Raw genomic sequence first — 72,089 nt, 5'->3', positions numbered from 1 at the left:
TCAAGACTCCTCCAAAATTTAGAGCCTCCTCATATCCCTCTTCAATCCTTCAAAAGGTAAAGTCTTCATTCTTCAAACTTTTCTCTCAAGAGCTCTTTCTTTGCTGACAGTCCCTAGCCGGGCATTGCCTAGCTTGCCTAGGACTTGGTCAAAGAATTATTTGCACTCACTTCTAGGGCCCTTTCTTGAATAATATAATACATTACGTTCTATAGCCTTAAAATCGATAAGACCATTTTGGACACAGACTTACATCACTTTCATGAAATACAACTCCAAAACTGGTAGCAAATAGGTATCTTTGAAGAAATTTACAAACCCTTTCAAAACTTGGTCACAAACTATAACTAATGCATGGAAAATGGAAAAAAAAACAATAAGACAACTATAGAATGCAACAAAATGATAATAGCCATGTGATTTACCTCCAAAAAAGATTAAAAACTAGTAAACTTTGTGAAATAGTCACAATCTACAAAAAACATTCCAACAGTATAGATTCATACAAGAAATGAGTTACCAACCCTTGATTAAGGTTTCTCCAAGCCTAAATAGGTTTATCCTTGGGTTAGAGATAGGTTTTAGAGATTTTAAAAAAGCTTAATTACAAAGTACATGAAAACATTATACCAGTGTTGGAACCCAATATTGGTTTTCAAGACAAGAAGAAGATATTCTTAGTCAATTAAATATTCTTCCTTGGTAGTCTAGGAGAACTCGAGAAGATTAGCATAGAGCTAGTAGAGTTCTTAGGGAGGAAGAAGATATCGATGATTTTCTTAGACAACTACAACAACAAGGACAAAGACAAAACCAAATAACCTCTGGAAACCAAGAATCCCAAATATCATATTATGTGAAGCATTGTTGGGAAAATTGGAGTTTGTATTCTCTAGACAATACAGTAGACCTCAAAAAAGGGAAGGTATCCCTGATTCTATATTTCAATAATTACAAGACCTTAACTTCTATCCCAAACCTTACAGGGTCTAGAAGAAAATAAAAAAGTAGACCTTCATCTCCTTTAAAGGAAACCCAGTCAACTCCCACCCTACTATTTGGAAAACTTAAACTTTACATGGGACAAATTTTCACCCTAAAGTCACTATCTCAACTCTAATTTCTGCAATGGCTCAACCATGGGGAGCTTCTACCTCTTAAGTGCTAATCTAAAAAACCTACCTAAAGGAGCTAAAGAAATCTTTCCCAGGTTCAATGGTAATTCCTATTGAGAGATGGTTGAAAATGTAGGAAATCCTTAAATGTCTGTCGACTATGTAAATTGTCCTCTTGAATATAAATTTGATGTAAAAAAAAGGGCAATATCCTGGTAATTTCAAGATATCTTTCACGCACTATTCCAACAAGAAGCCAATAGATCCTTAAGGCTTAGGGGAATACATTGTGCCCAAAGTAGCTAAACAAAGGTAAACATCATTTTTGTCAAACCTTTGGTTCAAAATTTCAAAGTTTAATGACTCCAAAATCTCATTTGCTAAAAAAATCCATACTTCTGTAAGTCATCCAAAAGTTAAAAAATCCCCCCTATGAGTACCTTAGATCAAACCCTAACAAATTGGATAAGTTGATTGAATATGTCATAGGTCATCAGTTTGTGCCTAAAGTTGTTGATAAATAATTAACTAATGTTTTATCTTTAGAAATTGGTCAAAATTATGTAGTTCATTCCTGCATTGTTAAATTTGAGGCTAAAGTTGGTTCATATGACAAATATGTCTCATTAGATATGAAGCTCAAACCTTTCTATATTTCTATGTCCATACACAACCATAAGATCAATAATTGTATAATTGACTCTAGGGCCTCTAACAACACAATGCCTTGTATTTTCTAAAATTATTAGATCCACCCCCCTCCCCCCTAACAAAAATGTTTGGTAAATGGTCTTTTATGGATTATAATAAGGCCCCTCTAGTACAACAAATAAAAAATGCTCAATTTGCATTAGCCACTCATCCAGGAAAGACACTAAAGATAACTATTTTCATTCCTAATATCCTAGTTAGTAATGACATGTCAAGAAAGAGTTTTTGTAGGGACCTAGGAGGAAAAGTTAAATTGGATTAGTCCCAAGATACTATACTAGTGGGTAAGGAAATTGTGACACTCCAACCATATGGAAACTCTATGTACATTCCTTTCATCAGAAGATCCTCAAGCCTAAATTCTATGCACTAAGTGTTAAATTTTGAACTACATTATTTTAGGAGGGGAAGAGGTTGTTGAATCAAAACTTAATATTAAGGATTCCCTATAGGATATTAAGTTCAATGGTATCTATTCATCCAATAGTATAGGACTTGTTGTAGTGTTGATATCACTACAAGGTGGTAAATTCCCTTATTCTTTTAAACTAGAATAAAACAACACAAATACAACAACGAAGTATGAAGCTTTGTTGGTAGGAATTGTTGAGCCTTGCTATTAGGTGAATATTAAATATGAAAAACCCAAGGTTGAAGAAGTATCAAAATAGGGCATGGGATGAAGTAGAAATATTTGAGGATTACCTTATTACCATAAAAAGATAACATGTTCAAAATGATGTGTACGGTCACCCCTTTACCTTCTATCACGAGTCTCCATCATTGGATGAGATGACATATCTAGTTGCCATGGTCAAAGATTTTTGCCCTATGGCATTTAATGACCCTTAGGGATGTTTAAGTTTGGCATGCCTAAGAACATTTGAGTGCTCAATGGGATATGACAAACTTTGGGCTAGTGTTTACCTAGCCACCTGGGGATAACAAAATAGATAGTTTGATCCCACGATGAAAGGTGAGAGAGATTTGGTAGTTGGCAACTTTTTACTTGCCAACACTACAAGTTTCAACATCAGCCAAGATGGCATCTTAAAATCAAAATAGAGTAAGATCACCAAAAAGTGAGAGACTTTATTGTAGGTCTCCGCAACATAGTCCCATAAGACCTAGAATTGCATCCATACCTCACACGAGCTCTGAGATATGCTCCGTCAAAGATCGTTGCCCTATGGCATTTTTTGACCCTTTGGGACATTTCAGTTTGGCATGCCTGAGAACATTTGAGTGCTCAATAGGATAAGATGAGCTTGGAGCTAGGCTTTTCCTAGCCACTTGGAGCTAACAAAATAGACAGTTTGATCCCACAATGAATGGTGAGGGAGATTTGGTAGTTGGCAACTTTGTACTAGCCAACACTACATGTTTTAGCATCACCTGAGATGGTATCACAAAATCAAAATGAAGTAAGATCTCCAAAAAGTGAGAGAGTATATTATAGGTCTCCACAACATGGTCTTATAGGACCCAGAATTTCATCCATACCTCACACGAGCTTCAAGATATGCCTCGTCAAAGATCACTGCCGTATGGCATTTAGTGACCCTTAGGGACATTTCGATTCAGCATGCCCGAGAATTTTCAAGCGCTCAACGAGATGAGGCAAGCTTGGGGCTAGTGTTCACCTAGCCATCTAAAACTAAAAAAATAGATAGTTTGATCCCACGATGAAAGGTGAGAGAGATTTGGCAGTTGGCAACTATGTACTGATCAAAACTATGAGTTTTAGCATCACTCGAGATGGCATTGCAAAATCAAAATGTAGTAAGATCTAGAAAAAGTGAGAGAGGTTATTGTAAGTTTCGACAACATGGTCCTATTGGACCTAGAATCACATCCATACCTCACATGAGCTCTGAGATATGCATTATCAAAGATCGCTTCCCTATGGCATTTAGTGACCCTTAGGGATGTTTCAGTTATGCATGTATGAGAATGTTTGAGCACTCAACAAGATGGGACAAGCTTGGAGCTAGTGTTTACCCAGCCTTCTGGAGCTAAAAAAATTGATAGTTTGATCTCATGATGAACGGTGAGGGAAATTTGGCAATTGGCAACTTTGTACTGTCCAACAATACGAGTTTCAACATCACCCGAGATGGCATCGCAAAATCAAAATGGAGTAAGATCTCCAAAAAGTGAGAGAGGTTATTGTAGGTCTCTATAACATGGTCCTATAGGACCTAGAGTGACATTCATACCTCATACAGTCTCTAAGATATGCCCTATCAAATATCATTGCCCTATGGTATTTAGTGATCCTTAGGGACATTTCAGTTCAGCATGCCCGAGAACATTTGAGTGCTCAATAGGATAGGATGAGGTTGGGGATAGGGTTTACTTGTCCACCCAAAGCTAACATAATAGATAGCTTGATCCCAGGATGAACGGTGAGGGAGATTTGGCAGTTGGTAACTTTGTACTTGCCAACACTATGAGTTTTAGCATCACCCAAGATGGCATCGCAAAATCAAAATAGAGTAAGATCTTCAAAAAGAGAGAGAGGTTATTATAGGTCTCTACAATACAATCCTATAGGACCTAGAATTGCATCCATACCTTGCATGAGCTTTGAGATATGCCTTGTCAAAGATAGCTACCCTATGGCATTTAGTGACCCTTACAGACATTTCAATTTGACATGCCCGAGAATGTTCAACCACTCAATGGGATGGGATGAGCTTGAGGCTAAGGTTTACCTAGCCACCCAAAGCTAAAAAAATAGATAGTTTGATCCCATGATGAATGGTGAGGGAGATTTGGCAGTTGGCAACTTTGTATTGGCCAACACTATGAGTTCCAGCATCACCTGAGATGGCATCACAAAATTAAAATGGAGTAAGATCTCTGAAAAGTGAGAGAGTTTATTGTAGGCCTCTATAGCATGTTCCTATAGGGCCTAGAATCTTAATCATACCTCACATGAGCTCCAAGATATGCCTTGTCAAAGATTGTTGCCCTATGGCATTTAGTGACTCTTAGGGACGTTTCAGTTTGGTCTGCCCAAAAATGTTCAAATGCTCAAAAAGATGGGATGAGCTTGGGGCTAGGGTTTACTTAGCCACCTAAAGCTAATGGAATAGATAGTTCAATCCCATGACAAATGGTGAGGGAGATTTGACAGTTGGCAACTTTGTACTGGCCAACACTATGAGTTTTAGCATCACCCGAGATGGTGTCGCAAAATCAAAACAAATTAAGATCTTCAAAAAGTTAGAAAGGTTATTGTAGGTCTCCATGACATGGTCTTATAGGACCTAGAATTGTATCCATACCTTGCACGAGCTCTGATATATGCCCCATCAATGATCACTACCCTATGGCATTTAGTGACTGTTAGGGATGTTTCGATTCAACATTGCCAAGAATATTTGACTGCCTAATGAGATGGGATGAGCTTAGGGCTAGGGTTTACCCAGCCACCTAGAGCTAATGGAATAGAAAGTTTGATGCCATGACCCTTTTCCCACTAAGTTGCAAATTTGAGCAACTTTTACAACTTTCAACAATGCAACTTTACACAAAAAGTGCAATTTTTACATTTTTTAGTTGATTCCATTTCTACAATTTGACAAAATTTTGGCAACACTAAAATAAATTATTTTCAAATGCTTAGTCCTTCACTAATTCTCAAACTTCTTCCATTCACAAATCAACATGTTACAAGAGGTCAAATCCTCCATGGTACTTGACCTAGGGCTTGATTACAAAAATCACAAAACACATCCTCAAGTCTTGAAACCATAGAATCTTAAAAATGACCCTACTAACTACCATTTCCCAAGTGGGCATGAAATTTTAACGAAGGAAATTGTAGTTAGAGGCGCATTTTTGTTGTGTGCACCAAAATGTTGTCCTAAAACGTAGTTTCACTAAAAATGCAATAACTAGAGTTAGAAAACACATACCACAATGAGATGAGAAGAAAAAGAAAGATAATTCAAATATATATCTCAAAAATTCATCACATCTAGTCTAAAATTTTATACATTTCATGTAGAGTGCAAACAATAGTAAAAATGACTTGAAAACTAAATTTCTTTCTTTGCAACTTCTTCCAATCCGTATATTAATGCCCTCCAGACCTCACAAATGAAGTATATACATATCCTATGTATATTTTAATGGTTAGAACCAAAATTTTAATAGTTATAACCCTTTTCCTACTAAATTGCAAATTTGAGCAACTTTTACAACTTTCAACAATGCAACTTTGCACAAAAAGTGCAATTTTTATATTTTTCACTTGACTCCAATTCTAGGACTTGGAAAAGGTTCCAACATACCTAAAACCAACTAAAAAAAACTCATTCCTATGATTTCTTGACCAAAAACATTAAAAATCCCAAATTTCCCTAATGAGTAACTTTTGCTTATAAATTGCACAAAGTGCCTTAACCATACAAAATGGTGTCTTTCTTTGAAAACCATGGAATTATCATCCAAATGTTGTTTATTCTAGCCTAAATAGGTTAAAAAAACATGGAAACCAAAATATAAACCAAGTTGCAAGCACCTATCGGCTTATCGGTTTCAAATTTGGTATAACACCTAAATTGGAGGTCGATGCTTTTTCCTATTAGTATGATGACAACTCTACCATGGTTGTCTATTGTTCCTTTAAATTATAGAAAATATCTTGATGTATTTGAAGAGGACCTTTGATACCTTTGTATGTCTCTATGAACTTTGTAAAAACCACTAGATTGGGATAGTATTTAAGATCATGGAGGGAACATTGCATCTACTAATTCTATTTATCATTATGATGGTGTATATTAGCATGTATATATTTAGACTACTCTGTATTTTAGACTTGATGATCCCCTTGGTTGTATCAATTGCATCATATGAATAATCCAGGCCATTTTTCTCACCAACTAGTCTCAAAACTCTAATTAGAGACTTCTACATTTGTGCAATTCTTGCTCATATGAATAAAGATCTCACAAAGTATATAAATATACCTCAAATGATTAGAAAACCTATCTCAACTTGATCTATTTAAAAAAATTCATTGTCACTTAGTGCTTTTTTGAATTTAGCCTTGTAATAAGTTCCACTCTATACTCTAAAGATAGGTGTGAACCAAGTTCAGTAAGAGGTGTGAACAAAACAATGTTTATGTCTCCTTTGTTAGGTCTATTTGATATACAAGAATAAAAAACCACAATTATGTCTCCTTTGTATATTTTAATGGTTAGAACCAAAATTTTAATAGTTATAACCCTTTTCCTACTAAATTGCAAATTTGAGCAACTTTTACAACTTTCAACAATGCAACTTTGCACAAAAAGTGCAATTTTTATATTTTTCACTTGATTCCAATTCTAGGACTTGGAAAAGGTTCCAACATACCTAAAACCAACTAAAAAAAACTCATTCCTATGATTTCTTGACCAAAAACATTAAAAATCCCAAATTTCCCTAATGAGTAACTTTTGCTTATAAATTGCACAAAGTGCCTTAACCATACAAAATGGTGTCTTTCTTTGACAACCATGGAATTATCATCCAAATGTTGTTTATTCTAGCCTAAATAGGTTAAAAAAACATGGAAACCAAAATATAAACCAAGTTGCAAGCACCTATCGGCTTATCGGTTTCAAATTTGGTATAACACCTAAATTGGAGGTCGATGCTTTTTCCTATTAGTATGATGACAACTCTACCATGGTTGTCTATTGTTCCTTTAAATTATAGAAAATATCTTGATGTATTTGAAGAGGACCTTTGATACCTTTGTATGTCTCTATGAACTTTGTAAAAACCACTAGATTGGGATAGTATTTAAGATCATGGAGGGAACATTGCATCTACTAATTCTATTTATCATTATGATGGTGTATATTAGCATGTATATATTTAGACTACTCTGTATTTTAGACTTGATGATCCCCTTGGTTGTATCAATTGCATCATATGAATAATCCAGGCCATTTTTCTCACCAACTAGTCTCAAAACTCTAATTAGAGACTTCTACATTTGTGCAATTCTTGCTCATATGAATAAAGATCTCACAAAGTATATAAATATACCTCAAATGATTAGAAAACCTATCTCAACTTGATCTATTTAAAAAAATTCATTGTCACTTAGTGCTTTTTTGAATTTAGCCTTGTAATAAGTTCCACTCTATACTCTAAAGATAGGTGTGAACCAAGTTCAGTAAGAGGTGTGAACAAAACAATGTTTATGTCTCCTTTGTTAGGTCTATTTGATATACAAGAATAAAAAAAAATTTGGAAAAGCTAGGACTTGACCAAATGACCCTAAGGACTATTAAAACCTTCTAAGGATCACAAAAATCTTATTTGCATTGAAAAACCACCAAAATTGCTTATTTTTGACCCATTGGTACAATTTGGCGCTCTAGCTTATAATGGCACCTAAAGCCCAATTGACCTTACATTTTGGTGTTATTACAACATTCTTATTAATGTTCCAAATCCAAAACTAGGACCACTATCCATTTGACTTGGTGTCCTACACTAGTTTCCTTCAAGCAAAATAATGTAACCATCCCCTTTCTATTCTAATTGTGACTTGGGGATGGATTATTAACATGTATCATATGTAATTATGTATAATTATGCATACCTATATTGCTCATTTTTTACCCCTTGGTTTGATATGGCACTTTGGCTTATAATGGCACCTAGAGTCCAATTGACCTTACATCTTGGGTCTTATTACATCATTTTGAAACCTTGTTCCTAATTCAAAACTAGGATGACACCTATCTATTAAATTGATCACTCTTTCTCTCTCTCTCTCTCTCTCTCTCTCTCTCTCTCTCTCTCTCTCTCTCTCTCTCTCTCTCTCTCCCCCTATTCAATCTAATGAACCAACTGGATCTGCTCAACATTTTAATGTCTCAAGTATTTCCTCATGGTTTGACTCATGAACTTTCCAAAGAATCTTATTATGTGGTTTTTCACCATATTTTATCAAGTGGACATTTGATGTGACAACAAGGTTTTAATAATGAAGAATCTTCCTCTTTGTTTGCCAATCCTTGAATAACCACAAGTTAGGGTTTTTTATAGAATATCGTCTAAGCCATGTGCCAATTACAACCACCGCACCAATACGGTACTCTAAACCTTCACCATCTATAACCGAGTGATCTAATTTTTGTTTGGCTTGGACACAATGACACAAATAATAATCTATTCCTTCTTCATTGTCTTCAAGTGCAATAACAGCAAAAACATGGCCTACAGTGACAAATGTACAAAATATGATTATTAATTCAGAAAATACTTAGGTAAAAGTTATAAAGTTACATATTGAAATTAAAAAGATATATAAATATATGTGTGTGTGTGTGTGTGTGTGTGTGTGACCAAGTTGCACTAGATTAGAAAAGTGGTCAAAGTCAATGGACGAATCCATCTCTACCATTTCCAATGCTTGTGGGGGATGATAGGTGTCAATTGGGTCCAAAGCCTATATATCCCATTCATCCACCCATTCAGTTGACTCACTGTCATCCCAATTTTCCTCTGCACATGATGAATAATAGCATGTCATTTTTTGTGTGTGGATACTCCTTGAACTTGCATCAGAGCTTCTAAAAGAGTGAAACTCATATGATCTTGTTAGTGTGCAAAAATCCTTGTATGGGTCAATATTAGTATTATCTATCAACCAAAAAAATCTACAAACCGTAGACTAACCTTCCTTGACTAGACCCATTGTAGCATTACACCACTGGATTATGGATTTCACATCTGTTAATATTGCTCCATCTTTGTACTTTAGTTCTTCACAAGCTAAGGCTCTTTTGATGCATGCACTTGCACCATCGTGCTCTCCCTTTCCATGAACAGCCTCTATAAAATTCCACATAAATTGAATTCTACACAACCTATGCATCCTACTCAACCAATAGAAAATCTATGCATTCTTGAATTGAGATGTGCAATTGTCTAACCAAATAATTGTTGATGATATGTTATGCCTCTATTAGCCAAATCTCCATAAAATAGTTGAAAACAACCATGTATAAACTTCATAGAATGCGATCGATCATTGTTGATGTAAAAATGGTACTCCCTCAAAATCTTCTTGTCATCCTTTGTACTTCTAGGTGAATACATGAATGTTATGTGAACAAATATGAAAACTTGTTGAGAAGTATAATACTTTTCTTGCATCTCATTTTGTGATTATAGTGTGTAGTTCTCTACAAAGTCTACAACTGAAATAATGGTTTCTAGTGAAAATGTATCCTTGCACAACTTGAATTGCAAATCCAACTATCGAGCTCTATGTGTATGCCTTGCATACTCATAAATAATCTTTTCATGAAAAATCTTCATAAACTCATATGCTGGAATCTTTTCAATGACTAAATCACATCTTTTACTCTATTTCCTATCTTTTAGAGCATATGTCACTATCTTAGATTTTTTGTAATCAAATATTTTATTTCCAATTGCATGTGTACTATCCATATGTTCACAAGTTGATAAAAGCTGCAAAGAACCACAAAACAAGCATGTACCATCCGAGCATGATGTCTTTTAAAAAATTTGGCCATCCCTTATTTCACATAAAATGTTGGATATGAATTCCCTTGAAGATCTTGGTGGCTCATTCATGTCACAATCTTGCAAAACAAACTCAGAATGCAAAAACACACATATATGCCTAAAAATATCAAAATGGTTAGAAAATTCAATATGTTTCCTACAACAACAAGTTGTGCGTGTGTTATTTATCTTCACATAAAAAGATTTACCCATCTCAAAAAATCTTTGACTTATTTGAATTTGAGGATACATACCAATAAATTTTGCAAAAAATGTGTCTGAGTTGAGTTCAAAAAATGTTTCACAGGTGGGTCGTAATTTTGGCTACCAATCCTCCTTCTTACAATATCTCTTTGATTAGGGGAAACACTTCTGTTCTTTTTTCAAAAATCTTTGATCAATGATTTCAAAGCTTCACTAATTTCTTTATCCTTTCGTGGTAGTCTACTGCTAAATGTCCATAACTCATTTTTTGTTGGATCTTCCAATCCCTCATGCCTTAGCATGGCTCTCTTTAGAGTACCTCTACCAATTTTCAATGTTTTGCTTATCTTTCTCATGAGTCGAGATTTCTTCATTTGGGTACTTACTGAACATTGTCAATGTAAGTACTCGTCTTGTAATATTACTATCTTTGGTATGTGATTTAGAATCCCCTTTGTCATAAGTACTCATTAGATTATTTACAATGCTTTTTTCGTTTGAATTGTCCATTGTTCTTAGCCCAAGAATCTTCATGATAAGCCTAAATTTAAAATTCTTCATCATTTCAACAAATAATTAGCATTGACCTATAATATTTAATTCTTCAAAGACTAATCTCCACATATGATTAACTTTTATTTGACAAGTATGCTTGCTAATCTTGTCAGGCATTGATTTCAAAATGTTAGGATCAATATCAATCAAATATTTTGATCTTCTAAAAAGAATTCTAAAAGGTGTAATAATCTCTTCCACTCCCTCAACATTTTGAACGTCAACATAAGGTTGAGTTTTTTGTGTACCTTGAACTAAAGATGATGTGCCTTGGCAATAATATGCAAAAGATAGAATATCACCTACTTGATATGTTGATGTGCCTTCAACATGACATGATGGAGTGTGTACATCATCAGATCTATAAATTAGCATCTCTTCAACATGAGAGGATGATATGACTCCAACATTGGAAGATGGTGTAGCTTCACAATTCAATTGTTTTTTTTAGCATAACAGTCTCATTCGTTCTCTTTGTCTTTCCAATTCTTCCTCTTTGTTTCTTTGTATAAGTGGTTCTTGTTCCTCTTCGAAAGTCAATTCTTCATTATTACTTTGCAATTTTCTTTGTTCATGTAGTAGTTTCATTTTATCTCTTTTAATTGAAAAATCTCTCTCCCTCTCTTCATTTGTTTGAGTTTTTTGTTTCTTCCTTGGCATGATGATGATTTCTACATGTATAATTATTCAAACATCTGAATTACTTAGAATTTATAAATTACAAATCATTCAAATACATATAAAAATTATAATTATTTCAATGAATACACAATATATATCAAACAACTTGCCAAATTTCTAACCATTTCCAAATAACAATCATTCAAACATACAAGTTTCAATGAATTCTATATATATTAAACAATATGTCAAATTATAATCAAATTAGTCTCTATATATCAATATACAATATTTAAAAAGGACTGCACTAACCTTTTCTATAGAAAGAATATTCAAAAAGCCTTCAAATAGCATATCCAATGATTGAATTTGGCATTTACAAGTTTCAAAAAGTCTTCAAATAGTGTTTTCTAACTTCCAATAGCTTGAAACTTGTGTTTTCTATTGGAACAATAGAATGCACAATAGAAAAAAGGTAGAATATGGATCAAAAGCGACCCAAACTTGCTTTGTGGCCATTTTTGGCTGATTTCACATAGTGTGTATGCACTATAGCTTGCATGCACTTTAAAGTACATACGCACTATAGTGCTTATGCACTATGTGAAAATACATCTTTCCCTATTCCACCATCCCCCACTCCCTACTCTCTCTCTCTCTCTCTCTCTCTCTCTGTGTCCTCTCCCATCCCCTACTCTCTCCTAGTCTCTCTCTCCACTCCCATCCCCTACTCTCCCTCTCTCGCCCTCTCTCGCCCTCTCCCATTGCCTACTCTCTCTCACTCTCTCTCCCCCATCCCCTACTCTCTCACTCTCTATCCTCTCCCATCACCTACTCTCTCTTGCTCTCTCTCCTCTTCCATCCCCTACTCTCTCTCACTCTCCCTCTCCCACCACCACTCTCTCTCACCCTCTCTCCTCTCCCATCCCCTACTCTCTTTGTCTCGCACACTCCCATACCCCCTCTCTCTCTCCCACCACCTACTCTCTCTCTCTCTCCACTCTCCCATCCCCTACTCTCTCTCCCTCTCCCTCTCCCACCACCACTCTCTCTCACCCTATCTCCTATCCCATCCCCTACTCTCTTTGTCTCACACACTCCCATCCCCCCCCTCTCTCTCCCCTCTCCCATCCCCTACTCTCTCTCTCTCTCTCTCTCTCTCTCTCTCTCTCTCTCTCTCTCCCCCATCCCTACTCTCTCTCTCTCTCGCTCTCCCTCTCCTACCAGATACACTCTCTCCCATTTCCTACTCTCTCTCACCCTCTCTACTCTCCCATACCCTACTCTCTCTCACACTCCCATCCCCCCTCTCTCTCTCCCTCTCCCACCACCTACTCTCTCTCTCCCATCCCCTACTCTCTCTCTCCTATCCCCTACTCTCTCTAACTCTCCCTCTCCTACTCCCTCTCCCACCGCCTACACTTTCTCTCATTCTCTCTCTTCCATCCCCTACTCTCTCACACTCTCTCTCACTCTCTCTCTCCTCTCCCATCCCCTATTCTCTCTCTTTCTCTCTCTCTCTTCTCCCATTCCCTACTCTATCTCTTAGTCACTCTCCCTCTCTCACTCCCTCTCCCACTACCTACTCTCTCTAACTCTCTCTCTCTCTCTCACTCTCACTCCCTCCCTCTCTACTCTCTCTCTACCACCCCCTACTCTCTCTCACATTTTCACACTCTCTCCCATCCCCTACTCTCTCTCTCTCTCTCTCTCTCTCTCTCTCTCTCTCTCTCTCTCTTACACACATTTCCATCACCCCTCTCTCTCTCACCCACTCTCTCTCCCACCACCTACTCTCTCTCCCATCCCCTACTCTCTCTCTCAAGCTACTCTCTCTCCCCCCTGTCCTATCCCATACTCTCTCTCTTTCACACACATGCACTCCCATCCTCCTCTCTCTCTCACTCTCCCTCTCCCACTCCATCTCCCACCACCTACTATCTCTCTCCCCCCCATCCCCTACTCTCAATCTCTATTTCCCATCCTGTACTCTCTCTCTGCCACACCTACTCTCTCTCACTTCCTCTCTCTCTCCCATCCCCTACTCTCTCTCTTACAGACATTCCCATTCCCTCCTCTCTCCCTCTCCCAACACCTACTCTCTCTCTCCCATCCCCTACTCTCTGTCTCTCTCTCTCCCTCTCTCCCTCTCTCCCCCTATCCCTTACTCTATATCTTTCACACATCCACACACTCTCATCCCCACTCTCTCTCCTCTCCAATCCCCTACTCTCTAGATCTCTCACACACACTCCCATCCCCCCTCTCTCTCCCTCTCCCTCTCCCTCTCCCACTGCCTACTCTCTCTCTCTCTCCCCCCCCCCACTCCCATCCCCTACTTTCTCTCTTTGCCACCCCTACTCTCTCTCACACTCTCACACTTTCTCCCATGCCCTACTCTCTCTCACACACTCCCATCCTCCTCTCTCTCTCTCCCTCACTCACTTCCTCTCCCACTACCTACTCTCTTTCTATCATCCCCTACTCTCAATCTCTCTCTCCATCCCATACTCTCTCTGCAAACCCTACTCTCTCACACAAACTTCCTCTCTCTCCCATCCCCTACTCTCTCTATCCCCTCTCACATCCCCTAATATCTCTCTCTCTCTCTCTCTCTCTCTCTCTCACACACACACACACACACACATCCCCCCTCTCTCTCTTGCTCTTGCTCTACCTCTCTTCTTACCTCTCAATGCACTATTTCAGTCTCAATAGTGCATGCACACTAAAGTGTGCATGTGTTATTAAGACCCAAATTTAAAAAACTTTAAATAGTGCATGTGTGCTATAGCATGCACATGATATTAGGGTGTACACATCATTCAAACCTTTGCATTCTACCAAGCCTAAGGCTTTGTTTTGCCTTGGGGATCCAACCCAAAGATTTGGAGTCTATAAACTAGTCTAAGATGTGTTTTGTTGCAAACATACAAAAAATAATTGATTTTTCTTATGTGTTCTCCTTCAAGATTCCTTGTGGTTGAGCATCGATAAGATCAGGTTACATTACATTTTAGGTCTCTGTGTTAGCTATATAACCATATAATTTATTTTTTATTTGAACTATTTCAAGCCTTTCATCTATAATTTCTTTTGAATGTATGTCTTTTTTTGTCAAAAACCAACATGTACTGATTGGGCTATAGATTTTAGCCCGTTTATTGAATTTTGCAACAACTTAGTTTTTTAGAAACTAGACTCCATCCTACACACTTTGAAAAAATAAGTTTTGATTTTAGATTAGTTTTCAATCATTTCTAGGGGGAGCACACAGATATTCCATGTTTTTGGGATGTGTCTAGTTAAAATTTTCATTAAAAAAAAATCACATAATAAAATTACCTAAAAAATCTAGGATAAACTACATAGTGTTAAGTAACTTTTGACTAGAGCAATTAAAGAATTTCAAAAAAAAAAAAAAAGTTAAAATTTTAGGGGGCCACACTTTGTACTGTGTTATGTTTTTTTGGAATAAATAGTACCACTTTCTGTGGCCCCCTTTTTTGAGGACCTAAAACTAAAGTATTTTGAGAAAAAAAATTAGTAGTTTAGAAACTAGATTCAAAGGACTACTACTTTTGTTTTGAACATATCTTAAAATTTTGAGCGTAACTATCTTCAAATTCTTGTTGAAGTTCAGAAATTGTTGATTTCAAAAAAAAGGTGTCCACTTATACCCCCCTTTTGGCACCACAACCTGGTGCACTTACCTATACATAAGATAACTTAATTTATTAAAATAACATAATACCTCTAATTAAATTATTGTATATGATAGAATATTATAAAGAAGTTACCTCAAATTCATGACCAGTGACTAATTTCTCCCTTTGTTCTATCAACTGTTGTTGAAATCCTTGAGAACCATGTAGCAAGGTGTACTTTAAGTCCACCTCTGAAGCCTCCCTTTGAAAATGGTGAACCTACATAAAAATTTTGAACCAAATTTATAAGTTATATTGATTTATAAGATATAATCAACTCATAATTTTATCATGATTTTTTTATGAAATAGAAAACAATAAAGATGAGCATAGTTACATACCAAGCCACCACAAATACTATTATATTGACCAGATCCTAATTTATGGGATCTAATACTAGAAACTCTAGCTTGGGTTGCTTTTTTTATATCTAGAAGGTATCTTTTAGATCCTCCTCTTACAGATGCACAATAGTTTGGATTATCATGTACCTTCCTCTTAAATTTAGCATCTTTGATAAGTTCATCCCATGTAACTTGGTTTGTTATCCAAGCTGGATGTGGATATCTTAAATCTTTAGTCAATTTGGGCATTAAATTGTCTCTTTTGGAATGAATGTATTTTCTCACAATATCCAAAATAAATTCCCAGTTAAAACTAGGATTTCTAAATGTAATGATTACATCTTTAGAAACTTGATCTTTGTAATTTTTTTCTTCTTTTCTCCAATCCTTTCGAATTGTATTTCAGAATAAATGCTCTCCACAATGATATATAAAATGAAAGAACTTCATACCATTTTCATCTTTCAAAACATTTCGATTCGAGGAGAGCAAGATTGAACTTCTTGCATCCCTTTTGTACTCATGAAAGATATTGTTGATGTCTTAAGTGTTGAGGTAGATGCCCTTATAGGTACATAACTCACTTCTTTATCTCTTTCCTATATTTAAGAATGAGATTATAAAATTGTTAGAAACTCAACCATAATATCCAACTATTTTCTAATTTAAAATTAAAGGGACAACTCAAAGAAACAAAATGATTAAAAGAAACATTTCTTCACACACAATTGGATCTCACAATTTAACACCTAACAAATTTCTCTTTCACACATGCTTATAGGCTCTCTAATGGGTATGAATTTATATCATAAAAGCTTCTTAATAGTGTTTGTTTTTTGTAAACAACTTATTTTTTGTTGCTATGGATTCTAACTTACACTATAGATGTGTCATCATCTGTTCCATAATCTTTCAAGGACAAAAAATCGAATATTTTGACAAAAAATCAATATTTGCCTTAGTCCATAGGTCACCACCATGGGTTATGGGTTGTGAACAACAAGTTTGGTGAAAGAAATGCATTCTATAAAACATGAATCAGGTAAAGGTAAGACAATAGTATTAATTAATACTAATTTAAGTCAAAATAATTCAAGTAAAGATATGACAACAATGAAAAGTAAATGTATTGGCAATAACCATGAATACAATTTTTCAAGAAAATACAAATGTAACATAAATTAAGGTTAAATATTTCAACACAATAAATATTGTAGTCATACCTTGAAAGGCAATTGGTGTTTGATGATAGCTACAATGTAGAAACATTGGTAGAAGAATAAAAGAGCAAAGACTTTCAATCATTAGATATAAGTTTGTAGTTATACCTTGCCAAGAGGTGTAGTATAAGGTCTATACATTATAAAGGTGATTCAAAAATAAATGAAGGCACCATGTAATAAAAAATAAAAATTCTCATATTGTGAAAAATAAAATACTAAATACTGAAAAAAAATATGAACTTCAAAAGAGTAATATTATAGTACATCAGCTAACTTTACCTATTCAACTGTAGTAAGGCTTGTGCTCCCCAACAATGTCCTCTTGCGGATATGAATTTGTTTAAGTATTTATTTCCCCATTTAAACACTTTCAAGACTATCAGGTGGGAGTCTTAACATCCTTGATTGTGATTCCATAACATTCCTCAAGGAAACTTGTTTAGGTGTTGCTGGGAAAATTCTAAGTGAACGTACACTTGATGGATTATTTGACAATCATGGCATACTCCTACTAGCTACATAAATTTCCATTTCAAAAGTGATACTAGGAGCATCTATTTTTGATGTAGATGGTGTCATGTGAGGTATTGTGCTTGATGTCACTCTTGTTATAAGTGTTCCCAGCCTAGAAGTGGAGGGCATGGAAGATCTTGATATATCTTATAAAACACAAATATAAATCACAAAGTGATATAATAAGCTAACTAACATTTTCAAAGCCACACAAAAATATGTTTTAGTATTACATTTTACATGATATTAGATGTATTAGATGTTACAATTGGATCTTCCATGCCAATCAGATTTGTGCTTGGTGTAGTTACTCTAGAAGTGTCCTATGGAAGAAAACACAAATATTAACAACATATAAAAGGTAAAATAAGTTAATTAAGTGCACAAAATATAGATGAGATCTTAATGTTGGCATGGTATTAGAAGGACTAATGGGAATAATAAGGGGTTGAATAACTTTAGAGATAGCCTGCATTTCAAAAATATAAGTTAACATGATATAATAAATAACATAAGATGATAAAACAAATAAAATATCACATACCTCATGAACCATTGTAGTAATATTTTGTCCTTCCCCATTCCTTAGCATTTTAACTAGAGCATTTATGATCATTGGATCTCGTGTAGTAGAATTGGGTGCACCCATAGACACATCAGGTTAAAGAAACACATAATGATGTAATATTGATAAGAGGAAAAATGCAAGTTGTATTAAAAATAGTAAAAAGTTCAAAGTGGATAGTAATATTATAAAAGTGTTGTGTTTCTCATCCATAAATGGTTGTAGCCCAATGTGTCAAACTATGCCACACTTTTTGACTGGCAATGGATCCAATCTTACAGTCATATAGAAATGACAACAATATTCCTAATAGTACAATTCAAGTTCCATTAAATTTTCACTGGACTTTATAAGAAAGCATATTTTAGGTGATTTTTCAAGATTAAGTGGAATTTTCAAATGTAGGTTAGCACAAACCTTTAAGAGAAGGATTTTTCCTATTCTTTGAGTTCAAATATTTCTAATCATACATTCTCAATTTTTTAATTCTTGACAAGGTAACCACATTATAAAGAAATTGAACTCATTACATGGAATTGTTGAGACATAAAAAAATTTAATTGTTGTAAGCTAAAAAATATGATATGAACTATCCTTGGAAAAGAAAGATACAAATAGAAAACACGTAATGTAGGATAAGCCTCCTTATATCATATATTTCATTATGAAAGTTATGCATTCAGTGCACTAAGAATTTCAATTCTAGAGGAAAGTAGTTCAACATCCAAACCAACCTTGTGATACTTTATGAGTTAGTTACTAAATGCTTGTCAAAAAAAATATTAATTTCATATAGGAAAGATGTTGATAAAAAAATTGATCATTGTTTCATTGTGTGGGAATGTTTAAGCCCATAATTGGTTGTAGTCATTACAGTCAACATGTATTCTAAACACTTCCCCCACCAAACAAATTTGATTAGTAGTTTTCAAATTATTCCAAAGATATACTACTATGTAAAAATATGTATTTTTCTAAAATGGGAAACACATTTAAAAAGGAGGATAGTCCAAAAATATAGGATTATTGAACAATAACATCTATTTAGAAATATGAACCACACCTTAACAACATACGAAACAAAAATAGTAGATAATAGACCCCTACAATACTTCAAATGCATTCATAACAACATGAAGGCATAAAATAAGTTCACAATGAAATGAATTCACCAACATTGTTAAAGATAAGTAATAGATTATTAGATCAATATTAGAGGTATTACAAATAATAATAATAACAACCACCTTAAAGTGAACATGGTAATAAAATATTGACATCCTCACATGAAATTTCATTATCTGATGACATATGGACCCCATCATTAATGGGACCTAAGTCCACAAATAAATTAATACTATCATTTTCATGGTCTTCATCACCTTGAAATATAGGTAAATTAGAATCAGTAAGTTCTTCATCCTCATGGACTTGATGCTCATGTCCTTTAGACACTTCAGTAAACTCTTTATGATCTTCATCTTGGTTACCTCCATCTTGAACAAAAAAAACTTCATCATCTCCAACTTGACCATCTATGTCTTCAGGGGGGACTTCTTCATCTTAAAGTAAATCATGATCCTCTAAATCTTGAGAAAATGTTACTCTTCGTCCTCTTGGATTATAATCAATCACAAATGACCATCCAAGATGTTATAAGTTTGGAATAACAAATATTTGTTCACATTGATTTGGAAAAACATAAGGTTCAAAAGTGGCTTCAAACCTAGATGTATTGATTATGTAGAATCCATTTTTGTGCAATAAGATAATTTTTCCTTCACCCACTTTGATAAGCTTATACCATTCAACACATAAAACAACTTTCTAAAAGATGTAAAATTAAGCTCTATAATATCCTCCAAAACTCCATAATACTGAAATGTGCTTGTGATTGGTTGTCTATCATTTGCATGTGAATGAAAATCCACCTCAAATGATGTTGAAACTCCACAATCATATGTTTGTCTCTTTTCACCAACTCTTCTTATGCAAAAATGATGACCAAAATTCCACATTCCTTTGTAATAGCTTACCTAAATTCATATAAATAAAAACTAATTAGATTCAATAATATAAAGGACAATTTTAAACATATCTAGCATGATAATTTTGAACATATCTAGCATGTTAATATATATTTATCACCTCCCCATTTAAAGATCCTTTAATGAAATTCAATTTTTGTGGTGTCACTCTATTCTTCCTTTTTCTGGCCTCATGTTCAATAGTGGTCTTTAACCAATTTCATGAGCATCTATTTGGCCATTTTCTTTTATGGCTTGTAGATAGTCCTCAGGTGGTATTTTGACCATGCTTATTATATATGTCAACCCATGCTTTTTCATCCTCTAATTTATTTTGTTCAATATACTTCTCCATCCACTCCAACATAAAATCAGAATTGTATGCAATGTAAAAATGTAACTCCTCCCAATCCTTAGCATCTACATTGAATTTAATAAAAAAATAAAAAAAATTAACAATTATTTGAAGCCATGCATCATAAAATTTAAGATAAAAATAACTACCTCCAACACTTTTGCATACCTTTTATCCTCTTTGAAGTCCCTTGGCCCTCTAATTTGTCTCCTTCAAATGACTCAGGCTGGTTATAATTCCATAATCATGAGGCTTCAAGGTGTAATTGAAGTAAGTACTCACTCAAATGGACCATTTCTTGGAAAACCATATGCCCCTCAATCATGGAACCTTCATGTCGAGCTTTTTGCCATACAAATTTCTTTAAAACCTTCATATATCTCTCCACAAGCCACATTGCTCAAATGTGAATAAGACCACACAACTTAATCTCTTCTACAAGGTGTGGAAGATAGTGTTCTTGATAATTAAAGAAGCTTGGAGGGAAGTACATTTGAAGATCACGCATCAAAATTGAAATATTCCTCTTCAAATACTTCAAGTCATCATGATGTATCTCTTTAGATGAGACCCACCTACACATATTAACATGTATTATAATTAAGATATATGATATCCTTAAAACAAAAAGATGATGTGATTAAAATAATAATACTCATGGAAAAGTATAAATTAATTATTCAAATTACCTCAAATATTTGGATAATTTATAAATAGTTAATGTAACATTGTGATCAAAAGTGCTTGGTATTATTGCAGGCAGCACATGTTGTATGACCTTTGATGAATATCCATGTTAAAATATGCATGAAAAAATACTCTAATTAAAATATACAAATTTATAATTATATTTTCAATATTTTTAATGTACTACAAAGTTACCTTTATCCAATTGTGCTAATCGTGTGTTTCTAGCCCTAACAACTCCGATCCATCTCTTCTGAATAAGTTTTTCAATGTCAGACCAAAACTAATAGGAAATTTTATTGTTTTCATTATATCAATGATTTTTTCTTTCTCCTTTGGTGTAAGAGTCCATGGATCATGAACATATGAGTTGTCTGCATGCAATCACATTGTTGGTATGATATTAGCAACTTGCAAGTCCTTTCATAATTTTATTTGTGCTTCAAAATTGTTTCCATTTAGATGTTTCCAAAAGCACTCTTCCACATTTTTTCCAATGTGCATAGTATCAAATAGATGGGCTCTTGGTAAGTTCTAATAATATTCTAATTTGTAGAAAATTGAGAATCTTTTCATTCCCAGTGGAAATCTCATCCATTCTTTTTATCATACATCATTTTCCACCTAACAAGGTCCATCCTTCTTGGCTTTCTCATTTCTATTTCCTTTCCATTGAATTAATTTTTTTCATGCACTTGATAACAATTATTTTGAGGTAATAATTGTCTATATTCATCATGTATAGTTTTATAGAGCTCTTTGGATTACCTGTATAAGAGTTTTGGCCCACATGATGGACAACCATGTTTCCTCTTTGTTTGTAGCCCTAAAATAAAAATGAAAAATAGTAAGTGATACAATAAACACAATAATTTCAAAATTCAATTTATCATATATTACCACAACAAATAGAGAGGCCAAAGGCATCATTAATTGTCCAAATAAGTATTGCATGAAAGCGAAAGTTTCTATCATCGATGGGTCTTAATAAATCATACATATTTACACCATCCCATTATTCACAAATTTTGTTAATGAGGGGATCCATATATACATCCATATCCTTTACTTGATATTTCCCTAATTAACCAAAAAGTTTGTTAAGGTTTAAAAAAATTAAAATATTTTTATATAAATTCCATACATATGTTCTAATACTTGGTATGACAAGAGTTAACATTCCATGCTCCTTTTTCATTGTCATCCAAGGTGGAAGATTGTTATTAATAATTAAAACTGGCCAAACTGAGTATGTTGTTCTAAGATGTCCAAAAGGATTGACACCATCCATTGCTAGAGAAATTCTTGCATTCCTTGGCTCATTCCTTAAATGTGACCATTTTTCATCAATATCTTTCCAACATTTTCTATTTGCAACTATACACATGACACCATCTTCGCTTCTCCCCTATGCATGATAATCCATGTATTTTTCCAACTCCTTAGATTTGAACATTCTCTCAAACATCGTCTTTATCGAAATGTGTCTTAGTACTTTATAAGTAACCTTCTTGGATACTTGGTCTTGACAATACCTTCTTGTGTGACACACTGGGCATTGTTGGAAGTTTTCATTCTTTCCATAGTACAATATATGATCATTTGGACATGCATCATATATATTGTACTACATTCCAATGTCTTTCATTATTGAATATACTTCTCTATGAGAATGAGGCAACTTATTATCCTTTGGAAGTATTTTGTTTTCCAAAAGCCTATATGATGCAACAAATGATTCTTATAAGTATATGCACCACTTTAAATAAATAAGGCATCTAGAGAATCAATTAATAGTAATATCAATGCCTACCTTAATATATCACTAAAACATGTGTTTTTCAATCCATGTGTAACCTTCAAGTTCATCAACAACATGAGTGTTGCCAATAGAGAAGTATGTACATTTGGAAAAAGAGGCGTCCTAGCCAACTGAGCTAGGGGTGAATCAATACCTTCTTCACAAGATGTGTAGAAGTCTTGGATAAATTCATTGATGCTAGTTTCATTTAACTATGAAGTAGTTTTATCCATAAATGTGTCTTCTTCTTCATCTTGGGACTAACTATCATCAATGACATTTATTGGTTCTTCAACAATATTGGGAATTGGAAGTGCCTTTTCATCAAAAGATCAAATAATAAATGCATTCAATAGTATGCAAATTACCTATTACAAGATTACCAATATGTCAATCTTATAGTGCACCTCTTCTATATAAACTCCATATTTCAATCTATGGATATCAACAAGGCATTGCTTCTTTAATTTCCAATTTGGCACCTTTGATAACTGCAATATACCTTTTCATTGAAGTATTCCTTTGTAGCTAGAATAGGTCTTGTTGTCCGCTCATCTGAATATTCAGATGATGATGATGCAATATTTCCTAAATGCACCATGTATTATCAACAATAAGTGTACAAATTTTAACTTGCATATTTCATCTCCTTGAAGAGAACATGACTGATACAAATCAAGGAATTTGAGACTTTGGAAACATGGCTTTAAGGGGATGTAAATGAAATATTTTTACGTATTTTTTGTATATAAATTTTTAGCTCACAAACTAATAAACATTTTTCAAGTTCAAAGAGATGATATTTAAAGTGTGGGTTTTTATTATTAGATCACCCTTTCATGGGCATTTGCAATGTGGATGTATACCACTACTAGTACAAGTTGATAGTTTTTTGTTCCTATACTAGTACTTATGTGAAATTACTCCTAGTTTTGTAATATGGTAAGTCTTGTGAAGGAGTTCTCTTATTTGAAGAGTTCTGGTGACCTCAAATAGGAGTTCCATAATTAATAAAAAATACTCTAAAACTTTTTTTTTTTATCACTAACTAGTTCAATATTTTCATCATAATGATTATAACAAAGATTACTTTTAATGATTCATGTTTCATTTAACTAAAATGATACTAAAAGTATATACATACATGTGTGTGTGTGTGTGTGTGTGTGTGTGTGTGCGTGTGTGTACCTAGTTAGACATTTTGTATGGACTCCAAGAATATCCTAATAGAAATATAGAAAGATAAGTGTATCAATGTCAGTCAAGACCATTACATAATGAGCTTTTTATTAAAGGAAAATGTATGTAACTCAAAGTACATAGAACTCATCCAAAATATCTTTAAAAAAACTATTATATTCAAAATATTTAATTATTTTGCAATAAAAAAAGATAACATGAACTTGTATTTAAACATGTTAGCAAGGCAGCAATATATGACTTTAGAGGTCACTTATCATTTCTCACATGAAAATCAAGCAACTATGGAAAGATGCATCCACTATTAGAGCTTCATTCAATACACTTAACTACTCAAAGATGTTAAACACTCATCAAAGAAATTTGAACAACATTAAGATTTATAGCTATATACAAATACCAAGACACATGAACCCCCTCATGTGCTACTTCAAGTGTCCCTTTCAAGTTCTCTATTGGAAAGTGTAAGAGTCAAATATTCTTCTCACCGTGTTGTAGAAAGATTATTAACAAGATACTTTTGTCATCAAAATCAATTAAAAATTCTAGGAGGCTATTGATTTTGACTTCTTTAGAAGGAATAATTACTGTAATGACCTTTCAATCAACCAAGAGTGTATTTTGTGAGATTCTATTTTATCTTGTGAAGGTCACCCAATAGATAAGATATCATGGGACCATGCCTTGAAGTTATTAAATCTCATCAATTTCCACTAATATTTTTTTGTTAAAAAGTTAAAATGAGATTAAATTATTTAGTCAAGATTCTAAGAGAGTTTTCAAACTACTATCAATGTTATTCTTGTCTATAGTATTGATAAAACTAAGGTTGAATATTTCAAAAGGATTGAAGATGGTAACTTGACATGTCATTTTATACTTATAAGGGTTTTTAAGGATATTTGTGTCTTTCTCCTAATCTTTCTATGGTTGATTAGGTGAACCATCTTAGATTCTTGAGCTTAAATTGCATTTTTTAGTGCATTATTTTATCAAGGCTTTCCACTTCATTATGTGTTAAAATTATTATGAATTCATAATCCACATGTTTTTCTTATTTGGTTGTTTGAGAATTTAAAGTATCTTTAGTAGTTTTGTATAAAAGCTCCAAAAGCTTGGTGTTGGGGTTGAATCTTTCAAACCATGGTGTAAGGACTAGAATGGTATCTTGATATATATAAAACTTAATAATTACAAGCCTTGTAAAGAGTATGTTTTTCTGTTTCTTAACTTTACATTATTTATTAGCTAAACCATCACTAGTTTTTGAGTTAAAATTTACCCCACTTTTCTAGGTTCATTCACTCTTCCTTTTGGTTCCTTTTTAACACATTACTGAGTTCTTCATCTCATTATCTATTTTGTGGATCATATTTTGGGATTCTCAAGTATCTTTAGTGATTTTGTAGAAAATCTTATGAAGCTTGAAATTGGTGTTAAATATTTCAAATCTTAGTGGAAGGAATTGGAAAAATATATTGATGTACCATTTCATTAGTATGAGTTTGGTAAAAAAACATTTCTAGCTATATTTTTATCCTTTTAAGGTTGATTAGTTGAACCATCAATAATTCTTGAACTTGAATTAGCCCTGCTCCTTTTTATGGCACATGGATTACTTATGAGGCTATCCTTATCTCCCTTTCAAGTATGCTAAAATTTAATATGTTTTCAAGGTAAAAACTATGTTTAATATTTCAAAAAATTGAATTATTGCTTATTTTTAGGAAGTTCAATTCATATTTGTTTGTCTTTCTATACTAGGATATTTCTATCTAGTATGTATGTTGATTTATATAAAATTTAAATCAAAAGAACTTGAGCTGGTAGAGGTTGTAACCATATTATGGAATGATTTTTGTGTCCCCCTCATGACTCTCAACTCCTAAGAAATAGAGAACATTTCTCGTAATTGGTCTCAATTGTCACCACCAATTTGTACCACTTCTCCCGAACTTTTTTTTATCATTAATTAGATTCTAACTAGTGTCCCTAGATAAAATTAGTAAATTCTTCACATTATATTCAACCTTAAAGGCGGTACTCTTATTAGCTAAAAATATATTGATAACAATCCTACCTCTAATATTAAGAAGAAAGGGGATAATCTATTACTTATGTTTCTTTCTCTACTCACTTATTTTAATATTAAGAAGAAAGGCAATGATCTATTACTTATGTTGCTTTCTCCTCTCATTATTTTAATGTTAAATATGGAGTGGTTCATTTGAAATCTTATATTCATTTCAGAATTGGTCTAACATAGACATTGAGAATATACTAACTTACTAGCCACCATTTTTTTAAAATTATATCACTATTCTAAAGCCTAAATTTATAATAATAATAATAATAATAATAATAATAATAAGAGTTGTTTCTCGTGATGGTAGTTTTATCTATTTTTCCATGGGCAGGGGGAGAAGAAAGCTGATTACAGAGGTTATTCAATAATCCAAAAGGGCATAAGTTTCTAAATGATCATAATCAAGTTGAACATAACCTTGATTGTCGAATTGAGAGAAATTTTTTCTTTTGAGATGTCTAAATTGGTCACCTATATAGGGAACCAAAGTATTTGTCTTCCAATATTTTTATCATCTTGTCATTTTACTTTCATCCCACTGCTGAACACAATCTATTACCCACACTCCAAAACATTTAAAATTTTTAATTCAAACCACATATTGTGAGAGTTGTCTTGGCTGAAAAAAGAGAAAATCCATATACCTTGTTATCCATTGGTATTTGGGATTTTCTAAGACAAATTAGATACTTTTTTTCACATTGTAAAGCACAAATTATACTTTAGAAAATTAGTTTTTAAGGTCAAATTGACCCATATTGTAAAATTCTTTAAACACCATGTTTATTAATGATCCCAATGATTTACTTATGGTCAAATTGACTCTACTTCTGAATTCCCCACCACGCACTATAAATATGAATAGTTTGTTCTATGTGATGAATAATTATTACAAGGTATTAACATATTATATGAAAGGAATCAACACAAGTTGAAATATCGTGTAACATAAGAATGTTGAAAAGTCCACCAACGTGAAGAATCAAAACCAACATAATAGGAAATGTCATTGATTTCAATTAAAACATGAGTCAAAGACAATTTCTTCACAAATAAACCACAAGACATGTCATAGAAATTGTACTTGTCATGAACTATTGTTTTCTCTTTGACCTACCAAATTTAATGCATTGCCTTGTCCTATTTAACCTATCTCAGATGGGAAAATATATATGTACTTTTGTGGCTTCTTTGACTTGAATATGTGTGTGATATTAAATCTAGAAATATGGAGAATTTGATTGAGGGTAGAGTTGAGGATAAAAAATCCAAGATGGTCACTTGTTTCCCAAAGTTTTAATGCCTTTTGATAAGGAAGAAATTGGAGCAGTTTTGAAATTCATGGCATTAGAAGAGAATTGAGCATAGATTGAAAGGGAAATGCATGATTCTAGAGCTATTCCCTTCAAAAAAATTGGTTTAGAGTCTGCAATGGATTTCAATGACTTTGTTGAAACTCTTGGATGAGAAGAACAACCCTACAAAGGCCTTGCTCCAAAAGAAATATTTGTCTGCTAATGAAGCTCCTCTTAATCAACACATCTTCTTTCACCATGAGATGGCCCTAGTAATTCATCTTGTTCTTCATGTTTTTTCTTTTTGCCACATAAGAATCGAATAGCCTTTTTAATAAATCATACTATACTAATAAAATAAAGCATTGTTAAAAGAAAAATCATCATCATAGAAATACAATTGGATTTTACAAAAAATTCATAAGTGAATAAGTGGTTGTTATTATAAATTTTATTAACAATAGTGAATAGATAAGATAATTTAACAACAAAAGCGGGAAAAGGGAAAATAGGGTAAAAGCACTAAACATAACCTTGAAAATAAAATCGAAGTTGCTCTATATTTTTTTTTAATCAATGATGGATTCAATGAATGCTTTTATTTTTTTTAATCCAAGCCTACATAAGTACCAAAAATGTTGCAGGCTTAGATGTATCAATACTTGAGACCAGGAAAATAGTTATCATTGATGCACATGAAAGAGTATGAAAGAATAAGGAATAGTAATGGAAAAAATATTTCAAATATGTCATTTTGTTGTCATTTCTTTATTAGAGTAAATACTTTCCATCAAAATGGTCAATAAAAAGAACTAAGATCTATACAAAACAGTAATGAATTACTTATATCTTATGAAATTGTGATGAGTTATAGGTGGTTTGAGATTACTTTGATACTACCTAGGAGAATTGATAATGAGATAAATAATTTCTACCATACCCATTTAAAGAAGAAGCTCAAAATGAAAATTATGGAGAGTGGTAGCAATGCCCACAAAATTATTCACGAGGATTTGGTGTGTAGCAGCAAAAGCCCAACTATAAAAACAAATGACTTGCAAATGTTTTCCCCTAATGGAGAAGATGACGTTAATTTATAAAAATCAAGATCTAGACTTCCTAACATGTCTTCCAGCACCATTATCTACTAAAGGTTCAATGATACAATCAAATAATGTGTTCAAAGATGGAAAGCCTAATCCTATGTCCAAATGTCTTACAGATGATAATAATTTTCTTGGTGATTTGTTTTCTCAATGGTTTTCCTAGGATATGAAATAAAATTACACAATTAACCTAGCTTTCAAAACAATAGAAATTTTTGAAGAGTACCCAACTTTGATATCTAAGTTAGAAAATACTAGTTGCTTTTAAGTTATTAGGAAGAGTTACTTGAAATGTCAAAAGAGTATGCATGAGAGGCCATGGGAACATTCAACTAGTCTTTTACATCTTAAACTACAAAGCCACAATGATCTAACAAAACCAGATAGCCTTAATGTAATAACCAAATAATATGAGAGAACCATAAAATCATAACTTATACAACCAAAATGCAATAATGCCTAAACTATTTATGAAAACCAAGAAATTTTAGTCCCCTCACTTCATCAGTCCAAATGCAGTCTATACTAACAAATTTCATATTTCTGTAGGGGGATTTATATCACAAAAGTTATAGCCTCTACATTTTTTTGATTTTTATTTTATTTTTCTGAAATCCAAATAAGAAAAATCCATTTAAAGAATAGTAATACATGAGATACCTGGAAATTTATGATTCCTTGTAAATCTTTAGTTCTTTTTCATCAAAACCCTTATTTTGAAGAGGACGTGCCCTGAGAAGGAATAGAGGAGAAGATCAATCTTACCCTACATAATTTTTCAAGGTAATTTATATCACAACATTTACAACCTATAGATTTATTTGATGTTTATTTTATTTTTCAAAAACGTAAATTACAAAAATCCATTTAAAGAATAGTAATACATTAGATACCTAGAAATGTATGATTTGATGTAAATCTTCAGAGTTTTCTCATCGAAACCCTTGTTTTGAAGAATACATGCCTTGAGAAAGAATACAGGATAAGATCACTCTTAGTCTGCAGATTTTTTTAGGAGAATTTATATCACAACATTTGTAGCCTATAGATTTTTTGGATGTTTATTTTATTTTTGTGAAATCCAAATTAAAAAAAATCATTTAAAGAATAGTAATACATTAGTTACCTAAATATGTATGATTGGATATAAATCTTTAGTATTTTTTTACCAAAACCGTTGTTTTGAAGAAGAGATGCCCTAAGAAAGAAGAGAGGAGAAGATCACTTTTGAAGAAGATGTGTGATAAGAAAGAATAGAGGAGAAGATCACTATTACCCTATAGATAAATAATACCAAACAAATTAAAAAATAAGTAGTGGGTAATGAAATTTAAAAAAAAAACTAAAATAGATATATTTTCTTGGTACCTGGTAAAAATTCCTTTCACAAATCAGAAAAGATTTCACTGCATAAACTAATATATCCTCCAACTATACTTGCCTGCAATGAGAGCTTTTTGCATATTCTTTTGCATTTTGGAAGAAAAAAAATGCAATACAATTTGGATCGATTTATTACTCCTGAAAGGTGTTAACATTTTGCTTCCTCGCTATTCGTCTGCCCTGCTCGTGAAAGTGCAAATGCATGTCTTTTTCACATTTGGGGGAAATGCATATTTTATTTTTTCATAGTCATAAAACTAAGGTAATGAAAAAAAACAAAAATTTAACTTAAATTAATTAAATTAAGATTTTATACTTGCAAGAAAAAATACTAATTTTGGCTAAAAGAGACGTCTTAAAACACTCTTTTATTTAGTGGTGATTGATCTATTACTAATTTGTTGTAGAGGGTTTTTGAAGATCTTGGAAGATGGCTCTGAGAGGATCAGACCCTAAGGTGATTGTGAATCTTCGTGATATAGTGGAGAGGAGGATTAATGAGACAGTAGCTTGGGTGGATGCTATTGTGGATGCTACTTTTTCTAAAAGAGTTGAGAAACAAAAGAAGGAAGTTGTATGCTATTGGAGTCTATTCATCTAGAAGAGAGTTTTCTAACTTGTTAGAAGACTTGTTCGAGAGAGAACATGGTATTGCAAGATCGGGGTGGAGGAGGTTGCCTTTGTTGATTAGTTTGTGGAGCCTGATACAAAACCTGTAGACCAACTAGAGGTTGTTGTTGAGGATATTCCTAATCTTGTTGATGTTGGGATGGAGATTGGTTTTCATGATCAGTTGGTTGAGTCTAACATGGAGATTGAAGAGCACTCATTTGTGGATGTTCTAGTTGATGTTGGTGGTGACTTGTATGTTGTAGAGCATCTTGTTGTGAGCAATGAGATGGTTGGTGTTGAGATTTTGGCATATGTTATTGAGGGGTTACATATTGCTGTTGTTATGGAGTTTGTTGTTGCTGGTGTGGATTTACTAGTTGTTGATGTGGATGAGGTTTTGTTGATGAAGCATTATGTTCAGTTTGTTCTTGAGAGTGAGCATGTTGATTGGATGGTTGAGATTCTGGTGTTTGATGGAGTGATGTAAATGTGGGTGATTTATATGTTAGTTTTCTTGTCCTCATTGAAATGGAAGTCTTTGGTGAAGATGAAGACATTTTCATACTTTTTAATTGGACATCAAAGTGTGGGACACACTTTTCTTTCGCACCTGGGGAGTTTGGTGCAGGAGCATCTGGGGGTAGTCGGCTATCATGCATGATTAAGGGATTTTAGTAGATTTGAGTGGACTTATTTTAGTCTTGGGTAATTAATTTTGATGTATTTAATAAGTATTCTAAGCCTTTAAAGGAATTTTTTATTTATTTCTACTAGAAGTCGACTTGTGGCTCTTCAAGTATTTAATTTAAAGGATATTTAATTTTTAGCTTATTGGGCTGACTTGTGGCTTAGTTGGGTATAAGTAGGGGGTATTGTGAAGTCTTTTTCCATTATTCATTCAAAGGAGGAGGAGTGAGTGTGGAGAGCAGTTGGGTAGCAACTTTTCCTGAGTCTATGGACAAAGCATCCAATCTAAGGTAATTTACATCAAGATTGTGATTATTCATCCATCTTGGAGAAGAGGAGGTGGTAGAGGAGAAAAATTTGAGAAGAGCTAGTAGCTACAGCTTGGAAAACAAGGAGATTGCTTGGTGGGCTTGCGAGCACAAGTTGGATCTTCCTTGAAGGTTTCTACCAAAGTGTGTATCTGGACTAGCTAGGGTTGGATTGGATCTTGAGGGATCTTGTAGAGCTATTACTTGCTTTAGATTTGGCCATAACCAAGAAGGCCTTACAGCCCATGACATTGCATGTAATTAGTTATTTTATGAATAAAAAGTTGTGATTTAATATCAGATCTTGCATTGTTATTATGTTTTCGTTGTATGGTTATTTGTTGGGGGTTAGGACATCTCTTTTGTGGATTCTCCTACCTTGCATTGCATCACAAAGGGAGGCCATCAAATGCAAAAATAATAATATAATGCCATATTTTCATAGTCTATTAGATGGATCTAGAACATCATTGCCTTCACTTGATGCATATGTCACATAGAATGTTCCAATGGGTATCCAATGTAGCTAGATTGAAACTATCAATTTAAAAAAAAATTCCAGTGTGGGTGATGTTGTTGTGACAACGTCACTTCTTCTCTCATTGTCATGATGTTGGTGATAATGTTATAGATGATTGTGTAAATGTTAGTGATTTTGTTGGTGAGAACATTAGTGAACTTGTAGACAATGTTGGTAGTGCTATTGTTGATAATGTAACAAACAGGAGAAGAAAAACAAAAACAAAAATTAGTGGCAATGTCACAGATACTAGTGTAAATGTCATTGATTCTATTTTTGAAACTATAGGGACTTAGAATGTTAGTAATGTTTCTACTGAGAATGCATATAGTAAAGGAATATCAATAACCAAAAAAACTACACTATTGAGATTGTATGAGATTTCGTCACATGTCTTAGACTTTACATAAACATGCATTATTCCAATGTCAAATCCATACCCAAATAGATAAAGTTTTCATTAATAGATGATATATTTTATGGATTTACATCTTTTCATGTTGGAAAAATATTTGTAATTTGGTTGAAAATTTTTGAATTTTCTCCCTACCAAAAAAATGGTCCAATAGAATTAATCATAAATGTGATTTATAAAATAATGAAAAATGAAAAGAAAAAAATACAATACTTATCCTTGTTGGATAGAAGTAATAAACATGTTAGAAAATGGTTGAAAGAAGCATAGAAGGATTAGTCAAATAAGGCCACCATTAAAATTAAGCTTTGGAAATATAAGTCAACTTTGACTATTTAATACTTTTACTCTTAGAATGAAGCTTAGTGTGAGCCATCCAGTCAAATAACAATGTTTTTTTCCAAATTTATAAAATGCTCAATGACCAAATTCATAATTGGATAGCCAACATTAATGTATGGGTTGACACAGATGAAATTTGGTAGAGAAATTGATGTATACCAACATGTGCCTCCCTAATGTCTTTCGCACTTCTTCCACGATGCAAACGCCTTTGTTAGCAATCAATGCTTTCATCTTCTTTTTGTCTTTATCGCTATCGTCTCCTCTACTAGGGGAGAGGACCTAGTACTTGAACACCTTGACTTTGCACTTATCGAAACCCTACGTAAAAATTTCAAATCGCTCCCAATTTTTTACAGCAGCTTACTTGGCAAGTCATCTACTTACAACTAAAGTTGCAAATCCATGTCACCCATTATGATGCCACATCAGCATACTTTCATCTTCTTTATGTCTTTATCCGTATCGTCTCCTCTACTATATGCTTTGCATTTCGCCTCACAAAAAGTCAAACGGAAAAATGGGACAATTTCAGAAAGTTCTGGTGTGCTTCCTTCTTATTCTTCTCTCCACAACGAGCCACTTTTTGCTTAATTACATTGTATCCTGTCAATCATCTCTGTTTGTTCCGCCAGGTTTCTTGTGTTAACGTACGCGGTCAGCAATTCTCTCTGGCGGTCAAAAACAAGAATCCCTTTCTTCTTTGACGCTTCCATTTTTTTCCCCTTCGTCGTTGTGTTCCGTCGAATCCAATTTCATGGCATCATCTTCCAACATGAGCAGCAGTTTTCCGCATATTGTAGAATCTCCTCCGTCTGATGTATTTACTAGTCACACCAAACATCCGATGGCTGAACTTATCTCTGAAAAGCTTAATGTCTTGGGACTCAAGGTTTTGCTGAATTTAGAAGAGCTTCAATTGGCGGATCAACAAGTACAAACAACAATCGAGCGTGGTTCATATTTTCGAAGGAGCATGCTCAATCCAGCCGCTGTTTGGAGGAGCTGACTTTTATACACAGAAGAAGAAGGAAAGGCAGTAGAATTGTTCCCTGGAAAGAGACGAAAAGGTTATATACTGTGGAAATAATTGATAAAGAGGGGTTTTTCTGGCAAGAATGGGAAGAATATTGAGAGAGGCCTATATGGGAAGTATGGAAAAAGAGAAAAATCCTAGAAAGCTTTTCATTATAATGGATCTGTCTCTGCCCTTTCGAAAGAGCTTACGTGGGGTAATCACGTGCCTAGTGTACTAGAAAAAGTGATGGAGAGAGCAAAGTTTCATGTTGTTATATTCTCAATGAACTATGCAGAGTCAAAATGGTGTTTGCGAGAGTTCCCATTTATATCATGCTGAATCTGAACTAGTTCGATATACAAGAAGAGTTTTTGGGGATGCTTTTCACCGACTGAAAGAGAAGGCTAGATTCGCCTCAAAGCAGCTTCAAAAGTGCAAGGGGATGCTATTCAGGCCTTCATGGCATCTCGGTCCAATCCTTAGCGAGGAGTGAGCATCAAATCCCTTATTCTTTTCTTATCAATTACAAACTCAAACTCTGAAAAGTTAATGTTTATTTGTTATACTTTTTTTTTTTTTTTTTCTTGTATTTCGTATTAAGTATAATCGCAACTCTTGAAGCTAATGTTTATTTTTTCTATTTTGGTTTTATATATAGCACAAGACATGGGGATTTGCTGTTCAAAAATATACTATCTGTATGTCAGGGATTTGTAAAACTAAGGGCCTATTTGATTGCAGGAATAGGAATAGCTATTCTGGAATACTTATTCTAGAATAGAAAATGGGGGTACATATTCCTATTCTCTATTTGGTTCACCCAAAATTTGATGGGGAATTCACGGATCCAAAAATTTATGTTTTCTAAAATTAAAAAAAACTGGAATAGAAATACGTATTCCAATTCCACCTATTTAGGTGGAAATGCAAAACCTCATTGTTGGGCCAAAATTAGAATATGTATTCCTATTTTATTTTGTATTTCAATTTCGATTTGGCACATCCAAATGAATAATTCAAAATTTTAAGAATTTACATATGCCTATTCTGCTTGTATTCTCATTGCCAAATAGGCCCTAAATGAAATGCTGCAAAATACTTAGCATAAAGGGAGTTGTATTTTCAAATTGCTTTTATCATGTACTTTAAATTGTATTTAGGTATATTATAATATTATTTTTCTTCATATGAAGGAATATTTTCTTGATGAACATCAAGAACATCAATCTTATGGAAAATGTTTCGAGGATGATTATTCAAATTTAGATTCATTCTATTATCTCAATTTGAATGCTAAATCTGAATGATAGTTTTTGAGTGCATAATGTTATCAAATGAGAAAATGAATTGTATTTATATTAGTCACCATGTTAGAATAATGTTTATTTATTCAGTGGTAGGAATGTATTTAATGCATATTCCAGAACTTTCTACTTACCTCATGAAGCTTCCTTCTTTGAGCAATATGTAAATTTAAAAATATATAGAAATCTCTAGAATGCTTCTTTTCTTGAAGCTTCTCAAAAAGTCTCTAGAAATATGTATAAGCTCTATAAATAGAGCATTCCTCTTAGCTGTAAAAGCATGAAGAAAAATTGTAGTGCTTTAATGATAAAGTGTGCATATTTGATATATTGAATCTTGTTTTGTTGCTTTGTTTTATTTAACATTGTTCTTACTCTTTATGCTACTATTTTTTAAATTAGTTCATCATGGTATCTGAATTGTTTTAGTTCTTTAGGCTATGTATATATGGTGTTTTTGGTATGAGCGAATACTTGCAGGTGTAAAATTTGGGAGTGAGCAGCACCAACATTTCTTGTGACAAAGAAAGAATATTACAGCAAGAGAAAAGGGTTTTTCTTCAACAAATTGGTGAGATTTTTTCAATTTTAAGTCTGTGTGTTCAAGTTTTTTAAATATCTTTCATTCTCGTCCAAAAAGGAGAAAATTTAATAATGGAATCACTTGGTGTTACTCTGCCCACAATTAAATTAAATGGGAAAAATTATTATGATTGGGTATCTCATGTTGAAATCACTCTAACTCTTCAAAATTGATATGATATTGTGACTGGTATTGAACATAGGCCCACAAATCTAGGAAAGGATCAAGATAATTGGGATAAAAGGGACAAGAAGGCAACAACACTAATCAAGCTTACACTTTCAAAAGAGATTTTTTTGAAAGTTTATAATGAAAGAAGTGGAATCAAAGTATGGGAGATTTTGAAGGATCTATATCAAAATTTAGGTGATGTATGGATTTTATCTCTCACTATTGAGTTCTATAATATGAAATTATCAAGCTTACAAGAGATAGTCCCACATTTAAGTAAGTTAAAGGAAAAGTAGAATGAGCTTGCTTCTCTTCGAAAAGATATAGATGCTAGAGATTTTGTACAAATTATATTACAAAGTCTTCCGGGATCTTATCAATCATTTATAAGGGGTTTAGATACTGTGGATAAATTAAAAAGTATTAAATCAGAAGAATTGTATGCTAAGTTAGTTCAAGAAGAGAAAAGACAAGTTAAAGAAAAAGAATAATTTGATGGTGAATCTCAAGCATTTGAAATGAAAGGAAAACAATATTATAAGAAGTCGGAAGATAATCAATTTTCAAAAAGAAATTTGAAGTATGAAAATAAGAGTGTTTCATCTATAGATCATAATAGAAGTAAATGGAAATGTCATTATTGTGGTAAAATGGGTCATAAGGAAAATGAATGTTTCAAAAAGAAGAAAGATATAGTGAAAAAGATAAATAATTCTCCAAATTTTGGTGATTCTAAAAGAAATGCATTTTGTGTTGCACTTAAAGAAAATAATACTTTCAAAGATGAGTGGGTTATTGATTATGGCGCTACACAACACATGTCTCATACTAAGAATCAATTTGAATCAATAAGTGAAAATAATATAGAGAAAATATACTTGGAGGATATTAGTGCTTTAAAAGTTAAAGGGACTCGTGATGTCAAAATTGATAATGTTTTGTTCAAAAATGTGAAGTTAGTCCCTGAATTAAAAACAAATCTACTTTCAGTATCTCAAATTGCAAGTCAAGGACATAAAATAGAGTTCTACAATGATAAGTTCTTAATCAAGGATGTCAATGATAATTATAGAGTTATTGCAATTGGTAAAATGGAGAATGGATTATATAAGTTTCAAGAATTTACTTCTAAATGTGGAGACAAACATATGTGTGTTATTGCCCAACATGATGATATAAGCAGGTTATGGAATGAGCACTTCGGACATGTCAATTTTCAAAGTCTTAAGCTTATGGAGAGATTACAAATGGTGCATGGGCTTCCAAAGATATCATTTCATCCCAAGGTATGTGAAAAATGTGCAATGGGAAAACAATATATGGAAAGTTTCCCTCAAGGTAAATCATGGAGAGTAAAAACTCCTCTACATTTAGTCCATAGTGATGTAACTGGTCTTTTTAAAACACCTTCAATTGGAGGATCAAGGTATGCTCTCACCTTTATAGATGATTATAATAGAATAATTTGGGTGTATTTTCTACAAAAGAAAGATGAAGTGCTTTAAGAGTTTAAGGAGTTTAAAGTTTTGACTGAAAAACAAAGTGGAAAGTGTTTAAAGATAACAAGAACTGATAAAGGGACTAAATACATGAATAAGACCTTTTTAGATTTTTGTAAATAACATGGCATAAAGAAGGAATCAACTATCTATTATTCATACCAAAAAAATGGGGTTGGTGAAAGGAAAAATAGAACTATAATAGAAATGCTAGGTGTATGATTCATTTTAGAAATCTAGAAGCTAAATTTTGGGTTGAAGCAGTTCATACTATTGTATATATCTTGAACAGAACACCTACTAAGGCAGTTTTGAAAATAACACCAGAAGAGGCATGGAGTGGAAGAAAGCCTACAATATCTCATTTTAGAATTTTTGGTTGTAAAGAATATGCTCACATTCCTGATGAAAGAAGAACCAAACTTGAAAGGAAGAGTGAGAAGTGCATAATGGTTGGATATAGTGAGGAATCAAAAGGATATAGGTTATACAATCCTAGAACTAATGAAATCTATATTAAAAGAAAAGTATGGTTTGATGAAGATGTAAAGAATGATAACTCTCCAACATTATCTTCTTTCTAATTTTGATTGATGAAGAGAATTCTACTTCTACCAATAGTCAAAGTCAAAGTGTGCAAACTAATACATGGGAAGAGACTCAAGTTGAAGAATCAAGTGAAAGTGATAATGAAAATCCAAGGAAATTTAGATGCATCCAAGAGATTTATCCAGAAGGTCCTAGAAATATATTTTCTAACTATGTTGTTATGACTAAGGTGATGCATGTTGACACTCCAAGCATGTATGAAGAAGCAAAAGGAAAAGATGAATGTGAAGCAACTATGCAAGAGGAATATAATTCTTTGATAAAGAATGGAACATGGGAACTAACAACACTTCCAGAAGGCAAAAATGTGGTTAATTGAAAGTGGACCTATATCTAACCAAGTTCACATCAGATAGAGCTATTGAAAAATACAAAGAAAGGTTAGTGGCTAAATGTCTCTCACAAGAAGAAGGTATAGACTATACTAAAACCTTTGCTCCAATAGCTAAGATGACTTCCATTTGTACAATAGTTGTTTTAGCTACAAATTTTGGTTGGAAAATCTTTCAAATTAATGTAAAAAGTGCATTTTTACATGGCGATTTAAAGGAACGAAATTTACATACAACCACCAGGATTTATTAAATATGGTGAAGAAAATTTGGTGCCTAGATTAAAAAAATCACTCTATGGTCTTAAGCAAGCACCAAGGGCATGGTACTCAAAAATAAATAAGTACTTTCTAGATGTTGGATTTAAAAGAAGTAAAGTTTATCTAGATGTGTATGTAAAATATAGTGATGATAAAGTTGTTATCATTGTATTGTATGTGGATGACTTGATTATTATAGGTGATCACACACATGATATTGAGAAAACTAAAGATCAACTCAAACAACTTTTTGAAATAATTGATTTTGGACTAATGCACTACTTTTTGGGTATGTAAGTATGGCAAGAAGAAGGAAGGATCATGCTTTCTCAAACTAAGTATGCTCTTGATGTACTTAAAAAATTCAATATGAATGATTGTAAACCATGCAATACACCATGTGAAGTAGGACTGAAGTTGAGTACTAACTCTACTCAAAAGAAAGTGGATGAAAAATTGTATAGGTAGCTTGTTAGAAATCTTTTGTATCTTACTATAACTAGACCAAATATTTCATATGTTGTTGGTATTGTATCCAGGTACATGGTAGTTCCACACATTGAACATTGGAAAGTGGCTAAAATAATATTAAGATATATTAAGGGTACTTACCAGCTTGGCATCTAATACATATATGGAGGAGAGCCTACTTAGTTGGATATATAGATTTTGATTGTGTAGGTGACATTGATGATAGAAAGTCAACTTTAGGATATACCTTCCATCTTGGATTGGGACCAATCTCATGGAGCAGCAAGAAGAAATCAATAGCGTCACTATCATTTACAAAAACTAAATATATTGGTTCATCAAAGGCATCTCAAGAAGCATTGTGGCGTAGGAGGTTACTCGAAGAATTGCATCATCCAAAAGACTCTCTAACAACAATATTTTGTGATAATCAAAGTGCTATCAAGCTATGAAAAAATCTAATATATCATGCAAGGTCCAAGCATATAGGAGTGCATCATCATTTTGTTTGAGATTTAATTGAAAGTCAAGAGGTGGAGCTACAATTTTGTGGAATTTAGAAGATCAAGTTGCTAATGTATTTACAAAAGCATCATCAATAGCCAAATTTATGAAATTTAGAGATCTATTGCAACTCAAAGATGTTTCTATTCTCTCCAAATAAACATTATGGGGGAGTGTTAGAATAATTTTTATTTATTCATAGGAATGTATTTAATACATATTCCAAAACTTTCTACTTAAACCTCATGAAGCTTCCTTGTTTGAGCAATATGTAAATTTAAAAATATATAGAAATCTCTAGAATGCTTCTTTTCTTGAAGCTTCTCGAAAAGTCTCTAGAAATATGTATAAGCTCTATAAATAGAGCATTCCTCTCATCTGTAAAAGCATGAAGAAAAATTATAGTGCTTTAATGATAAAGTGTGCATATTTGATATATTGAATCTTGTTTTGCTACTTTGTTTTATTTAACTCTGTTCTTACTCTTGATGATGTTGTTTTTTAAATTAGTTCATCACACTCTCTAAGGAAAAAAATTAGCATGAGTGGACATAATTTTCCATGTTTTATTTTCAATATTCTTAGGTCAAGTCTATAAATGTAAGGCCAGTCCCTCAAATTACAACATAAAAAATGGATTAATCTAAATTATATGTATGCATATAATCATTTGGTAAATGTACAATTAGGGCTACTTTATTGAGATGTGTGTCCATAAAGAAAATGTTAGGGGATAATTGAATAGGAAATATGTGTAATGTTTGAATAAATATTTCATTTGTCAATATATCTATTTTTCAAGAAATTTTCCTTAGAATAAACATAAAAATAAATTGAAATTATGATTGGTATACAAAATTTATAATTTTATTATCCTACCTTTGAGATTTGTGTGAATCCTAGATTGGTTATACATCTAAAAAATGTAGCATTGACACTAACTGTATGCATAATATAAGATTTTAAATATTAAAGGATATCATCATTGCGTACATGTATAAATATAATGTAACCTAAAATGTGTCATCATGTAAATATATGACATATATGTCATACATATTTTCTAGGTTGAAATTAGAAAATAGAGAAACTCAACTTGTATGATAGGAATAAAGAAAAAGTAGATTTCATATGATTGAGGATGAAGGGTGTTACGAATTTTTGTTGTTGCTAAGGTCAAGTGAGTTTGGAAAAAATGGGGGGATAAACTTGCATAACTTAAAATCATGGATCATAATACGGATCTTCTAATTTAACTTAACAATATCAGATTTCCACATGCTATTAGTAAATATCAATATATTTTTAAATTTGATTGTGTGTTTTCTAGATGCTAAAAACAAACACAATTGAGTCCATAAATATATCGATATTTACTAATTTAACTTCTTGTGAATTACATAAAAGAGTGTGCATAATGTGTTGGACCCTTTAAAATTAAAAGAGTGATAATATCTAAGAAAGAAATTATTTGAATTAAATAAAATTGTTTTATTGGGAGGTTTATTTTTTCTAGAAGTTGAAGTATTTAAAATATTTAATTATACTAAAAAATTCTAGTGCATGTCCATGTAAAATTATGATCTTCCAAGAATAAGTTGAACTATATGACATAGCCTATTTAGAATATACATAACACTCAAGTTCAATATTGATGGTTATTAAACATTAATAAAAATAAGTAATATTTCCACCAAGACCATTCTCCTTTCTACTAGAATACATGGTAGTTATAATGAAGGCTAATGGATGTCATGATATATGAGCACTTTCACTAACATAAAGTCAAATAACAATGTCAATTTTTATGCACCTTTCAAAATAGCATTTGATGGGTGATGCGGAAATCCTCGTGTCACATCACTCACTACTTTAATATCTGTGCGGAATATATCAATGTGAGAATTATCCATGTTACAAAGTTTTCTCCACGTTATGAAGTTTCTTGACAAGCCATTTCATCATGTCACTTCAATAAACAACATTATGGAAAGTGATACATGGCTTCATCAAGTCCACTATTCAGCAAGACTGTATGTGGCACACATCCTTTCTTATTATGAAATTCAACATTGCCATTTTTGTTTGGTACATTATGGCTTCTTTCGACCTGCTATTCAACATAATTTACACTACGATGTGGTCAACTTCTCTTTTAAATATTTAGTAGTAATCTAACACTCCTAATTTCTCGTGATCAACATTTAAGTATATTGATTTTTAAATTTAGGGTTTGTTTGGTTGCGGGGATAGGAATTGCTTTTTTGGAATTGGATTTTTCTCTCTATTCTTGGTTAGAAAAAACAAAAATGAGAATTGCATAGGCCGTATCAATCCAATGCTCTAGTTTTTGAAGAATTTGGCCGCTTGAGATTTGCACTAGCAGTGATAAGATAACTTGGTTTGTCTGTTGGGTTACATTTGGGCTTAAGTGGTGTAGGGCACCTCTCTAATTTTGGTTTTTGGATTTTTTAGAGGTTAGTTGTCTGTGTGTGTGTGTGTGTGTGTGTGTGTGTGTGTGTGTGTGTGTGTGTGTGTGTGTGTGTGTGTGTGTGTGTGTGTGTGTGTGTGTGTGTGTGTGTGTGTGTGTGTGTGTGTGTGTGTGTGTGTGTGTGTGTGTGTGTGTGTGTGTGTGTGTGTGTGCGTGCGTGCGTGCATGTGTGCGTGTGTGCATGCGTACGTGTGTGTGTGTGTGTTCTTAATAATCTCCAAGAGCCCTTGGAGTGCAACTAGTCCAAATGTAAGAGTCAAGTTGCTCACTAGGTCCTAGGTTGCTCAAAAGTTTCTCATTGAGCCAAAAATTTGCTCAATAGGTCAAATATGATTAGGGATGAGTAACTAAGGTTTTTGATTGTCTAAATAGGTCCTATGTATCTTATCTAGGGTCCTAGAATGGTCCTAGGTGAACCCATTTGATCAAAGGTTCTAAGGAGCAAAAATTGCTCAAAAGGTGCAAAGTTGCTTGAGAAAATCTTACAATTTTTGCAAAAAGTTGCAAATGATAGTTTTGGAGGTTGTAACTATCCATACTCAGGTATATGAGAATGGAAGATCATATTTTGAAAGTTTGGAAGGTTTACCATCAGATTATGCATGTGTGGACCTATTGTACAGACAATTTCTTAAGTTTTACATTGTTTAATGTTCTAGTACTACTATGTACGGATTGACACAAGATATCAGACTTAAGTTTTTTGTAGTTTACCTTTTCCTTGTTCTATTGCATACTCAAGTTTGGATTTAAGTTATCAGGTTTGCAAGTTGTAACATTTTCTTGCCATCTAGTCAGAGAACTTCCCTCACAAGGTTTCTTTCACAACAATGGCTCTAACCTAATCATCCACAGTGGAAAATACATGAAACCTGGTGGGATGTTAGGTTAGAAATTGTACATAGTATTTTTTTTTTTAATTTGCATATTTAAGGTTGGTTTCCAAACTATGGTTTGATGCCCTAGGCTAACTGCTACGAGTGTGTGAGCTTGGAGAGTTTGTGGAAGTTGTTGCAGAGCACACCCATGATCAAGGTTGTTCTAACAAATGGTGTTCCTAGAAGTCCTAGTATGCTACCTTGAACGTGCTAGTGGAATGGAAGATTGATTAGCAGTTTGGAAGAAGTTAGAAGCTTTTTAGTGCTGACTGATCTAGAGGCCTAAAAGTTAAGCTAAAAACTTCGGCTTAAGGAAGCATAGGGTTGTTTTTGTTTTGAAGCTCTAAAAATTTGGAATCTTTGAGTGCTAGGAGATGGCTTCTAGATTCCTAAGGTTGTTTTTTGGATTGTTTGGAAGAATCTGAAGTAAGAGTGTAAAACGGGGTTACTAGACCTAGAAGATAAGAGGCCTAATTAGGCTATGTGAAGAAATTGAGTTTTCTTTGGTTGTTGTTGTGACTGGAAGTGTTGAATGAGGTTAGGAAGGTTATGGAGGGTATCTACAACAAAAATTGACTCCAATGAAGTGGAAGAACAAGATCCTAAGTGAGGGTTAGGGTTCTAAGGAAAAGAAGGGCTAGTAGGACTAGTGCCTTAGAAGGGGGATTTTGTCTACACCAGACCAACTACATCTAGGAGGCAAGTTGGAGGAAGAGTCATGGGGGCTTGGATTGGTGGAAAAGACAAGAAACAAGAATCATTGGATAATTCAAGATTAGCACCTTAATTAGAAGTGGTTATTAGATAGAATCCTAGGCCCTCTCCATCATTAAGGGTCACAACATTGGTTATGGAGTTTATGTTGAATCAAATCTTGACCGAGCACATTGAGAAAAGAAATAGTTAACTTCAGATCAATAAGTTTCAAATGTCATAGCAATCAAATTTTGATTTGATTTTTTATTATAATTTGTATTTTTTCTGCATTAGGGTTTCTTCGTCTCTCTTCTACAAACTGAGAATTTATTTTCTTGAGGATTGTGGGGGCATGGCAATGGGGATGAAGTACCCTCATCATGAATGTTTGTAGCCAATTTTCCACTATGATTTGAAACCCTCCAACATTTTTCTCAACATGGACTTTGAGCAAGATTTCCAAAATTCTAAACTATGATGCCACAAGCTATGGATCTATCAGTTGGATGTTGTGAAGAATGTCTCATTGGTGATTTCCAAGTAATTTAATCTATGCTTACAGATCTTGAAAATATTTTTTCAGTATCATAAGTTTGAAGTGGATCTAAAAATATTATCAAATAAGAAAATGTAAAAATGGGAATAGGAATAGCTATTCCAATAACAAGTAGTTTTGGAATGGACATATGCTCATTTTAGGGGGAAAATGGGAATATGTATTCCTATTCCCAATTCTAATTTGGTGCACCAAATAATGAATAAAAAATATATTATAATTTCTTATTCCTATTCCAGTTGTATTCCAGTAACTAAATGGGCTCAGGTAATTGTTAAAGTTGGTTCAAGTGTCTATTGTTTTAGATGTTGTAATGGGTGTGATGTTCTCTTCAACATAATTTCATTTTGGCACTTCATTGCTAATTCTTTTATTAGAACTATTGGGATTTTGGGCCTTGTGGAAAAAACTCATTTTAGCCCTTAGTCAAAAATAATTATTTTCTCATGAATTAACAATGATCTCAGCAAAATAAGATATGCAGAACTTTAAAGAAAGTATCTCATAGTTCCACACTATTTTATAATTCAAACAATCTATACAAGGAAGGTATACCTTCTTATAGACCCCAAATGAATTTAGGGGAAATTATAAACAAAATCCATTGTAATTTTAATTTTATATAATATGTAAAGGAAGGTATGTCTTCCTAAAGACCTCAAACAGAAAAGAGGCCATTGTAGTAGTCAAGACATTACATCACAAGTTAGATAGGGATTTTTCTTCTCGATTATTTTTTCCCCAATGCCCATACTTTGAACAAGGCATAAATAATTTGTATTATTTTGAAATGATGAATAAAATTGGCAATATACTTTTACCAACCAAAAAAATTATAGACTATATATATAATTTTAGAGGTTGTAACCTCTAAAAACTACCCCATGTAACCTCAAAAACAACATACAATATCTAATGGATTTGCAATATCAATAAATATGTTTGTGTGCTAAACCATTATCTTCTTGTCATATTTTATATCTCTATGTGTGGTCTATCTCGCCCTTCCTTCCCCAATTTTCCCAAATTTTTACACCCATGTTTCACACTTCTGCCTAACATTTAATACACAATTTTTTTTAAGAAATAGGAAATTTCCAAAGAGCACAATATTAATATGATATATTCCCACACCTAGGAAATTGAAGGATAACAAGTAGAAGGCCAAAACTTACCAAAAGAGAAAACATAATGGGTTTACATAAATTTGAGTATATGAAGTTTGTATTCCCCAATTACAAATAGTTAATGTGAAAAGATAGTCGAAAACTTCCCATGCAACATTGAAAACTCTTACCACATCGATATCTGTAAGAATTTGCCTTAGGACAAGATTCACCCAAGATAATAGAACTCAACACAAGCACAACTGTAGACCAAAAATGGATATGATCAATTAATTAGAGTATGTCCTAATACATTGTTCTATTTAGTATGTACAAACACACTAGGAGTGCCTATATATAAAGGCCTCTCAGGAAGCACCTAGAATGTTTCTAGAAACAACCAGGAGATAAGATAAGCATCATGACAACTAAGCACACACCTTATCCAACATTCTAGATGAGTGGATAATAACGAGAAGGTTGTAGACACCATGTGCATAATTAGGTGCTAACTCCTGTGTTGTAGATAACATGTGCATAAAAGAGGTACAAACTCCTGTGTTGTCAACATGACAACCCACAAGAGTGCACATACTCCTAGGTGACTAATAAATAAATAAATAATATGCATTAACCTAAGTAAACTTAAGTAAGTGTAAATAGTAAATACTTATTTTCACCAACACCCCCCCTTAAGTGCAACTTAGGGAAATGCCCTTAAGGTTATGAAAACTAGGATGAAATGCATAATGGGTCCCAGCTACTAGGCCATGTTAGGTACCCATGTACATAATGAAGATGCAATCTGTCATAAAGTGAAGAAAGAGGGAAAACCTTGTGGCAAAAATGCTCCCCCAAAAAGAGAGATGAAAAGGGATGCATGGATGGATGGAGTAATCAAGGCCCCCCCACCATTACAACATACATTGAGTATATACAAGGGGAAAATGGAGAAGGACAAAACCCCCTAAGAGGAAAAAGTCCCCCCAAAAAGGAGAAGAACGAGACAAGGTAGTCCCCCCCCAAAAGTAGTGTGCCAACCAGTGAGAAATGCTCCAATGTAGAAGTTGATCCATGACCATGGAATGATGTTTCTTCCCTTTGGAAGAAACAAAGGCAAGGGTACAAAGGAAATGTGTCCCCTGTATGGAGAAGGAATCTCTATGATGAACGATGTCTCTGAAACTTTTTCAAGTGTCCCTGTGTCGATGCTGATGATGGCTTCCTCAAAAACTACTGAGAAGAAGTGTAGATCAAACAAGGAGTGATGTAAAACCTTTTTCAAGAAACCAATAGTCTTCTCAATTGATAAAGAGACCTCCGATAATTGATGTCCATAAGTATCCACAATCACACCAACCTGTGAAGATTGATCATGCAGAGAATGGACATAAGGGTCGGAGTGGGCCCTCACAACAACTATAGAAGGATCTTCCTCAACAAAGAGAAGCGGTAGATCATCAAAGAAGTCTTCCAAATCTATTGTGTGTGACTCCAAGAACAAAGCTAAAATGTCTGGTAAGAAATCATCACTTGGAAGACCATGTGTACCCTGCTGTGTTGAAGTACATGAATGTGTCACTGTGGCAATGAATGAATTATTTACCTGAAAAAGAAGACAAATATCATCTAAGATGTCTCCCATATCTGCAATGTGAGACTCCATGAACAAGCCTACAAGGACGGGAAGGAATTTGTCACATGAAGGTAGAGTAGGAAGACATAAAGGGTCCTACCACACTGAATTCAAAGCATCTATGGCTAGAATAGGATCAGTAGGAGCAATAGGAGTTGGAGGTGTGATCTCATCTAAAGAGGATACAACTACAACTGGAGGTAAGATATCTTCTAGGAAAGGAGGAAAGTTTGGATCTTCATACTTCTCCCAAAGATACATCCAATAATCATGTGGAGGCCATATCTTGGAAACTAGCTTAGAATAATTAGAAGAAGAGAGATTGGTAAGAATGATAACAATCACTCAGCCAACAGGTGGTTGTTCTTCATTAGAAAAATTGTGTCTAAATTTAACGGTCAAACAATCATCACCGTAGTTGAAAATTCCATGGATTTGATGGTCAGATGGTCATCAAATTTAACATAGGGAAATGTTGACATCAACAAAAAAATGGGCCACCTGCTAATGTGTCAGATGACTAGGCCATCTGTATGGTACGGACTGTACACGTAGCGGTATAGATAGCTGATGTGATTGTATGACAGGGTTGTATGTTGGGTCTACGTTGCACTTACAGCATGTGCTTGGTGACATGGAGACTTGTCTGATGTGTGTCCAATGTAAAAGTGAAGCATGGAAAAGCAAGGATGTGGTTGCAAAATTGATACTCATCAGAAGTTGTAAAGAGCGGTGGTTGGAGAACCAGTACACGTGCCAAAAATTAAAAAGTGCAGTCACCGAAAGTCCACCGAGCAGAACTCTAAAAATACATTGGAAATCCTTGATACACCGGGTTGTAATGTGCATTGTCAAATTCCTAAGCGCGACCAAGGTCAGAGTTTACGACGTCAGACAGTGCACCAGGAACCTTAACTTGCCGAAGTTATGAACTTGTGTGATGGCTGGATTTTGGATTATTGATCCCACATTGAGCATGGGGATGGACCAAGGCATTATATATTGCAAAGCCCATGCATACAAAAGAAATCTCACCGGTTGATGTTGAACTCACTAGTCAAAACTTGAGGCACAATAGGAGTATGGACTTAGGCGCTGGCTGGTAATGTGATGTGTGATCAGATTTATCTACCAAAAAAATTGGAATATACCTTGTAAACAAATGGAATATTCCATGTGCAGGGCCAGGATCTCACAGCCCAATTCTGCTAAAAAAATTTCTCTGCTATTTGCCCGATGGGAAAAAAAAAATTCAAACTAATACAAATGAAAATAATTGCAGAGAAATAAAATTTTCGACTCAAATAAATTCATTAAATCTGCAAAAAAAGACCATACTCAAACTGCAAATCCGGGGCCTATGAGTGCCAATTTGCAAAAAAAATTGCCTCACAATTGACTTTGGGCTAGGATAGCTGAGTTTATAGCCAATTTTCACTAAATCAGCATTCTGGACTTAATGGCGAGCTCAAATCTAGCTCTAGACACCCCCAATTTCTGCAATACTCTAGAGTTGGGCTACGGTCGTAAAGCAAGATGATGGTCTTGAACAACTTTGTGAAGAGGAATTCTCCAAGAGCTCTGATACATTGTAAGAATTTACCTTAGAGCAAGATTCACCCAAGATCGTAGAACTCAACACAAGCACAACTATAGACCAAAAATGGATATGATCAGTTAATCAAAATATGTTCTAATACATTTCTCTATTCGCTATGTACAAACACACTAGGAGTGCCTATATATAAAGGCCTCTCAGGAAGCACCTAGAATGTCTCTAGAAACAACCAAGAGATAAGATAAGCATCATGACAACTAAGCACACACCTTATCCAACATTCTAGATGAGTGGATAAGAATGAGAAGGTTGTAGACACCATGTACTTAATTAGGTGCTAACTCCTGTGTTGTAGACAACATGTGCATAAAAGAGGTGCAAACTCCTGTGTTGTCAACATGACAACTCACAAGAGTGCACATACTCCTAGGTGACTAATAAATAAATGCATTAACCTAAGTAAACTTAAGTAAGTGTAAATAGTAAATACTTATTTTCATCAACAATATCAAATGAAGGAAGAAGGCATTCAAGCTATCATCATGTTAGAATTAAGTCAACAAACTGTACATTCCACAACAATCTCAAGATTCTTCATTATGTTTAAATAGGTTTTGTACAACCTTTTTGTCAAAAATGTAATTGATGAAGTTTGGAGATATTCATATTCACACTAGAATATTTGAAGCTTGGGAAGGAAGTTATTTCTTTACTTTTCTATTGTTTTCCTTTTTTATTGATCATTGAAAAGTTCTTTTTTAGTTTTCTAGTATTTCTCCTTCTTAAATTGTTATTTTACAATTATTTACATTTACAATTTTGTTTAAGATGTAAGGCATATTGTGTTTGTGCTTTGTCATTCTCTATGCCCATCTAAATCAAGTCTAGAGATATATCAATTTCTAATATATATTTTTCAAATATTATAGTTTGATACTTACATGTGATGACAAGTGACTTCATAGATTACTCATTAACTATTTTAATTAGATTAGTTAAGATGTACACTAGTCTAATTGTTATATTATTATTTTATTAGTAATCTTATTTTAGAAGAGTTAATTTCATTTAATTCAATTATTTTAAAAACTAGTTAAACTATTAGAGTTTATCATGTATATTATGTTAGTTAAATAATCATGTCTTGTTAGTCTATAATAATTATTAATACTTTACAAATCAAATATAACATAGAGTACTAGAGAAAGCCAAGATGTCTGGCAGCAGCATCTCTAACATTGAATAAGAAAGCTACATTTCTCTTATTTATAACTTTTTAGCTTCATTTGGTACATTTTGAAGGATTCTAGCATATTTGAAGTGTGCTCATTTCAGAATCATATACAACTCCATCTACGCTCAGTCTCACCGGATGTTCTGCGGCCACCAGCGGTACCTCTCTAACCTCTGTCCCCACACGATGAGCGATATGCTCGAGCTACTTGTCCACGTGGCTGTAACAGTTGACCTTATTCTGATAAAATATTTTTAAAAAATTGCAGAGGATGCATTGATAAATTGAAGGTAGTAATTAGTACTCACTCCTTGCTCTCAACGATGTGGCCAACATTAAATGAAACACAGTGAAGCGCCTCCTTCCACTCCAAAATCTTTTTCAAGGCATATTTTTTATTCTTTACATGCCGATCAATTGCATGAGCACAGGCTCCTTTAGCATACCGGACATCTCCTGGCTCAATATAATAGAAAATAGGAACAATTCTAGCGCCTGTCTCGAGCATAAGTGTCAGCTCTGACAAACACCAGGGGGATTGTGCATATCTCTTGGAAAATATAGCTATATGAATCTTAGCACTGCTTATTGCTTCTTCTATTACACTAGATATGTGATCCCCCAATCTAAGCTCTTCTGTATCCAGAAAGACCTTCAGTCCCATGTCCTTAAGCTTGTTATAGATAGGTACGGCCAGTGAACGCTTAACATCACGTCCGCGATGATTAATGTGTACATCATAACGGACATCTCTCGTAGGCCTTGCGTATATTCCACCAGAAAGAAATGCCAATTTACCCCGTGGGTGAATGGTAGGACGAGTGTTACCTAATTTGAATTCTTGAACCTCTTTACCTTCTTTCATTACCAAATCCGCCATCATCCTCATGAGCATGTCCTCGTCGCTGACATATTCAACAACAAAGGAAACATAATAAACTTCAGAGTTTAAGATATCGAAAAAAAAGGTCTGTGAGCCTGAAAATGAGGAAGGAAACATGCAAAGAATGTATCAACAAGAACTTGTGTTAACTTACTCCTTGCTATTGACGATATGACCCACATAGTACGAAGCATGGAGAAGTGCTTTCTTCCACTCCTCCAGCTTCTCTGGGTTATGTCTACCCTTGTCTTGGTGCCGGCCAAATGCCTCACCGTAGCTTCCCTTTCCATTTCTTATATCATATGGCCAGACATGGTAAAAAATGGGAACAAACTTACTGCGTTCTTTTCCGCTAATCAACGAAAGCTCTCGCAAACACCACTTGGACGTTGCATAGTCCTCTGAAAATATAGCTATGTTAAGCCAAGTACTCTTTATTACTTGTTCTAGTACACTAGGAAAGTGGCCCCCCCACGTAAGCTCTTCCGAATCCAGAAATACCTTCAGTCCCATTCCTGTGAGCATTTTATAGATAGCTATGGCGAGTGTACTTTTGACATCAGGACCCCGATGGTTAATAAATACATCATAGTCAAGCTTTACATCATAGTTAAGCTTTTTCACAAGCATTATAGATCCACCCGAAGAAGATGTAGTGGCTGCAAATTCTTCACCCAGTTGTTGGATGCTTGAACTAGTCTTAGCCGGTTCTACAAATTCTTGACACGTGTTTCTCTCTTTCGCTACCCACTCTGTAATTGCCTTCAGCAGCATGTCTTCGTCCCTGGACACATTCGACAACGAAGAAAACAGAGTAAACGTCACTATTTATATGGATAACTGAAGTCTATGAGCCTCAAGATAAAAGAATGCATCGATTAGTAAACGCTTAGTGCATCTGGTGGAGAGATGCATACTTAGTACTTACTCCTTGCTCTCAACGACCGGACCTACATAATGTGAAACGCTGTAAAGCGCTTTTCTCCACTCCACCAGTTTCTCAGAGTTGTGTCCAACTTTGTTTAGGTCAAATGCATAGCCTCCTTTTACATACTGTACATCATCAGTCTTAACACGGCAGAAAATGGGAACAATTTTAGTTCCTAATTTACCCCTGTTGTGCATGGACGACAGCTCTTCTAAGCACCGGTCAGATTGTGCATAGCCCTCTGAAAATATTGGAATATAAAGCCACGCACTCTTAAAAGCTGCTTCTACTTGTTCATCCCCCAAATCGAGCTCTTCCGAATTCAGAAAAACCTTCAGTCCCAACGCATCAAGCTCTTTATAAATTGCTCCGCCCAGACGATGTTTAAAATGATTGATAAATACATCATAACGTGGGAAATCTTTCACAGGCATCGTGGATGCACAAGAAGCAGATGTAGATGGTGGAAATTCTTCAAAGTGTTGGCAATTTAACCGAACACCACCACAAAAGAAAGATAGAAGATCGACAATGCAATAAAGTATTCTGGATCCACTGGAAGTAGATGAAGATGGTCCAAATTCCTCATCCAGTTGGGGGTTGTGTGGGTTAGAAGCAGATGCCATGATATTAGATGCAAGCGGCCACAACTAAGGTTGAAAAAAGGGGCTGTCCTACGGGAAAATAGTTTTCGTTGATGAGGTGAAAAGGAGTGGGTGCATATAAAAGATCAGGAGAGGGATAAGTAATGAGAAATAAAAGTGGGACTAAACGCGTAGACTGCGTGTATTCGCTGAGGTAACCCCACGGAAGAAACAAAGAAGCATCACAGAGTCTTACTAAGAGAGTTAGAGTGACTAGTTGAGGACAGCTGAAGGACTTCTTAGAGCCTCTGCTATTGCGTAATTCCCAAACCTTCCTTTTTCTTAGCAACCTCGAAGTGGGCACCTTGAGTAAGACAATAGGCCAATGTCTATGCCGGCATCAGGGCGGCAATTTTTTGTTTTTACTAATTTAATTAAAAATCAATTTAGAATTGTATCTTAATTTTAAATTTTAAGTCGATTGGTGAAGTTGAATGTTGAATGGCTCACAAAAAGTCCACCAGGGATCAAATCTTGCTAAGTGCAAGGCTCCAACACCATAAGGAATGAGGCCGAGATTATGCCCTGGTGATTTTGAAAGTGTGGATGCCCCTCAGTCCTTGCCTCTAAGCCAAAGATGTTTCAAGCACGTGTGGGCCCGTATCATGTTCCTAAATCTTCAAGTGGTAGCCTTCGCTGGTTGGTAGTTTGCAAGCCTCATGCCTTGCTGGGTTGCCTCGCAAGTTTGAACCTTCCATCAAATTTATATTTTAAAAATAAAATTTAAAATTTAAATTTAACTAAAAAATATGTTTTGATGATGACATAGACATCGTGGTAGAAGAGACCTCCTACTACTAGTTTTGTGATAGATAATTTTTAATTATTGTTTTTAAAGAGTTCAAAAAAAGAGATATAGACAAGAGACGCAATGCGTCATAGTTCTTGCCTAATGCATAATGGTTGTAGAGGTGTAGATGAGTGAGAATGAGGTTAAATAGTTCTAAATTAACATTGTGAATACATTAATTTTTGCCTAGAAATGCACTTGTGATCTGATAGGATGGCTCATATTTTTTTATTAAATTCTCGTCCTAGAAATGCAGCTGTGATCTGAAAGGATGACTCATATTTTGTTGTTAAGTTCTCTTGTTATATTATTGTATATTTGGGCATTTAAGCCTAATAATAAGAGGCCAAAGTCCCCAACTATGTATTATTCTCATCTTAATTATCAAATGGAAGTCACACTATTTTTAATCATTAGATAGAGATAAATAGTAGTATAGAACAATAACAACATAAACATATATGCAAAGGAAAAAATGATAAAGAATATATAGGAGGAAGAGGAAGAGAGATAAAATACTAAGATAGAGCGATACAAACATAAGTTGTCTGTGTGTGTGTGTGTGTGTGTGTGTGAGAGAGAGAGAGAGAGAGAGAGAGAGAGAGAGAGAGAGAGAGAGAGAGAGAGAATATTAAATATAATTATTTTTCTTAATAAAACAAATAGTCAAAATAAAATCATGGTTATAATGAAAAATTAAAATATATTATATTATAATTAATGAAACTAAGAATTTAATTTTTATATTAAAACTCACATTTGTATAAGAAAAAATGAAATGTATTGAAATATAAAAATATTTTATAAGTAAAACTAATTGTTTAATTTTACATAGTTAGAGAAGATTTACTATTTAATGTTTTGTATTTCCAAATTTTTCATAAAAGTAAGTAATTTTTAATTATGAAATAATATCTATATAATTTAATATGCACATTTGTAAATAATAAATAGATGTAATACATATAAATTTGATGTTGATGAATAAATATGATGTAATAAATAAGAAATAAAATATAACTATTTAATTTTAATACATAGTTTATAAAAACTCAATAATAATTTACATATCTTTTAGAATTGAATTATTTCTTTTTTGTGGTTATTTCCTTTAGTATTTTTTTATGTAAAATATAATTATTAATTTAATATTAAAATATATATTTAAACTAAATACTAATTTGTTTAAATATAAAATATTAATAATAATAAATGATATAATTTACAAATTGTAACACTTATCAATTATACATATTACAAACACTATTGTTAAATATAATTAAAAAATAATATTATTTAATTTATTTTTACAAAAGTAAAATTATAGAATAATTTAACTATTTTTATTAAAAAAATTAGAAATTCAAATACAAAAATATAACATATTAAAAAGAATTAATATTGATTAGACATGTTGTGTGAGGTGGAAGATAAAATGATTGAAAAAAAAAAATCTTATGTACTTGTCACAAAGATAGAGTTGTAATTAATGCATTCATTAATGCAAGATGAAGTTGTTAGAAAATATTTGTATTTTTGTTCAAGAAAATTAATTTTCTCCCCCACCAAAAATAGTATGAACCAATAGAATGAATGAAAAATGTGATTTATCAAATAATAAAAAATTAAAAAAAGATATAAACATTTAAAGTTTCATATAATCTTTTAAATTCTTTGATTTGATTGGTCAGTGTTAATATGATATTAACATGATATGAATGCATAAGTATTCTTGCCGTGGTAGGAACTAATAATGAATGTACATTTACTAATAGTTAAAAGATGACACAAACTATATGACTAGCTCCACTTCACCTCTTTTGTAGCCTTTTTTTTTTATTCAATCATATTAGCTAAAACTATATCAAATAGCAAATTAGTGGATACAACATGTTATACGATGTAGCTTTTGTTGTGAACTGAGCTTTGCCTAGAACTCATTGACTTTTAAACACCATATGTAAACTAAAACTAATTAGCACATATTAATGAATAGCATGTTGTTGTGGTTTTCCTTTGGCTCTGCGTGAGTTATTATTGGGAGGCATGTACAAACACAACTTTGGAGCATAATAGACATTTCAAAAGTCCCTTCTTTATTTTTATTTTTTTGTTTTGTTTGAAGCAAGCATGGCTTGCATTACAAGGAAATGGCTAACATAAAGTTATGGAATGATATAATTAATGCAAAAAGTTGATGGCGTAGAAAGCATGCACGTGATGAATGGTTGGTGAGAAATATAATTTTATGAGTGAATTTTATAAAACTTAGTGGTGGATTGGGTAGTTACAGATGTCGGTGATGACAACACTTAGGAGGTGGCCATATGGCAAAATAATCAATTTTTTTCTTCTCTTTTTACTTGGATATAAAAAGAAATGGGATGAATTAAATGTCGGTGGGCAATAAAAGGGACCATATTAACTTTTTCAACTCTCTAAAGGTAGCTTTATGTGTTTTGTCACTTCCTTTAATTTGGCCACAAGTCATGTTTGGTGTGTTTTTTTAATGAGCCCATGTGCTCTATTTTTATATTGAGAATTCCTATAGCATAAACTTGGCTTACAATGTAAGAGTTGAAAATTCTTACCAAGCTTAGAATTGTGACACATAAACTATATCACTAGGTCATTGCTAAAATCAGAACTATGATAAGAATGTTAGAGAGCCTTGGTAGTGATGTAGGGGTCAAATAGGGGTGCCCCCTTTTACCAACCTTTTTTGTGCTATATATTGATAAATTAGAAGAATGTTTAGATAAGGACAATGATGATGGGGTTCAACTAGCTAATTATGTGAATAACTTGTTTTTATATGTGGATGACCTCATTTTAATTGCTAAAACAATAGATGGTCTAAGAAAACACTTGAAGGCACTTGAGGCCTTCTATCAAGTGGTCAAGATGCAAGTGAACAATAGCAAAACCAAGGTGATGATTTTCTCTTTGAAAAGAAACAAGAGGCAGGGAAAATGCTTTCATTTTCAATGGCAACCCATTAGAGATTGTGGATGAGTACAAGTACCTTGGAATTGACTTCAACAACAAAATAAGTTGGGAAACATGTAGCTTGCAAAAAGAATTCAAGGAGGATTGAAAGTATTGTACTTTACATAATAAATGTACAACAATGTGAAATTATGTGATTTGAAAATTAAAAAGGTGTTCTTTGGTTTGTTAGTTACTCGGGTAAGCCTTTATGGTTGTGATATTTGGGGCAGCAACATGTCTAATAAAAAATGGATACAAGCAAAAAGAATTCAAAAATCCTTAATCTTCAATAGTCTCAAAATTAAAACAATGGTTCTTTATGAGATCCTATTTGCGAAAATGGGCACTTTCCCTATAGAGGCCTCGCAAATGATTTGATTACTATCCTATTTAAAGAAGGCCCAAAGAATGGAAAATTGTTGTTGGGCTAAGTTCATCACAAAAGAAAGGTTGGATAGAAGAAATAACACGTGGATGAAGAAAAAAGTTAAATGGACATAAAAATGGAATCTTAGTATGCATGAATACCCAAAATAACAATGTTGGAATTAAAAATTCATGAAGGAAAAATATAGGTGTCACATGATCACAACAAAATGTTTGAAAAAGAGACTACTATATAAAGAATTTAACCCAATGTGAGCCCATGAGGAGAAAGCATATATAAGAGAAAACATCAAATGTAGAGCTAAAATTCTCATAGCGTAGCTTAGGACAAGCTCTCATCATTTGAGATGTGGAACAAGTAGATGGAGGATACCCAAGGAAGAATGTAAAGAGAGAGTATGTATTTTCTGCAATATAGGAGTGGTCGAAACCAAGCAACACTTTCTCATGGAATGCCCATCATACAACACCATTTACTTCAACTATTAGGATATGCTAGAAATTGGCAATTTAGGTACTCTTTTTGAGGAAACAGAGTTGGACATGACAACAAAGTTAGTGGTCAACATTCATTATCAAAGGCCGGTCTTAAAGAAGCAACTTCGAAAGACCTAATATTCTTGCATGCTTTATCTTAAAGGGATTCTTGTCTTTTGTCTAATGGGTACCATAGACTTCTTTGACCTCAAAAATGTTATTAAATTCATTCATTCACTTGAAACGTATATTTGATTTTCATTGCAATAGTAGCATTGGTCGTAAATCTACAAGATGTGACCCTAATGATCTATTTCATCACCAATCTTCCTAATAAAACAACCATTTATAAATTTAATTATCCAAAGAGTAGAGGCATACAAATTGTTTTTAGAGTATTTAAGGAAAATTAGGGTAAAACATGCACCGTGAGAAAATATTTATAACTATCATACAATTCTCAAACAATTATAGTCAATTTCTAGTTTCAAACATACTGTTATAACTGAACTAGCATGACAGGTGTGCTAGCTTTTCAACTGACATAGAAAAGGAATCTCAAGAAAATTGTAACTAATATATTCCTATTCATATAATCAATTTCATAGTTGGTTGGAGAGACAACAATATACTTTAACTTGATTAGCACAACATGCATGCCAACTTTTACTACAACAAAATTTTGTGGAATAAGAAGCAAAAGACCAAAAAGTATGAGAATAGAAGATTGAAAATTATAGTGTGCTGAACTTAGATTTTTCATATACATTTTTAAGGGGATCCCAATGTCCATAGTTTGATAAAAAAGAGTACACTTCCATTTAAATAAGGTAAAGCATGCGCTACAAGCAAGGAATACCATAAAACTTGATATTATAACTTTATTTTTCGATGAAATAACTTTTCTAGTATTCAGATGGTAAGCTTTCATGCACTCCAATACCAAGTCTGGGCACTGTGCTAAAATGGGGTGTCCTCTTGCTTGAGCCAAGCCACTTTCTAATATCTTTCCAGCTAATGGAGTCTTTTCTTCATTCACAAGAGATGACTAGAAGTCTTGAAGGCAGACACTTCCTAAAATGGTATCGCTGATATCTGGAAGCATACTTGTTAAAACAGGAGCATAATTCAGCCTTTGATACTTGTTCTTCATGATAGATTATCAATATTTCTTTATCAAATTTGTTAGATGCCTTCAACCTTGTGCTGCACTCTTTACTTCTAACTTCAAAGTAACAAATCAACCACCCAACCAAAAAGATCTATCAGCAATACATCGGACTAAGAATTGCCATGTCTTCTAACAAACATTCATAAGAATTGGATCTTGCCCAGACTTATAATTCACTCATAAATCTGCATGATATTAATGATGCTCCAGCTTATCTGCAGAGTATCGATTGCCTAAGAAAGCAAGGATGCTGATCTGAGGTTTTCAGAGCTACAGGTTAGGAATGAATATTTCATTTTGTCGAACACTTTCCTAGCATTCTATATGTTATGTTCATGCTCACTACCCTTTTTTTTATTTTGGCATTATTTCGAACAAGTCAGGAGCTGAATTTGTTTGATACATCTAATGAATTCGCATGGAGAAAAGATGAAGAAATTGTTCGGCAGATGTTCTTTGGCATTAATCCTTTGCATATCAAGTGTCTCCATGTAATTAACATTCCTTCATTTGCTAGTATAATTTAGATGCTCGAGTTCTGAGTAAAATCATTTGTCATTAAGATATGGATGGTGATAGATTCCAAAGTTGATATATCGATTTAAAAATCTTTGCACAGTTTTGTTATGGAAATCTGTAATGTTCTCTCTCATTATTGTAGTGGTGTCATCCAACCATAGTGTAGCACCATAACCTGAAGATCAAATATTTAAGTGAAGATTTTCATGGCATCATCAATATTCCTTTGAGCATGCCCTGAAGATAACAGGAAAACTGCGGGTTGCAAGAAAGTGTTTAAAGACTAGGGTGATATCAGGGTTGGCAATGAGGTGTTCAAGGTGGCGTGCCTATTGAATGAACTATGAGTGCAATTGCTTCTTTAAAGCATCCTTCATTTGCTTGCATGGATAGGAACGACACTGCTTTGCTCATGAATATGGCAATATTTATTTAAATGTTAGCAAGTTGATATAAATATATCGCATTTTACCCACAACAAATGTTGGCGCTTTATGTCTCCCAGCTCTTGAAATTTGAAATTTTTTCCATTGTGAAGGAAAGCCGTAGGTTGAGGATCAATTAGTTGGCAAGTATGGTATGAGATGGCATGCTTTAATTGCTTCTTTAAAAATGTCCTTATCCTGCACTTGGTGAAGAGGGTGGTCTACACACGATCAGATTCTTTTATGTTCCAATTTAATTCCTTCATAAATTCGGACTCCCATAACTGACGGCAGGTATTCAAACCTCAGTATCACACCCACTATTCACCTGGGAAGACCATGTGTTTGAGTTGGAAATAAGGTGAGCAAGGTGATGTATATGTTAAATGAACCACAAGACTTTCCCTTTCTCACGTGGACAATAATATGCATTGATTTGTATATGTAGCAATATTTTGAAAAACCAAGTTTTGTGGATGCATACAGCCATAGGTTGAAACTCCAACAAACATAAAATATCAACTTTAATAAGTGCTTCAATAACATTATCCCACCATATTTAAGCCGAAGGAATTTACACATGGTTTATACAATTTGGAAATTTTCAAACAAGTTAATAACCGTCTCAAAGAGGTTAAGAAATGCATGTTTTGGGGAGGTTAATTAACCTACTCCAAAATGCGCATTTTGGAAATTAACATTAACCGATTTGAGAGGTTAAGAAATATGCATTTTTGGAGAGGTTAATTAACCTACTCCAAAATGCGCGATTGAAAAGTTATCATTAACCTTTTTGAGAGGTTAATGGTTAATGATAAACTTGAAAATGCATATTTTGGGTCTCTCCATTAACCTGCAATAACCTGAGACTTAGAAGTCAGTTTTCAAAAATTTCAAGTGCTGTACGGAGTTGGTAACAAGCCGGAGACATGAAGATTCAGAAATTCACAAAGATTCAGAGATAAAATGGCCAATTGAAAGCTTAAAATTGGGCAATTTTCAAAAATTAACCAAGGCTTATAAAATTGAAAGAATTTTATAACCGAGCAACAAGATGTAAAGTTTGTGTGTGTGTGTGTGTGTGTGTGTGTGTGTGTGTGTGTGTGTGTGTGTGAGAGAGAGAGAGAGAGAGAGAGAGAGAGAGAGAGAGAGAGAGAGAGAGAGAGAGAGAGAGAGAGAGAATAGAGAGAGAGAGAGAATATAGGATATAGGAAGATGGAGAAGGGAAGACATAAACAAATATAAATAGAGAGAGGAAGAGATAAAGAGGGGGAGATAAATATAGATATATGAGAAGAGAAATATAGAGATATATATAGACATACACACACACACACACACATAGAGGAGGGATGGAGGGACGGAGGGATAGAGGGAAGGGGTGCGAGAGATAGGGGTAGAAAGGAGAGATTGAGATAAAGATATAACTTGAGGAAGATAGAGGGGATTTTTATAAAATAAGTATATTGAGAGGGAGAGATGGATGAGAGAGAAAGAGAGATGTGGATACATGAAGGTAGAATAAGAAAGATAATGAGAGAGGAGGAGATGGAGAGATAGAAAAAAAAGGGGCAAGTACAAAAAGATGGGGAACCAAAAAGTTGGTTTAATGAGCCTTACAAGAAAATGAAGATAAACCTTCAAAATTTGAAGATGTGAAAAAAAAAAATTTTAGTGCTCCAAATGTAGTTTAACAACTATTGAGAAAAAAAACATGTTGAGATTAAGGGTCTCACAAAGGAGCACACTAAGTGGTCCTATTATTTTTGAAAAAATAAACATATCATTTGGGGTACTCGAGCTATAAAATAAACTTTTTTCTAGACTATTTTTTATTGCTCTAATAAAAAGATAGTTAACATTGAGAAGATATATTTCAATTCTCTTAGGCTAGGGTCCCATGGAGATCTTTAAATAATTTTTCCTTACCAATTTCCCTATTCATAGTACTAGATTTAATAAATGGCATCCACTAAGGATTTAGTGTACATCAAGATATGCATTTCAAGTTTTACTTTGTTTTTTATTAATGAAAAAAGCTTTTGATATAAGAGTATGTAATAGATATACATATATTATGAAGAAAAAGAAAAATAACAAGATAAGAAGACAATTTAGAAAGAAAATGCATGTCTGCCCAATAGGCTAATAACAACTCCCAAGATGTGGATCAGAGGGAGAAAATAGAATTGAATTTGGGCATTCAAACAATTGCCTGCTTACCAGCAACAATAGATGAAAGAAATCAGCTCATATGGAAAAATAGTCTCAATTTCATGTGTAGAAAAATGCAAGCCAATCCAACTTGTGCAATTTGATGAAGAAAAGAAAAATGAGGATATATAGGAGGGAAAAAGAGCAACTGGTGGTGCCTCTAGTGGGAAACCCTATTGCTTCATTTAGTGGAATGGATTCCTAATTCAACTACATGATTACCAAGATGCAGGAAATGACTATCACTTCAGCCTGTCTTTTTTTTTTTTTTTTAAATATGCTCCTTCATGTAAGATTTTGCAACCTAAAGTTATAAAATAAATTAAGAATTTTCTAAAAGAATGAAGCCAAATTGCAAATTAAAATAAGAAAATTCCTAATTTATTTTGCAGCTTTAGGTTGCAAAATCTTACATGGTCTCAGAGCATAGGGAGCTAGAAGAAGAAGTACCCATGTTATTTGTAGGTATTTCAAACCAAAGCTTGTTTGGAATGGAATTTTTTCATTAGATTGGGGGTTGTTAATGTTTTTCTTTTTGTAAATGAATTGAGATAAAGTTCCATTTTTGGGGGAGATCAATGATACTTAACATTAATTTTCATCCTTCTGTTGTCAAGCTAACCTCAAAGAATTAGAATTATCTATCTTGGAAAAAGGGGATAGAGAATCACTACCTTGAGCAAGACAAATAATTCTTTGAGGTTAGCTTGATAACGAAAGGATGAAAATAAATATTAGGTGTCATTGATATCCCCCAAAAATAGAACTTTATCTCAATTTGTGATTACAAAAAGAAATAGATGAAGTTCCATTTTTGGAGGAGATCAATGACGCCTAGTATTTATTTTCATCCTTATGTTGTCATGCTAACCTTGGAGAATTATCTGTCTCACTTAAGATAGTGATTTTCTATCCCCTTTTTCCAAGACAGATAATTCTCCAAGGTTAGCTTGACAACATAAGGATGAAAATAAATACTAGGCATCATTGATCTCCCCCAAAAATGGGACTTTATCTTAGTTGGTGATTACAAAAAGAAAAATATTAACAACCCCCAATCTAATGAAATTTTTTCATTCTAAATAAGCTCTAATCTGCAATACCTGCAACGAAAATAGTACTTCTTCTCATAGCTCCCTATGTTCTGATACCATGTAGAGTTTCACAAATATTATGTGAAATTTATTAAAATGTTGTTGAAAGAAAGAGGCACAAATTTTAGATAAGAAAGCAGAGAAAACAAAGCTACTAAAAACGAAAAAGAAATCTATTTCTCATTGATTTTTTATAATCTACATTCATATGCATGATTTATACAATTACACCACCGTACCAATTAAGAAATCACAGTGAAGAACTGTGAAATAACAACATGAATTATGTATGCATGAACATCCACTATTTAAGTGGAATTATTTCATAAAAACAATAGTGAAATTGGAGTTAAAATTAGTTAACACAGACACTTCCTTAGCATCCATGAGTAGCCGAAGAAAGATTTTAAAGTTGGAAAAAAAAATAAAAATCTGCAAGTTCAGATTTAGCTCAGTGATAGGCACCATACAAACTTAGAAAATTGGGATAAGAAAATATAAAAGAATGGCACATGGCTATAGTGATTGCTGCCAAGATGGAAGAAGGGCAGTTTAGCAGCCATAAAGCAAACTTAGAAAAAACATATAAATAAAAGTAAACTAAATGTAGACCTCATACGTCAAGGCTCAGGGATTGGTTAGGCAGCTAACACATTAAGAAAATTGAAAACATGGAAATAGTTTTCATAGAACAAGTGAATCTCTGAGAGCACTATCAAAGATTGAATGGAAACCCTATTTCACAATTTCTCCATGCAACTTAACATTTCATCAAAGTATTAAATCAAGACCAAAACAAGTGTGGGAGCAAGAGTCCCTACCTACTATGATAAGAAGAATAGGAGATTTAGTAAAAGTAACCTACAACTTTGAATCAATTAAAATGATTCAAATTTAGGTTTTTCTGCTGAAAGGATAATTATTGATTGATATATTAAATGTTAGTCATCCAAATTAACATTTAAATGAAAATAGGTAAAAAGAAAGTTATTATTACAAGAAAAATTATTTAGATTTTTAGTAATGTCTTGATTTATAATCAAAGAACTAGCAATGAATATCACATTTACTTTTATTTTTTGAACAAATTAAAAATATTTTTTTCTAATTAATTTTTAAGCTTTTAATTTATTTATTTTTTTAATAAAAAAACTAATGTAGGATACCCATGATAAGGTGTACATTCTTCATTGATTTATTTTGTGGTGCCTTCAAATTGGGTGTTTCTTTTAATTCTCTGATCGGAATTGGAAAAGATAATTATAAATTCAAATAGATTTTTTGGAAAAGTAAATTATATATTCAAATAGTTTTTTTTTCCTAAAACTGATTTAATGTTTATGAGAAAAGTCACCTATCATCTACTCTTAATGCACCAACAGAGTGGTATTCAAGAATGACACTTGAAACCCTAGAAATAGGGAGGAAATGAAGTATAGAGAAAAATAATAAATCAATTAATATTTTAAAATTAATTTTTTTTTGAAAGAATGATTTTTTTGGTTTCTCATTTGTCAGCTCAAAAAGTTTGTAAAATTAATTTGTCAGGTGGGGGTGTATTGGTAATTCGCTAGTAGTCATAGAATCCAATCTTTTGCTTTGAGGCTCCTTGGGAAGTCATTTTGATTCCCACATATACAAAATTTACTTAAGAACTCCAAAGAATTGTATTGCTAAAATTTGTTGGAGAAATCAACAAGTTATATCATACAATATTGTACAATCAAATTTCAAACTTACTTTTATTGCATAGAATGCTCTTTCAAGCATTATACATGTTTTGAAAATGAGAATTAAAAAAACTATTTATCATCTACTATTTTGACTTGTAAAAAAAAAGTTTCTTTCATTACTTTGTGTTCCTAACTACATTTGATACTTTATGTTCCTAACTATGTTTCTTACCCTACCTTTGTCTGTTTAAAATTTCAACTAAATACATATGACCACATCCCTTGCACATTCTATTGGTGGAAGTGCTAATCAGTAGTCCATAAAATACAATTAATTTTGAAAATGAATAAGGAATACTCCCCAAAAGATGAATGATAGTGTTGAATATCACATAAAGATGAATGACGGCTTCTTGTAATGTGTGCAAAAATATTTGAATTAAAAAAAAAGTGATAAGAAACCAAACATAAAGTTTTCTTTATTAAATTTTTCAAAGGGGAAGATACTAGAGAGTAATAGATACTTCCAATCCCCTCACAAGTGGGAAATTATCAGTGATGTCTATCTAATGGTACAATGCACAGTCAGTGGGGACTTTGGAGACAGGTGTGAATAGAAGGCCAGGCCAAGGACTGAGGCAAGGAAGGCTCCACACCCACCGCTTGACCACATCTATTTTCAGATAGCAAGGTGATTTTTGTGGGCACCTAAGGGAGATGGAGAAATATAGTTCTCTTGCTTGTAACTGTGTCATTTTACATTGCCACGAAGATTTGTTCATTGCAAAATGCTAACGATTCTAGTGTCAAAAGAGAGGTGGACCCTAGGTTCATGTTATCCATAGGGATTCTCCTCCTATTAGTTATGGTCATGTTGTCTAGAAAATTAATGCATGTTTATGCCATTCGTGTGATTACCAAAGTGGTCCTTAACACGTAGGAAGATGAAGGAGAGGGTTGGGGGAGTTTTAAGCTCTCATTCAAGGAACCCCCTTGTATTTCTACTAATAGTTCCATGCACCATCCAAATTCCTCAAAGGATTTTCAATTTTTAGAGGAATTTAATCTATTGGTGGTCAATTCTTTCTCCTATTCTAAGCAAAGTATGTGTGCGCAGAGTGCTTTTTGAAAATATGTTAAAGCTGATCGAACTCCTGTTATAGATCTAGGGTTATGAGGGTTTCAAAAAAATATATATTAAAACAAGGATTGATGGGCTTAAAGATTACCTACAAAAATTAACAATTCTTAGCCTCCTTGTTAAGCCGATAGGCTTCACCCCTTGGAAAATAATGATTGGTTTGTTCGGATTTTTCAATGGTCTTATGCTAAAACATTCGAGAAAAATTTCCATCGTTAAGTGTTAGCATGAGACTACGTCTAAATGGATGGAGGAAACCAACCAATCACCAACTTAAGCGTGTGACAAAATCCATTTGCAAGATAAACTCTCGTCTTCAGCTAACCAACACTGACAGATCTGCATTATCAATTACAGTAGCCTCAAACATTTTCTAAGGTCCTGTCCAAGTAAGGACTAGATCAATTGTTAATTTTTCTACAATATAATTTGATTAGTAGTAAATATTAATTTTTTCGTTAGAAGAACATTATATGACTTATTCAATAACATGATTAGGGAAAATCCTTATGTGACTTGCAATTATTAGTATTGTTTAAATAAGATTGACTTATCAATTGTAACCATTCGAGTATTAGGTGCAAATGTGTATGTGATACTTCATATAGTAGAATTATGCTTATTTAATTAATGTGCAAGTTAGACTCAACTTATGATCAACTATGTATTTTTTTCATACACTTGACAATGATTACAAATAGAAATTGTTGGACCTCGTTACATATGACACGATAGTTTAGATAGTTATGAGACTAGTAGCATTAGACCTAATTCACACTAGGATGGATTGTCTAATATAAGTTAACAAATTGATTAGCTAATGAGAGTTACCTTATGGATAAATACCTTATATTGTTCATCTTATCTCGTCATGATAATTAGATAGTTTTAGTAATTAAAATTATGGCCAATTGAATTGAATAGATATTGTGTTGTGGTGAATACATTCCACATAAGGTGACTGTGAAAATGGAAATCAAGTTTGGGTTATGTGATTAATTTTTTGAAGTAAATTATGTATCATTTAATTCTAAATAAATAAGTATGGAAATGAATAGAATATAGATAACACAATTTATACTAGTGGTACTTGTTATGTTATTTTAAGGGATGTTATGATTTGAATCCTATAATTAGTGAGAGCAAGTAATGTAATACCCCATCTCATTATAGACTTAGACTCAATTGTAAGAATTTGATTAATGTACATGTAAGATATAAGGTGTTATGATACATACATTATGAATTACTAATATGGATACTATTCTTGAAAATATTGTACTTAGAGAAGTGGTTATAATAAAATGAATGATACATATTTGTAAATGATTTTCATACGCAAATGATTCATAGGAAAATGATGTTGGAATCTGATATCGATCTAATGTGTTCATCTATGGTTGATTAGGATATGTAATTATGTTTATAGTCATATATTTATATATATATGTTTGGTTCACTGATGTTTAAATTGAATTGTGCAGAGGATGATTATAAAGATATTTGAGGAATCTATGCCAACTCTTTATAATAGTCAAAGTTGCCACAATGCAAATTGTTGTAAAATCGGATGTAAACTAAAGTTGGACTTTAGAGGGGTTAAAATGGACCCTAAAGTACATTTTGGGTTAAAATAATCTAACCCACTTATACTACCTAGGGTTGGGGGCTAGTTTTAGGTCAAATCATGGTTAAAGCTTTCATTATGACACCTCAAAGGTACCACTTCCCAAGAGTGACGAAAATCATAAAGTAGGAGACACTCCATGCCTTCTCCCCTTTTTACGAGATGTGACATTTGAGTGAGAAGTCATATGGAAGATGTATAGGTTGGAAACTATGTTTTAAGTTGGGTCATGTAGGTCCTTATGTGAAACCTTGGTTATGTAGCTTTGAATAGGGTCAAACATAAGTAAAATTCGTATGCAAACTTTAAGTGAGCTTTCAAAGGGTTAGGATGACTCCTAGTGTCAGTTTAGTACTTGTTTTGAATGCCCACATGGTAGACCTAGGGGTTTTGGGCATTTTTACTCATTTATACTCTTATTATGGACTTGGGGGACCACCCAGAAGTTGCTTTTACCAAGGTGGCCGAAAATGATGGACAACTCTTGAAGAATGTGAAGACTTGGAAGGACAAAAGCTTCTCTTGAATATTGTAAATGGAGGAACACCAACCAAGGAAAATTAATGTGAATAAGATAGGTAAGGAGGAGAACCAATGTCACCCACACCCTTCCCAAGAAGGCTTGGGAGATGTAGAAGAATGAGAGGGTTTTAAGAAGAGTAGGGGGGAAAACATTGAGGGGATGGAGGAAGAGGAGGAAGGATTCTGGGTTGAAGATGAAGATCTATCTAAAGGGAGAGCTCTTGAAAAGATAAGTAACTTATATGCATTTAGAGTAGTTCTTACTTATTGAGATGAAATATTGTTAGAAAAATTATTCCATAATGTTTTAGAGAGAACTCTTAGGATTGCATCCATGATCTCTTGGTTGAAATGAGTTCTCTTGCCTGGGGGTATGGCTAGGTCACATGCGGCCTCATGATGTCATTATGGTAGGATGGAAATGGGCACTTGTGTGAATGGTTTTGATAATTATTGTTGTAATCTTGCAAATGAATATGAATGAAATTTTAGATCTTAAGTTTTTGATAATATATTTAAACTTGTGTATGAGAGAAGAAGTTGTGATAAAGATTATAGAAATGATGCTATTGTTATTTGAGATATTGTAAATCTGTTCTAAAAGTTATTGTTATTTATGGTATTGTTAGTTAAGAGAAATTATTTTGGATGTTAAATTTGTGAGTTATTTCATTAGAAAAAAGTGGCTAATGCTCAAGATCATTTTATCAAAATATCTATTGTGGATTTAAATATTGACTCTAAATCTTGATAGTTATTTGATGAATTTAAATAAGTTTTTGGTAGAAAAAAATGGGCATGACACATTTAGGGTTTTGTTGAGATCACATTTACTGCAGACATCAGATTGTGATGAAAATCACCACTAGCTCCCCCATTTTGATTGAGCATTCTCTTAATAGCCAGTGAGCTTTATGGAAGATCAGAATCACCAAAGGAAAGCATGTGAAATATAAACAAACAAGATCAGGTAAAATGGATTTTTGTCGAGGTAAAGGTGGCATGGGAAAGATTAATAGCAAGACTAGAAAATTTTTACATTCATCAAATTAAAGATCTACTGAATGAGATTAAAAAATTGGGGCCTTCAATTAATTTTTTCTTGGCTAAGTGCCTCATTTACCACTTTGAAAGGGCTAAGATGCTGCACAAATCTTTACAAGTCTTCATTGAGGTAAGAACAACATATCCAAAGTTGAATAATCTTCTTTACAATCATCTTTTTGATGTTTTTGTAAAATCAGGAAAGATAAACGAGGCTCTCACTCTATTGCATGCAATGTTGAGGGACAACTATGTGTCAAATAAGATCATTTTGAGAGAAGCATTTTTGACATTGTTAAAGGAAAATAAATTACAAGAGGTAGAGATGACTATAGTTCACATCAGTGAGAAATGTTGCAAGTCTTTCCCAGATACCCTTAAATTTACTTAGTTCACTAATGCAATGTGTAAAGTAGGGAAGGCAGACAAGGCCTGGGAGATTGTCCATTTAGCAAAAACTTAGGGGATGTCCCTCAGTGTAGTACCCTTCAATGTGATATTGTATAGCCTTGGCCATTGTGGCAATTTCTCTAGAATTGATTTTTTTTTCTTTGAGATAGAAGAGATGGGAATCAAATCAAATATTGTAACTTGTAATACTATATTAGGAGCATATTGTGAGTGGGGTTATATTGATGAAGCATTGGAATTGTTAAATAGTATGAGGCATGGTCATTGTTGTCCGGACAAAATTAAATTTACTATCTTGATTGGTGGCCTCTATAGAGTAAGCAAAGTAAATGAAGCTCTTAGATTGGTGGCTAAGATGGGTGATGCTAATTGTACCCCAGATGAACTTACATTTACTACTCTAATTGCTCGTCTTTGTAAGGTTAACCGAGTAGATGAGGCTCTTTGATTAGTTGCTAAAATATTGTAGGCTCATTGTTCTCCTAATATAATTAGATTCACTACCCTAATTAATGGATTTTACAGAGTGGAGAGGGTAGATGAAGCTATATTTTTCTTAAAATCAATAGTTTAGTTAATCATTTTTCTTTAAAAAATCATATTAAAAAAATTAGTAAGAATAATAACATATTTTTGTTTTGGTGGATCCACATGTTTGCTGAATGTGTTATTTCTTTGTTCCATATCTTTGTAAGGAATTTTCTTGTAGTCTTGATAGGTTGATGAACACAAACATTATGTATGTATTGTAAATTTGTCTACAAATGTTTTCTACTATATTTTGCTTTCTTAAGTTTTTGAAGTGGGTGTTAGGATTTATTATATCAATAGAGTGTGATAATTTAAATTGTTAGAATCAAGAGTGGTTAGATAAACTTATCTAAATATTAGATAAAGAGTTAAAAGGTTGGAATTCTCACTATTTGAGTGTGTGTTGTGATAGCTAAGGTAAGAAAATTGCAAAGACTGTGTATCTAAAATAAGAAGATTGCTTGTATAAAGATTTATTTTATAATCAAAGGGAATTATAGAAGGCTGGGTTTTGCATGGAAATGATTATTTAATATAAAATATGGATGGTGATCTGTACCATATATTCAAGAAAAAACAAAGTTGTCGAGTATAACTGAAGAGATACATATTGATAAGTATGTTGAAGGTAGGGATATATATTACTAGGATAATGAAATTTATTTATCTTGTGGATAAACTGAAAGATATAAAATGAAATTTTATAATATATATTAATATATTTTTCATCTAGATCAAAAAAATTTCATAATTTGAGTCATGGTTAAACTTAGGGTAGAGTTCAAGTAGAGTTGAATTGATTATAGAATTAGGGTTAGGGTTTAATAATAATTGGAGTTAAAAAATAATTTTAAGATTAACATTAAGAAATTGGGTATTTATTTTGATCATCATTAGATGACTATATTAATGCACTTTACTTGAAAGATCATCATCTCATCTCCTGCTCTCTCCATGCAGTACATTTTTTTAAACCTATGAAAAACTTAATAATTTGATTAATACATTTCATAATAAATATATTGTAAAATTATTGATTATCTCGTTGGTATGATATATTATTTGAAATTAATCAATTTTTTTCTTATGCATTAAGAACTATTAACAAATGTATTTATCAATAAAAGAGAAAGCCCCAAATAAAGTGTCTTTTTTCCATAAAATTATTTAACAATAGAGTGGTTTCAAACACAATACCTCTACCATTCTTGCAATTTTATGTTGTTTTCTTATTCATTTTTGTGTTTTAGCAACTACAATTTCCATATTTTATTTCACATATAAATACATAGGGATTAGGATTAGAGCTATAATTTGAATTAAAATTAGATTGAGGAATAAGGTTTGGGTAAAAATAAAAGATGAAATATTATTATGTTCTCAAAATATTAGAAAATATTAAATATTAATCTATGTTTAAATATAATATTTATATAGTAATTTAGAAAAATAAAATTAGACTTATTAAATATTCAAAAAAAAAATTTATTTTACATAATAAAAACATTCTAACAATTGTTGTTTCTAAATTTTATGTAAGGTTTTTAAACATCTTCAATTCTTATAGTCTAGCAATGCAAGTAAGAATTTTATTAGGAGTTCATGGATTAATACTTATTGTTGTTTAAACAAAAAAAAAATACAATATAACTATAGTGATGGGTAGACAACAAAAATTATATAAGAGACAAGAATAATGAGATGGATATAAAAGGGATATATGGAAGAAGAAATGAGGGAAAAATAGGAAAAGATTGGTGATATATGGATCAAAATCAAATATCAAAGTGGGGGATAGTTGTGAAGGGATAGATAAAGAGGAAGAAGTAGGGGAAAAGAAATAGAAATAGGAGTGAGGAGAAATGCAGAGATGTAGAGAGAGAGGGGAAATATAAGAGAAAGGTAGGCAGGGAGACAGAAGAAGTGTGTATGTGTGAGTAAGAAATTATATATGGACTAACATCTAAATTGTGTCTAGAATAAAATCTCTAGATGGTCTCTATATTCAAACTACTTATATTTTTCACAAGTACTCTAAAATAAAAACTAATCCATATACAATTATATAGAAACTACCAAAATCAAATGAGAAATGAAATACAATGTAATTATCTTGAATGTATAGATAAACAAGATAAAATTATCCCATCAAATATTTTATTATGAGAAATCCTTCTACACCATCAATATAGTTAAATCATTATATATATATAACACTATCGGCATAACCCTTGCACCCTTCAAAGGTGCAATTGCTATTTTACTACATATAAAAGAACATTAATGAGTTCAATGCACTCAATGTAGTGGCCCTTTGCCTAGTTTACAGATGATAGTTATCCACTCTAACATTAAATTTGAATTTCTTTTAAATGCATAATATTCATTTCTTCTGACAATATTACTTTACCTATTCTTTATTGAATACTATAGTTGCCTACTCATTAACATAGGGAGCAGACTAGTAGTGGGAGTGAAAAGTGAAGGCATCTTGACAATAGTGCTCTTCACTAGCAGTGCTCAATTTTGTCAAGATGTGTTCAATTTCTTCTATGTTTCATTAGGGTTTTCCCACTTCTATAGGCGCTCATAGGAACAATTTCCTCTACACCCATCATGAATTACCTAGCTATTAATTTCTTTTATTGACCACAACAATGGCCACGAGATTGTTGTCTAGGACTTTATAGATTCCCTAGTGGAAGAGAGGAAGGCACTATACAGCCCAACCAGAAAATTCATATCCTAACTTTCTCTATGAAGAAACTAG

The 72,089-nt window shown here is 33.1% G+C and overlaps 1 pseudogene; it reads left to right on the top strand.

Annotated features, from left to right (window-relative positions):
• Nucleotides 1–52,406: 52,406 nt before the first annotated feature.
• On the top strand, nt 52,407–69,362 carry LOC149544159 (pentatricopeptide repeat-containing protein At5g28460-like; annotated as a pseudogene).
• The last annotated feature ends 2,727 nt before the right edge of the window (nt 69,363–72,089 follow it).

This window comes from Cupressus sempervirens, chromosome 8 (assembly GCF_028749045.1).
Source record: "Cupressus sempervirens isolate cs-2001-9-10 chromosome 8, ASM2874904v1, whole genome shotgun sequence".
In the NCBI taxonomy this organism is placed as follows: Eukaryota; Viridiplantae; Streptophyta; class Pinopsida; order Cupressales; family Cupressaceae; genus Cupressus; species Cupressus sempervirens.
The sequence above is the reverse complement of the archived record's forward strand: the minus strand, read 5'-3'. Positions and strand labels throughout refer to the sequence as shown.